A 70,157-nucleotide genomic window follows, 5' to 3' on the forward strand; every position below is an offset into this window, starting at 1 on the left:
CCTGTGCGACCCCACCTAGGCGTTCCTGCTCCAGCAGGGGGATTGGACTAGATGATCTTTTGAGGTCCCTTCCAATCCCAAACATACTGTGATAATCTCGTACAGTGGCAACAGACTGATTCATAGTTAGGAGTTTGTGGCACAGAAAGCCAATGCATTTTCTTCCAGAAGGGCTGTGGCATGAGTTTTGGGATTGACGCTTCCACCCTTCTTTTCATTTCTTACATTTGAACAAATTACTTTTGGCTCATCCAATAGACAAACAATTCAAGGTTGTTACAATGAGGGTCAACACAGTGATCTTTAGATGTATTCAGTCTACTAATAGTTAGCAAAGTTCTGAGGAAGAAAGTTAAACAGATATCAAGTAGAAACCTACAAATTAGATTCCATGGAACTGAATGGTGCTTTAAAGAGGAATGACAGACACAGTATTTGGTCATTCCAGCTTCACACCCACAAGCTCCCTCAAGTTCCCTCATGCTGACTTCCACTGAGCCTTCTAGAAAACCAAGTATTTTACATACATAATACATTTTTCTTAAAAATCTCTACATCTCTAACCACACTACTTTCTGGTCTTACCTTTCTGGTCATTCATTCCAGCCTTCTGAAGTACAAAGAATCTTGTAATAAACTTTAATTTCCAATGGTAAATCATAGAGAGAACGAAACAAATCCATAATAAACCAGTGAGAAGTACAATGGGATAAAGTAGGATGAATACAGCTTTTGATTAATAGACTGAGTAAATAAGATGATAAAGCTCATTGATGCGTGAAACAGTCCCTCTGTTTTAAACTCACAATCTTTCAAATTAAGGAAACTTTGAAGAATCAGAAGATCAAATATAGCTAAGAGGTTTGCCTTCCCGAAAATCCCATGTTACAGAACATGTCAGCTCACTCCATAAGAGAATTTTAAGCCTTTCAACCAATTCATAGTAATCACCACAAAACACCTTGAACATTTTAGACTGAAGTAGAAATAACACCCCAACAGTTTCAGGACAGCAAGTATTTCAGCACCGTTGACCCATTTGAAAGACATGGAACCCGTTCCAGGTCTGCAAAGTACCTCTTGCAGCCATTTCCAGCCTTTATAAGAGACCTTTGATAAAACAACAGATAACAGAATATTAAATAAGTAAGTTATGGGCCTTGAACATGCCCTAACCAGCTCCCTGTAGTTAGCAACTCCCTTGCTTACAGTCAGTTCAGAAGTGGAATATTTCCTGCTCCTGTAATAGTTTTAAATGCTGGTTTAAGTGTTTTTCAATAATATTGTATCTTCTCCAGATCTTGTAACATAACTGCTTATCTCAAGCAAACAAACAAACAAGTTTATACACAACTTGACCTGATACCTCCAACAAACTAGAATTAAGGTTCATCAGTAACACATTCACCTTAACATAACCTTGAGTAACTCCAATCAGTGTTCTGGGCAGAAAGAACATTTGTTATTTCACTCAGCCAAACACACCCAAACAAGGAAGACCAAGGTCTATGTTTTGTAAACAGCCGCCTGAATCCCAAACAAAGCTGCCAGCTCAGGCTGTTTTAAGAAAGAGGTCGATCAAATCTTTCTGTTAGTCTGGACCTTTCATAAATATACAAAAATATTTTTGAGCAACTGGAAGGTGTTAAAAATAACAAAAAAAGATAACTCTTAGTGATTTACACCTTAAGGATTCCAGCCCTGTAGGAGACAGGTGCAGTGACACATCTAACTCAGTCCCAACGGGAAAATGGTTCCAGCTGCTCTAAGCGGAACGCCCAGCAAGAGCCTGCACCACGCGCTGCAGGTCGCTCAGACACACACCTGGTGCGGGTCCCGAGCTCCGGTGTCCCCGAGTCCCTCAGGCGCGGTTCGGCTCTCACCGTGGGACCGTCACCGCGCGGGACACGCGCCAGCAGCACGGCAACCGCGCGAGCCCCCAACCCTCGTGCCCACTGCCCGCGTGCCAGCGGGAGCGGAGGAGCGACGCCCTCGCGCTTGAGCAGAGCGTGCACATCGCCCTAACGCCGCCAGAGGGCGCCGCTGCGCGCGCGCCCCGCCCGTCTGATAGCGACAGCGCCCCGCCCCTTCCCGCAGCTGCAGCTCGTGATTGGTCTGCCAGAAAGTCTATCACCCCCTCAGCCCCGCCCCCCCGGGCAAGCGCAGCGGAGCGCGGGGAAGGTGCGGGACGGGCGGCGGTTCCTGGATGGCGGTACCGCGGTGGTCGCTGGTGCCCGAGGAGCGGGGCAGCGCTTCGGTGTGAGCCCTCGGCGGTGCTGTGGCTGTGGCTGTCGCTGCGGGGCACATCGACTGGGGCCCTTCTCACGAGAGAGGGGAGCGAGGCAACAGCGACAAAGTAAGGGCGCGGGGCCGGGGTCGGGTCCCGGCAGCGGCGGGTCTGGGCTCTTGCGTGCCGTGCCCGGGCTGTCCGAGGGCGGGCGCGGCCCCTCCGCCCCGCTAACGGGGCTGACAGGTCATTTGTCCGCCGGCGGAGCTTCCGCGGCGATGAAGGGCAGGCCCGGGCATGTCCTGGGGAGGCAGCGCCTGCGCGGGCCCGCCGGGCCGGGGGACGGCGGGAGCTCGCTGGGGTTTGGGGAATGCCGGGAGGTGGAGGTGCCGGGCACGGCTGCGGGAAACTCTGGGGGATTGCCTGGGGTCCGGTGAGCCCCGGTTATGGGGCCTGTGGTGCCAGCTGATCCGTGAGGGGGGCGGCGCAGCTCTAAGTGCGAACACAAGGGGGATGTACCCGGCACGGCCGAACGGTGCCGGGTCACAGGCCTGCTCGGGCCCACACCGCTGTGCGGGGCTTTGCTGCCTGTGACCTGATCGTCACTGCCCGGTGCCACCGCGATGTCCCCCAGCGAATCCCTTCCGAGTGTTCCACGCGTCTTGCTAACTGGCAAAAGTACTTTAACTTACAAATGAGTAATTCACATACCTACAGAGAAAGGAAAGTTTTTCTCTCTGTACTTTAGAGACAACCCTAAGTTTTTCCCGTTTTAGCTGTTTGAGACGCTTACATTTGTTTCTTATTACAGATGATTGAAACACTTGTAACTACGGAGGCCCAGGAACTGCTGTACCAGCTCACAGCCCTGTTGGAACAGGAGTTAAGATGTCAGCCGAAGGCCTCTGGCCTGAGACTCATTGAATCTGCTCATGATAATGGCCTCCGAATGACTGCAAGGCTGCGAGACTTTGAAGTGAAAGATCTCCTCAGCTTAACTCAGTTCTTTGGCTTCCATACAGAGACATTTTCACTAGCTGTGAATTTCTTAGATAGGTTCTTGTCAAAAATGAAGGTAAGGCTTTTTAAAGTATAAGTTCTTAGTCATTAGCCTCTGCTCACTGCAGCCTTGTTCCTATTATATCTTGGTTTTAGATGGCAAAAGGTTAAACTCCTTGCAGAGATTCTGACTGCACAAGAGCTAAAAAGTGGCTTTCCCTGGATATCATGTATATCAAGAGGCTTGATGCTGTTCAGCACTCAGAATCTAGTAAAATATTTAGTTAGCACTCTGTTCTACAGTACATATGTACCATGCTGCTCTGGGTTGTTTTTAATTGTCTAAAAAGATGGGATTATCACTATACTATTTGGTCAAGAACAAAAGCTTGTTTTCTTTGTGTGTTAAAACAAAAATGAGAAAGCTAGATGGACAGGAAAATGATAATTTGAAAGACTTATGAATTCAAAATAAGCAGTAAAAATGGGGACTGTAATGCCTCTGGAACAAAATAAGTCAGTTTATACGTATGTACATACATATATGTGTACATGTATTTAAAAAGAGTAAAAACCCCTTTTTTGCATAAGCCAATATGTACAACATTTTAAGTTCTAAAAGCTTCCAGTTAGGCCATTATAGAACCTCATTAAGAAACCAATTCTACATCAATCAAAATATATTGTTCTGCAGTCCCGCTTTTTAGAAGAATGAGGCAGAACTTGTAGTGTGCAACAGTCTTTTCATTGAGTTAAAGAAAGATACAAATATAAGCACATAAAAGACATTTCTTGATCTTCAAAAAAGAGAACACATACCCTCCCACCCACTTCCGCCATATTTTTTTTTCCTAAAATATACTGCTGCCTACAGAGTTTGTTACTTACACATAGAAATGACTGATCAAAGGCCTTCCTCTTCAAAAGTAATAATAATTTACTTTTCTTTAGGTACAGCCTAAACACTTGGGCTGTGTTGGACTCAGCTGCTTCTACTTGGCTGTGAAGGCATCAGAAGAAGAGAGAAATGTCCCCTTAGCCACCGACTTAATTCGAATAAGCCAGTATAGGTTCACTGTTTCTGATATGATGAGAATGGAGAAAATAGTGTTGGAGAAGCTGTGTTGGAAAGTCAAAGCTACAACAGCCTTCCAGTTTCTACAACTATATCATTCACTCATTCATGAAAATTTAAGCAGTGAAAGGTAAAATACCTAATACATATTTTGCTTATGATTAGGAAGCCTCTGTAGAAAAGTAAGTAGGGAAATTACTCAAGTAATTGTCCTTTTATACTTGAAAGCCCAACAGTCTTTCCTCTTTATTGGTAAATATCATAAATGTGAATATCTCTGGTTTATTATTATTTTAATTTTTAAATGTTATTTGCATAAAGTGTTCTAATGAGTATTGCTCTCTGAGCCGAAAACTAAACTTGCTCAATAATGATGGTATAATAAATCTTTGCTTATGCTGCAGTAAGTATTGCCTTATTGCAAAGATTTCAAAATCTGGCTCAACAAGAGAATCCTTTTGATAGTAAGCATTAAAATTTCTTGTTGGTAAGCTTATATTGATAATGCATCTCTCCCTAATGTAATACAAGATTTACTCTTGGCATTAGGACTGACAGAACTGAACACGTTTGACTGTAACCACAGCACTTGTGGAATAAATGAGGCCTTTGTTTAGATAACGAACATTCTCTCTGCTTCTCTGAGTTCCGAGGGTGGTGCTGCCTTGATCAAGGTTTCATTTTTCTACATTCACTCATCTGTTTTTTTAATAGGAGAAAATACCTTAATTTTGAGAGACTTGAGACGCAGCTTAAGGCATGTCACTGCAGAATCATGTTTTCTAAAGCCAAGGTAAGTGTCTTGAAATCTCAAAGACAATGAGACTACTGAAACTTGACAAAGCAGTGTTGAAAAATAGTTTTTCCCTCTCTCCAGCCTTCTGTCTTGGCACTGTCTATTGTGGCACTGGAAATAGAAGAACAAAAACTACTGGAGTTGGCTGAGGCATTGGAATTTCTGCAGTTGCATTCCAAGGTATGTGCAGATAAAGTTTCAGAGGAATAAGAAAGAAAAATCTATGCAGGAGCCTACACAGTGAGGAACGGGGAGGTCCATTGGCATACTGGTTTTATTGGGTTTTTTTGGTTTGTGATTTGTTGTTTGGGTGATTTTGTTTTCCATTTGGCTTGGGAGCTTTGGCTTTCTATCATTTGTGAAGAAGGTGAAAGAACATGTATGAAGTAAGGATTTAATGGATTACTAACATATGAGTTTCTGTCTTGCTATTTAGATAAGTAACAGAGATTTGACCTTCTGGAAGGAACTGGTGTTAAAGTGCCTTACAGAATATTCCTCAAGCAAGTGTTCCAAACCAAATGTCCAGAAACTAAAATGGATTGTGTCTGGACGTACAGCACGGCAGCTTAAACATAGCTACTACAGAATAACACATCTCCCTACAATTCCAGAGACCAGCTCATAATAGGTAACTCCTAGTAAAAATCAACTTCTGATAAGGTAGAAGTAATTAGCTGTTAACTATCTCAGAGTTTCTTATTCTGTATAGGTAACCTCTTGAAGATGTGTTACATAAACACAGTGGGCCTGTCATAGAGGCTGGTGTATTCTTGTGTTCATACTTGAGCCAGTGCTGTACCTAAAGGAGTGGCAACCTAATATATAAACATTGGAGAAAGAACTGATCCTCTGGTGTCCTGTGGGAGCAGAAATGTGTTCTACAGACATTGGGACCTCATTCAAACTATGATGTGGAGTAAAACTGGTAAAAAGGCAGAGAAAAAACTTGGCTTGCTCCTATCCTAAAAAGAATTGGCTAAGAGGAGGAAACAGTTGCCTACTAGAATGACTTCCTTGTAATTATTCACTTAAACTTCTTAAAAAGAAGCCAGTTTTATACAGTTCTACTTGTATAACTGTCCGTTTAGTGAAGTCTAAACACTGTAATCAAAATACTATTTCACTGGATAGTACCTAATTCATATTACTATTTTTTTACTGTGTAGAAGTTTTGAACTACTTTCTCATCTAGACTTCAGTTCCAAAGGCTGCTTATTGTCTGTAGAAACTGTCTTGCTATATTAAAAACTGATGCTTTGTTTGACTCTTGTAGAAAGCCCTTCAGTTGACTGGTGGTTTGTTGTGTGTTGTTTTTATTTTACAGTGCTACTATAAGGAGAGAACCATTCTGTGACCTTGTCAACAGACATGTGAATATTTGAGAAACAAAGTCTGAAACATGGTCTTAATAATGAAGAACTCAACCCATGGAAAAAAAATATGTAACATTTCAGACTAAATATCCTTCCAGCAAATAAGTTATTTTCATGATGACCACAACAATACTTAGTGTCAGTTTTCAGTCTTATTGGACTGGTTACTGTTCAGTGAAATACCACAATACCAATATAAGGAATTTAAACACTTTGTAGAGCAGCCTGTGCAGTCTAAGCTTGGCTTACTGTAACTGCAGGTGCTGAGTTACGTAATTTTTAAAATCTGGTTTGCATTCCAAAGATTATCTGACACAAGGATAACATCACGTGCAGTAGCACAGTGCTGCAGTGGCTCAATCAAGCTAAAGACATTGATGACAATAGCAAATGCCTGTCAGTCCACCTGACACGCTGTTTGGGCAGCGTCATTTGTCTGCATGTTCCTCTTGGGCAGGGCAGACACACGTTACAAACCAGGCTCTGTGATACTCACTGAACATGTCAAGTAGCTAGAGCAGGAGAAAAGACAAACCTTATTTCATTGCCCTGTAAAAGGTAGTCACTAACACAGCATCAGTAACTCCAGTATTTTGTAAGTGGTGTAGTTTAGTGACATTACAAATTATTTAATAGAGCGTAAAAACTTCATGATATCTAATGAAGGTTGCGGGAAAGTACTGGGTCACCTGCCCCAAATATGATGTCAGTTTTCCAAGGTGTAACTGTACAAGGGGTAAATGCTGCTGCTGAACAGGTGCATTTTTACAGGCACAGTAGGAGCAGGGCTGAAGGCACATCTTGGCCTGTATGTGGGAGCAATCTGTTTGAGAAACATTGAAGATTGCTTCAACTCTGATCTCTTTCAGGGTAAGATTCACAAAATACAACTGTTATTTCTGAAGACCAGATCAGTACTTGAGGCATATCAGGCTTCTGGTGCTAACAAGGAAGTGAATAAGAAGAATGTATTGTTGTATGTAAGATGAATAGAGGTGTTGGGGGAATGTTGCTGATGACCTCTTTAGTCCTGCGTCACTGTGGAGCAGAGGCTGTTAGCGATAGGATGTTCGTAACTGATGGCCATATGAACCGACCTGGTGGAGGAGGAGAGATCAGAATGTTCTGAATACAGTGTGGGTTTAGATGTTAGTGAGCCAACCCTTCCTCCTTTATGGTCATAGTTGAGGGGGAAACCGCTCTTTGCATATCTCAAACTAGATAAATCTTTCACAGAAGACTTCATACCAAAGCTCTATACTGGACAAATCAAGCCTTCTCATGAACTCATGGGTGTGATTGCACCGCATGACATAATCGGCCAGTGCTAGCTGTGCATTCTGCTGGCCTCTGAAAAGCATACAAGTAATTCAGATCAAGGTGTGGTCAGCCTGCTGGGAGAGATGGAGAAGATGTAATGTGCAATTGTCATGTCTCAAGATATGTACCTTTCAATTAAACATTGAAATGTGCTTAACTGAGTAACTTTTGTCCTGTTTGCTATAAAACATGTTAGTAGGAAGCCTATAAAGTGACTCATATCTGAACACTACCTGGAAAACTTCCACGCAGAAGGAAAGAGGTTATGGAGGTGTTTGGGGTTTTTTAAAGAGGTTGAGGCTGCATGGGAAAGGCTAGAGAAGCAACAAGAAAAACTCCAGGTTCTTGATTACCATTATTTAAAATTGGCCCATGATTACTCTGAATCCTTTAAGATGTGGAAGTGTCGAGACTCAAAATACTGACTTAAGTAGCTTAGAATCTTCAGTTGACTTCAACCCTCTTCCATCATTTATCTAATAGTACATATCACTGTTTCTATACACTGCAATACATGGGTGGTGCTTGCTTAAGGGAACCTGTCACTCCTTTCTATCTAATCCCAAAATTTGAGCTTTTGCACAGATATGAGAATCCCAGTTTGACCAGGTATGAATTTACCCCTACATTTCTGTGCCTGACAATGATTGCGAACAGCTGTGGTCCTTTTAATAAACAGAGCAATGCTGTGGCATTACTCTGCACAGATCTTGAACCAGATGCTTGAAAAAATGCCAGTAGGTTGTCCTATACCCATTCACAGCGCAGAGTTGCACTCTGAGTAAATGCACAGGATTATTTCCTATAGAGTGGGTTGCTCTGGATACTGTATTACATACCTAAATTTATGCATCTGTCAAATACCTGTCACTTTTTCTAAGAAGCAAGGGATCGGTTCCCAGTGAGACTGCTGGGAGCTGGAACACAAACCAACATTTATTAGACTGAGAACTGAGTAGATACTGATTAAGGAAAATCATAGCATCAGTATCTTTTTATTTTGATCTAGATTCTTCCAAAATTGGAGGTCTGTAACTTAGAGTAGACATTATGAAGTAGCTAACCAAGTAGTTAAAACATTTCTGAGCCATGATGCCTGAATACATATTTCACTGTTGTCCTCTTCCCTTGACATCAGCTTTGGACTTAACTGTAGGATGACTCTCATGCTATGTCATAAATCAGAAAACGTGGGAATAAAGTTTAGCTTTGAAAGTGCATACAGTACATGCAAGTTCATGCACTGGATTGTCAGATGCCATTCTAAACTTCTGCAATAAGCAAAAGATGTACAAAAGTGTCATGTGCAATCCAACTGCTGTAACAAAAAATACTGTTTCACTGGATAGTACCTAAGCATTTTGATGCAATTACTTTTGCAGCAATCTCGTTCATTTCTTAACTATACCACCCACCCACCTTCTTTACTAGGATCACAGTAAAGATACAAAACTTCATAGCCATAAGTCAGCAGTTGACACCATGCTATTTTCCTTTGTATAGTAAGGCAAGTTCTCTGCAACCCAAGCATAGCGTCTGGACTTAATTAACATTCTGTAAAGATGACATGGGTAGGAGAAGCACATTTGATTATTTCAGAGGTACTAAGGCTTGCTTGCTCCTACAACAGGCAAGCATTTGCTACAATTACAATGAGAGCATTCTTCCTCAACTATTGCTTTATTTTTGCCATATGCCAACTGAAATAATGAAACGGTTTAGAAATAAGCAGTATGACAGACAGCTGCTGGCAATTTATCTCCAGTGAAACCTCTGCTTAGGACTGAAGTATAGGCAGTCGTTTCAGAGCTCAGAATACAATAGGATTTGGCAATCACGTTTTCCTCCTCCATTAGTCTGTTTGACACAGCATTCATTCTGCGTGATGCTGTGGTTGGAGTGCTGCTCAGCTGCATCTTTAACAATGAGTAGGAAATTCCTGATCTATAATTGGCTCATGCAAAATACATCACGCAATAGCCGAGTTTATAATGTGGCTATTAAAACTATCTACAAAAATCTAGAGCTTCTTGGATACACTATGAACAACTTGTGCTGTATGTTGGTAATGAATAGAGGCAAGATACCGTCTCCTACTTGGCTGCTTCATATTACTTTCAGAAGTCAATTATATTTTCTTACTGTGAAAAATCTTAAATATTTATACTGAAAGGTATTGCATTAACAGATAAAATTATTTATATCCAGACTTTCACCTGACCTTTCAGTTTTCTAGTATCACTTACCTGGTAGCAAGTATTAATCATTAGTGCTATATTTGACAGCACAGTGGATTGTAAAACCTTAACTGCAGCAAGATGCAGTAGTTTATTTATTTAAACCACTGTTTCAGAATGACATTTATGAATTCTCAGAGGGCTGCTACAGAAGGAAAGTGTAACTAGCCATCCTAATAGCCTTCCTGTTGCAATTTAAGAGAAAATATCTTGCTTATAAGATCTATTTTTCAACAGTCAATAAGATAGTCTTGCATAAAGACAAGTGATGTGTTTATAACTGACTAGTTTACTATGGTGTTTCTAAAAACAAACAAAACCAAACCAACATTCTGCTTAGAGATTTTACTTCTTGATGTAGACTTTTCTCTATAGTTTGCCCCTTAGTATTAGAAAGTTATTTCAGCTTATAAATCAGCTGGTAACACCTTGTCTTCATTCTACTGGAAGAGACCTCCTTTCTCTTCACTGAAGTAATTACTTGACAACAATCCACTGAAGAGATCGCTGTAGTTCTCACCAGTTACGTGATGTCAATTTTTAAGTGTAATGTGTAATTCCTCTCGAGGAACGCAGATAAAAACAGTTTACTTTTCAAGACTAGAAAAGTCTGGTCCTCCTTTGCTGTAATTTCCAGAAATTTCTGCCCCACTGAAGTCAAATCCAGGATTCTGATGGAAATAAGAAAAAAGTTTAATAGATAGATTATTCTAATAAAAACGTTAAAAACACCACAACCAACAAACACAAAACTCTTTCTGTTAATATTCTACCATCCTACCAAGGACATATAATGATCAACTTGTCATCCATTTGTGATGGCATTGAAATTCTTGAAAAATGCATCAACAATAAACCTTGAATTGTCATAGTTTGGCTGCCTTCTACATGAAGTGACGCTGTTCTCAATTTAGCTAGCAGTCAGATCTCCCAGTAAAGAACTACTAAGAAAAGCCTCAAGAATAAATTCTGGCTTCTGGTATCCTCTGAAGTTGCTAGTTGAAAGTTTAAGTACTTGCCATGCTGGATAACAGGTTCCATAGGAATGATGTTCTCTGTTGCAGTATGCTGGGTGCTGATTGAGCTGATAAGAAGTTGTAATTCTACAACTCTGCAGACTTGCATAGGAATAGTTACACACTAAAGGTCTAACAAAGCAATTTACACAAAAGGGCAAGGAAAATATTTTCCAGCTAACTATTCTACATCACCTGATGTTCTCAACATATTCAATAGTACTTGGTGTTAGAAGTTTGTTCTAAACATGGCTATGTCATAATTCTCCATAATGATAGAAACTGTGTGTAGTCTAACCTACAAGTTGTTAGTATTATGTAACAAACCCTAAAACAGCAATATCCACCCCAAACTCAACTTTCCATAAAACCTTCAGACAAACTACAGACAGAATAATTGAACGCTCATGAGCATTCCATATATGCTGAGCTACACTATATGTTTCCGTGGCACTGGACAGCAGAACAATTGTGGTCAGCATGCATGGCCATAACCTCTGTGTGCAAACACCAAATATAATGATGGTCCTTTAACTTGCCTCTCTTTGGAATCGCTCCAGTGTAAGTTTCCTTTGCATCTGGTCCTGTACCCAAGGATCAGCAGCATATTCATTTTCTAACAGAGATGTCCAACAATTTCCAGCATCTCGATTCGTCTTCATTAGAACAATTCGTATCAGCTTCCTGTCTTCTGTTGAATAACAACAGACACGTGAAACAACCATTCAACTCAACCCTATGTGCAAGCTTTTTTTGTTGTTTAGGTGAATTCACCATTAACAAGCACAGGATTTTTTTAGCGATGTAATTTAAATTCTGAATGCCAATGCCAACAGGGTTATTGACAAATAAATAAACCAAAAGACTGAAGCAAAGGTAGCCTATAAAGCCATCTCTCCCTTTCCGGCCTGTAAAATGCTGAAGCTGTTTTAAGGGATTAAAACACAGGCCATAAGTACTTCTGCTGCAAACATAAACTAACGTTTTACAGAGGTTCACAACAAAAAATATTTAACCTATTAATAGATACACCTCTGCTAAGGCAATAATGAAGGATTGGAGTTCAGGCTTTACAGAGAGTTATCACCAATAAAGCCAGAATTAAGTTTTAGTGACATATGGTGGTATAATCAACTTATTTAAACACAGAGAGCATGCCTAAAGACAATATGTTGGAAGTACATTTCGAAGTTAACATGCAGGATATTTAGTTTTAGTTCATTGAATAAATACAGCATTATTAAGTGTATTTTGAAGATTATTTGCATACTGGAAAAGAGTAGGCTTCACAATGTTTGTTTACACTTCTGGTTTTCATGCTTAAGTTACTAAATTATTAATCAATATTTAGAATAAATATTGAATAGGAAACAAAATCCATTATAGGAAAACATTAACTGAGAGGCACAGTCCACAAATACGATGATTGCCAAAACCCAAAATATTCTGAACACTTTACAATATTTATGATGTAACGATCAGAGAAGCTTTTTTTGTTCATTATTTGTAGGTAATGTGACTTTTAGATTGCTTTTTTATTCTCTTGGACTGTAGGTTTTGTCACCCATCCCAAAAATATAATGCATACGAGGAGAAAAAATGAAAAAAGTAACAATTATGGAGAGGCACAGACCACATAACTGTACTGCAATTATCGAGCTTTATTAAGGGTTTGCAAAAAACTTCTCACTCTATGGAACTGTCTGTAATCCACTGCCTGCTGCCTTCCAAATACCACATTTTTCCATTAACTTTACTCTCTAGGGCTTTTGTACTACCTCAGTTCCTCAGCCTGGCAATAATGACTGTCTTTTTTACAAAGCTATGAACAGGGAAGGAACTAATCTTTCCCATTAAAAAATGGAGTAAGCTCTTCTGCAGCATATGTTGACAAGTTCTGCTGCCCTCATAATGTCATTTCAGGTGTAGGCTATTACCTAATGTCCACGTTCCTTCATCAGTTATTGTAGAGTCAAAAAGTTTACCCTGCAAAAGACATGCACAGTATTACAAAACAGGAAAACCTGGTCAGCGTCCAGTTCATGTTGAATTCTTAAGTTTCACTCCGAACTTACCTTCTTGTTTTTTACTGAAAATGAATAGGGTGATCTGGCCCTATAAGTACAGACTTGTACATAGATCATCAAAGAATTATCTTTTGTTACACTTTTTTTAACGAAGCATTTAATACAGTCAAAATGCTCATCACTGTTTCAGTATGTCAGTTCATCGGAAGGGGTTTTGTTTCTGCCGGTAATGCCATTTTTAACAGGCTTGCCATGAACACGTCAGTGCTTCTGCCAGGGGAAGGGCCAGCTACGGTGCAAAGGGCTGCTGAGCACCTGCGGGAGAGCCAACCTGCCCTTGATCCGGGTTCTTTGGGTTTCAGCAGCGGGTGAAGCCGTGCACTGACACACTGCCCAGATCACTACAGAAGAATGAAAAGCCACGTGAATTTGTCATCTTTACTTTTCCTGGCGTCGTTGAAAGACCGTGCAGTTCGACAGAATTGTTTCTAATAAATTTCACGTTGACTTTATGGAAATCTAGATATTTAAACAAGGGGGGGATGCTCAAGGCCGCAGACGGTACCTCAGTCCCCCGGGCCGCCCCTCCCGCCCTCCCCGTACCTGCAGCAGCTCCTGGCCCCGCACGGACAGCGCGATGTGGCGGCTCTGCAGGCTGCAGCGCACGTCTTTGGCCCGGGTGCCCGGCGGCACCTGCACCTCGATGAACACCTCCTCCAGCGTCTGGTACCAGCGGCCCCAGGGCGTCCCGCAGGGAACCACCCCGCTGCGCTCCTCGAACGGAGCCGACATGGGCGACGGCGGCCCCGGAGGTGGCGCTCCGCTCTGCGCAAGCGCACAACTCCCGACACGGCCCGCCCACCCCGGCACACCGTGGAACGGCACTACGCGTGCTCCGTGCGTAGGCCGCTGATTGGCTCAGCGAGCACGGAGCGGGAGGAGGTGATTGGCTGCCCAGGGCGCGTGGGGCCGTTGGTCCCTTTGAATGCGGGCGGCTGGTGGCTCTGCGGCTCTGCCTGTCGTCATGGCGTTTGCCCGGGCTCCGCTCCGGCGCTTCAACGAGAGCTCCGGTGGGTGCGCGGCGGTGCCCTGGGAGTGGGGGGCGGCGGGGAGGGGGCCCGAGTGCAGGGGTCGTGGCCGGCCATTACCCCGGCGTGTCCCGGTCCTGCCTGCGCTCCCCCTGAGGGACCTGCTCGTAACGGCCCGTGTGAGGCACCTTGTCCGAGTCCCCGCGGGAGGGAGGCTCCTCCTCAGGAAAAATATTGCTGCCTCAGGTCGAATCTTGGTCATAGGTAAACGCCTACTAAATGTAAATGTGAATATATATACGTATCTAGTAAATGGAACAGTGGCAAACCACGATTCACTAACTTTCTGATATCGTGCTACAAAACTACCACAGAAACCTACAGAACGAGTTACAGTGCAGTACTGCCCCTCAGAGAGTTTGCTAATGTAAAAGTGCATCGCAATGTGGTTTTGGCTGTAGCTAAATGCCTCTCTGCTGCTATCACCTCTTCTCATATTAAATGATGTTGCTCTTACTTGCAGAAAGCTGAAGCAAGTAGATAAGCGTTTGTTGGTTTATATAGCGTTTATAATAACAATTTGTAGCCACTTGGTTGCTGTCTGCTCTTTTCCTTCAAGCTGTTTACCTTTTCAAAACACTATAAGAGTTTTAAGTAACTTAGTTCTTTGGAGGAAAAGTTTTGGATTCAACAGCATGTAAGTAGTCTCTTCAAAACTGGAAGGCATTTTAAAAACAGTTAAGTTTGCGTTTTATACTTTAACACTTCAGACTGGCTTTTTCATCAGTTAACATTAGCGTCCTCTAATCATTTGGGGTTTTTTTAATGGGAATTAATGCACTGCTATAACTAAAAAGATGCATTGCAATATTGTATATGTACATCACAGTTTCTAATTTTATTAGCAGTGTAAGAAAGAGCTCTTTTTCTCCAATGTGTCTGCTGTATAGTTCCTTTGTGTTTATAGGGAGGATGATGAGAACTGAGACTAGAGTTGTTGGTTGGCTTTTATTTTTCCTTTTTTTAAGTAGATTTAACTTAGATGTGTTACTAGCATTGAAACTGAAAACCCTATCATTTACATTAATTGTTTTCTGCTGTTCTGAAAAATCTTATTTCTAGCATATACCACATTGCAAGGGCCCAGAGATGTTAAATCTTCAGATGCGCTGAAAAGTTCTCTGTCCTCTGAAACATCTCAACGGGTTAGGAAACAGAAGAGTAAGTAGTCCTAAAAGTTGCACAGAACACAATGGTATAATATCTTTGAATGCTGCAGTTGTTAGTGCTTACATGCTGTTACTGCTTGCTTCTTGTTTAGAAGTTGTTTTCAGTTCCAGAGGCTCACTGTGCACCTTCAGCTCTAGGGGACAGCATATGTAAAAACATGTCTAACTGAATCTTCCAAAAATTGCTCTGTAGGTGACCTCTGCTAATTAGGAAGACCTATGGAGACCAAATAAATTACTTAACTACTTTGTTAACCTTGCCTTTAGTGATAGGTTTTTCAGATCTAAAGCATCCCTCAGTTGAAAATGACTTACATGGATCTGGGGTGGTGGGAGAAACTTGGCAAAAGCAAAATTCTCAAAACTGGTTCAAAAAGTCTGTCAAGTGCCCCCATGATTAATACTGATCTGCCTGATTGCAGTAAGAAAACAGCTGGCACTGTGTTGTGAAGTGGATGGTTTCATTATCAGGTGGCATTCTGTCTTTTGTATAAAAAGTCAATTAACCTTGTCTAGTTTAGTTAAATTTCCCTCACCATGTGCATCCACACCCTCTTCCTTCACCATTCTTTTCTGCATCCTCCTGCAGGTGAGTCAAGTCTGCACAGTGAGAACAGTGCACCTACTCCTGTAACTGGAAGGAGATTTGCATCTCTTGGATCAACAGTAAGATTGTTCTGTGGTTGTAGTACTGCTAAATTCCAGTTAAATCTCACTGTGACTAGTTAAATCATGTAGCCCCTCTATACAGTTACTGGTAACCTACCTGAGTAAACTATGAAACACACTATTGTGCTTCTCTTCCTTAGGAACTAAGAAGGAAAAATAAAATTGCAGTGTCTTAGGAAGTCATGTGATCACTACTTGGGGCGATGGAGTGGCTTCTTGTCTTTGTTGTTATAATGTTGGGGTTTTTTTGCCTTTTAATGACCATGTGATTAATAGTGTGGCTGCTTCCTTTGTGTTTTTTTTATTTTGTTTTTTAAAAAAAAAAAGTGTTTCTGCCTTCATATGGTGGCCAGAGCAGAAACCTAGTGGTAAAAGAAACAAAGAGGGGAGGATACTGTATATACAGGTTCTCAGTGCAGTCTGTGAAAATATGGATTTCAGGATGCACAGGTTAACAAGTTGGAAAAATTTAACCCTGTCTTACTAATGTAGTGATTAGTATTAATGATGTAGGATAAAATTCTGCAGGCAAACCTGTAGTTGAAGTTCTGGTTTTATTTTTTTAATGGAGTTCAGTGGGTGTTAATATGTTGAACTTTATTAATCTTCTTCCTGTCACAATGTTATGAGCTGTCCACTCAGCATAATGTTCATGAGAAAGTACAGTGGTAAAACTCATCCTAACCTGACACTTGTCTGCCCTGTGTGTGGAGAGAGATGCTTGCTTGTTATTTTGTTTGTGTGTATCTTTAGTAATATTGTCTGTATGAAGGCAACCACTCTTATATTTAACTGTGGTGGTAAACTAGTATGCAGCTAGAGATCAGCTTAAATGTTTATTATACATTTCTTCAAAAGCCAGCTCATGTGACTCTGAAGCCTAAAAAAGACCTTATCCTTATGAAAGAGAAAAAGAAACAGAAGACACTGGAGAAGGAGGTATGTATATGTTATGTGAGTGCAATCCTGTAGTGTTTCTCAGTTACCATAAAAAATACACGTCAGTAAAATTAGCTTCTTTTGCATACCAAAGCATACAAGTACTTTGCAAACAGCTCTGTGCAAAGCAGACATTATCAGATGTTATGGTATGTAGAAAACATGGGCTTTGTTAATGGAATTACATTAATTTCTACTAATTATGAACAGCTATGCAGATGCTCTTTTAAAAAAAAAGTCTTATGTTCCCTACCACAAAAAGGTTCTATTTAACTGTTTGAGATTTTTGCTTGATAATCAACATATTTTCTAAGTTTAAGACACAGCTAATTTTACCTTTTCAGTCCTCTTCTGTGTACTAATCCATGCTTTCTGTGTCTCAAATGTCACATTCTGTCTTTATATTCCACAGCCAAAGAGGAGAGTTTGCTTCTGTTGCAAATTGAAGCAAAAAAACTTTTCTAACTTTAACATGTTGTACTGCCTCAGTAGCATAAAATAAGTCAGGTGAAATGCTAGGACTACAAATCTGTGGTGTGTAATCATAGAGAAGTGTCGCGATTCTGATTTCCTGTGAATGGCAGAGTTGAAGATATATATTCTGAATGAAAGTTAATACTGACTGTATTAACACACACATTAACTTATTTAAGAAGCATAATAGTAGGAAATACAGAAAAGATCTCTTTTGTTTTAGATTCGTGCATTAGTGAGAGAGCGTGGAGAGCAGGATAAAAAACTTCAGGCTCTGGATGAGGATTTGGTTAAGACTGAAGCAAAGCTGAGTGCCACTGTTCAGGAGAAAACTTCTCTTTTGGCAAATGTTGCCTGTCTAAAAAAACAGCTTCTGGAGCTAACGAGAGCCAATGAACTACTAAAGTCGAAGGTATTCAGACAAATAAGGACATATTTGCTTTGCCTTTGTTATTAAGCTCACTCAGCAAGAGGTAACTTTAGCTGCTGATCAGCATCTGTTTTTACATTCCCCGTGCCCCTTTGTTGGCACAGGGACAGAACGTGTCTGGTTTGGGATCTCTTGCTCTTCTGTCTGAAGACAGAGCCAGACCTGTGAACATCTGTATCAAGGGTGGGCAGAGATCACTGTTGAGGGTGGGAGTAGAGCACTTTTAAAAGCTTGTCTGAAGAGTTATATGAAGGAGTTACATTCAATAGTTTTACATTAATCTCTAATCAGGTGTCTGAAGATGATGTGCAGAAGAAAATGAGCAGCCTATGCATGGAGTTAATGAAGCTCAGAAACATGAGGGATGCTAAGGAGAAGGTATGACCGTTTGCACTGCATGGGATAGTAACTATGAGCTGTTGAAGAACAGACAATTAATGGCTTACAACACAACTGCAGATCATGTTTTGTTTCTGTCCTCAGGGTGGTAGTTTCCTTTACTCTGTGTGGAGCGTAAATAAAGGTCAAACCTTCAGTGTTCTTGATTTTGGTATTGATGTGCAGAGTAAATATGAGTTGAAAAAACAAAGCCTAGAAATACCTCTGTGACAATATCAATGTGTTGGTCAGACTGTTAATGTCTTTGAAAACCAGTGGTCTCAAGTATAGTTTGAAGCTCTCTTAAATCTTCGCGTTTTTCAGATGGTGGTGGTTGTTGTTTTAACAAATGGCCGATACCTCTACAGAGGCATACTTAGAATCACATTTAGCATAGTATCAAGTGCTATCATTAAGCTGTAGTTATGAATTCATTTCAGTTTACCACTTCTCTTAGACAATGGATTTTTTTTTTATTGAATCTTTCTTTAGCGGTAATATTTGTCTTTTTCTTTTTTAAGTCTGCACTTGCAAAGCAGGAAAACATGGAAATGAAGCTGCAGGAAGTGCAAAGGAATCTAGAGCATTCAAGAGGAAAAGTAGCACAGTTAGAACAAAAACTGTAAGTAGTAAGAAAGGGAACTGACTTAAATGACATTGTCATCTAGCTGTGCTTATGTGCTCATACTGTATAGAGAGCACATAGCTTAGGGAAAATACAGGGTGTCTTGCTACTGAGAAGGAACAGAAGTTACTAGTATTTGTGACATGGAATAAATTTGATGGATTTTAGGAACTGCTGTATTCTTATAAAATAAACATACAAAATGTTGTTCCTTTAATGTATCTAATTTTTTTCCAAAAGACAAACCATATCGTCTCAACCCGTTGTCTTTCACTGTGGTGGGGTGGAGTTTTCTTGGATAGGGGGTAGGGAGGGAAGATATGTATCTTGAGAGAAGAATTGTTGTTCATCTTGGAGCAAGACATTCATGTGGATTGGATACTTCAGTATCTGGCACTTTAGACTGGCAAGTTAGGAATAAGCAAGAGTGAAAAAGCTTTGGATCAGGAGTTGAGATCTTAAACCAGCACCCAGGCATTTGATGCAGATTGGATGAACATATGTGTGTTCTTCAGCTAAGCCTAGTGAAGAGCAGTGTGGCACCTTCAAATTTGCTTCTTAGTAGCCACATTCTCTGAAGAAAGGCAAATGCAAAGTGTCTTGGCTGGAGCAGCTGCATGTAGGCAGGGAGAGTTCCAATCAGCTGTTCTGCCCAAATGTCATTTGCTGCAGAGAAACAGTGTGCTAATATATAGGTTATTTCTGAGGATGATGACCTAAGGAGGGTGAACTTCTAAGGTTTTATCTCAATTTTGCCTGATCAGCACTGCAGCATCCTTATGTTTTGTTCTTTTACCTAACATCCAAGTGCTCAAATATGAGCAGAATTTTTATACTTCATTACTATTTTAACTCTCATGTAAAGTTAATAATGCAGATTGTGCAATTCACAAAGGAAGGCAATGATAATTTGTTTAGCTAATGCAGCTGTTCTAGCATACTTGCTTGCAGCAGAATGTGGCTCAGCATCTTTACTACAAATGAGAAGACTGTATGGAACAAGTATCAAAAAAGGGTAGAATCGCCTCTTAGAGCAAATACCAGTTTGTCAGCCAAACTTGATTATGTAAAGGATGAATTTCTACTATGTCATGATTCAATGCTTTATTTCTCTTTATCTGTAAACAAATAGCTTACGAGTACATCTGAATTTTAGATCCATCCTTCATGAAAATGTCCTGGTTTTAGGTCTGCTACTGAGAGAGAGAAAGTTGAAAACAAGTCTGACACTGAAAAACTCCTGGAATATATCACAGAGCTCAGGTAATGAATTGTTCTTGAATTTGACTGGGCAAATTAAAAGGCAGTAAAACCAAGCCTCACTTGTGACTGGTGAAGTAGAACTTTGGCAACAATTCTGTTTAACAGTATTAAAACAGGGAAGGAAAGTAAATCTGCTATTTTTCCACACAATGGAAAGGAGTTGTAAGGTATTATTTTATTTTTCTAAATGTTTCTGTTTTTCTGGGCTAAGAATATGGAAGTTTTGTATCAGGGTCCTGAAATCATGGTTTTAGCCTGAGTTATTTGTACATAAAGAAAACCTTTTCCTCTAAGGTACTAGCAGTAGTGTCTTTTGTCATCACTTGTAAAACAATATACAGTAGGGCAAAAAAAACCACCCTCAGTCTTGGCTTCCAGTGAACTTTGCAGCACTCAGATTGGCATCTAAGAGTTGTAGTGAATTATGTATGTATGAGCATCATTCCGATTGTAAAACTTACTAATCCAGTGCTTTTTAAGTGATCAAAACTCTATTAAAACAGTGAAAATACAAAAGTATTTAAATATAAGTAGTTCATTGTTTGCCCTCTCCCTGTCAATTTACTCATTAAGAGATTCCTCATTAACTGGCTGTATATATCCAGATTCTGCTTATTCTTGTAAAATATGGTTTATTAATGTGTAAGCTTTTCTGACAAAACTGGGCTTTGTAAAAAAACCTGGATGTAAGTTATCTATATATCAATTACAGTAAATAATTCTATTTTAATCAAACCTTTATAATTTATTTATGTGACTGTATAAGTTTATTTTAAAACAAAACATCAGTGTTGAATAAATTACTTCTAATTAACCTGTCTTAATGTGAAAAAAAAGTGTTTCTGATAAAACAGGCGAAGGCAGTTTTCCTATTGGAAAACAGTAGTTCTAAGCCTTTTTCCATTGTTCTGAAGTGTAAGCTTACAAATCAGATACAGTGATAACAAGTACCTGAATTTTCTCCTATAGCACTGTTGCAGAAACTGTTGAGAAATACAAACTTGATGTTGCCCAGATGGAGGAGACACTGATAAAGAAAGACCAAGACATGGAGATCTTGAGGCATACCCTCAAAACGAAAGAGGAAGAATCATTTAAGCTGATAAATGAACTTAATGAAAGGTGTAAATTGCTTGAACAAGAAAAAGGTAATTGTTAGTGCTTGTGTGCTCTTCACTTATATGGGATCACTGATGTCTTAAAGCATCTCAAATAGGTTTGTCCTAAAATGTCAATTTAGACTGGTTTGCTCTAAGTTAAAAGTAGTCTCTGAGCTCCAGCTGAAAAGAGCTAGGTGTATTTCTAACAGTTATGGAAACTACCTTCAATCTGACATGTTAAGTCTAAATTTTCTATTCCTGTGGAGGGGGTTACTGAGGTAGATAATACAGAATGAAAATAGTTTACATAGTAGGAATGCCTTTAATCTGAAAGCTGAACACAAATGACTCTCTACCAGCTGGCTTGTATGCACTAGCATTATGTGGAAGAAGCTTTGGGGAAATCATTTAGTAGTTTTTCCCCAGCCATGCTGCTGTTCTTAATTGCTTCATCCAAAGAAGAGTTTCCAGATGGGTTTAAGATGTGGTTTTGGTTTTTGTTTGTGTTGGTTGGGTTGGGGGTTTTATTGGTTGGTTTTTGTTTGGTTGGTTTTTCCCCCTTGCCTAACTAACTTAAAGGCTAGGATGGAAGAACGATGAAGAATAGGTGTTGTAGTTCTCAGAAAATAAAGAAGGGAATTTGTATTATACCGACAATTCCTCCATGCAGAGAAAGAGCTGTCTGAGAGCAGAGGAAAATTCCTGAGTATGAATGCTGAAATAGAAGATCTCAAAAAAACCATTGGCTTAGAAGAACAAGAACACCAAAAACTGCTTCAGAAACATGAGGACATGGTCTCTCAGCTGCAGCAAGAGAAGGTAAATGCAGTCTACAGATCAGTGTAAAAATAGATTCTGACCACACTGGCACTAAAGGCTCTGATTTCAGTATGCATAAGACTGCTGTATTAATAATGGTCTTACCTGTGGAATGCACAAGTGGGTGCTGGCCAGCAGAAACTGTGTGTGGTCCAGTACCTCGAAGAATTGCAACTGGTAGGATGGGTGTTTTGATTTTTCCTGTAGGTTTGACCTTATTCTTTTGCTTTAAAGTTAGAACACTCCAAATGAGTCTTTAATATCTAGGAAAGTACGGGTAATTTTAAAATCTGACACTCGGGCTTGCAGGAGTCATCTGCATCATTGCACAAGAAGTTACAAGAGATTCAAGATGAGGTAACACGTGAGAGACATCTTCTGGAAGAAGAGCTGAATGATACAATGAATGAGCTGAATAAATTGCATGCTAAGGAGAAGAAAGCTGAGAAGCTGGTGAAGCAGTTGGAACAAGAAATCAAATCTCAAGCTCTTGAACTTGCACAGATGGAAGTGAAGTTGAAACGGTTTGTGAAATAAACTTTGATTCTAAAGCTTTCAAAGGAAAAATGTTACACCAGTCGCATCAACAAGGCTTTTCAGCCTAATTCAGGTTTTAGAGACCTGAACAGATCTAAATTTATTTCTTGCTGGTTATTCATTGTTGATAGGACCTAATCCATCCGATTGACTCAAATAAGTTTAATATTGTCTTAAAACTGTTTCATTAGTGAGCTGAGAGTTGCTTGAAGGACTGTGGTAATATGATATTGCTGTGAAGGGTAAGCCACATCTGTGTTGTACTGGGTGTTAGTGCCCTACAGAGGTCAATGACTAGGAAAGACTTTTAAGCAAGTTGTTTCTTCCTGTCACTTATTGGAATTTTCCTGTTAGGTGTCTGATCTGTTCTATAACTAAATTTGAAAATAAGGGAAGGGGAAATGCTTAGTGAAATCTGCTGTGATGATTGTGCTCTAATACGTGACAAGTTGTGGCAGAGAAGTAACTGATTTGTCACAACTTATTGCTGCCACTGCAAGACTTCTGTAACTGATAACAGTATTTGGGAGTGTGTTGAGACATAGTTATCTCCAGAGTGGAATGCTGCATTTTTATTTCAGGAAGAATGCAGAGCTGGAGCAAATCAAAGAAACGCAGAGCAATGCTGTTTTGCAAGTCCAGGAAGAGCACAGCAATACATTGCGTAAACTTGGAGAGACCATTGCTGAGTTTGAAAGGTATTTAAGTTTCATTAAGACCTAGGATAGGGATTGTCTCAAGGATTGCAATAGAATATGCTGTTTGTTCATGTACCTTGGTACTTAAAACCATGTATGAGTTTTGGTACAGCATTAGAGCAGAGGATTTTGTGATGGACTATTTGACATGAAGAAATTCACTTATTCCTTTTGAGTACTAGCCAGGTGTAATGATGCGCTCAGGATCTAGTTCAGGAAACCTGATGTTTCTTCTTCTGAAGTATAAACAATTAGAATACTTGAATGCTCTTGAATCTTGGTGAGAGTTGCAACTATGATGGTTTTCTCTTTGCACTATAATCTCTTGCAAGAAAACCTTGTGTAGACTCAAAACTTGCACTGGATTGAGAGGATTTTCCTTCAGTTCTTCAGATCTTTCCTCCCAAAATATTCAAGTTGTAGAAGTGATACTGTTATTGCTAAGTATGCAAGGCATCCAGGAATGATCCAGTGGGTTATTTGCCAATGTAAGCTGCAGATAGGTGTTTTGTGTCTTACAATATCTACCAAAATGTGAAAATATCTGTATCACAGAATTTGTCATAGTGTTACTGCTTATGGCTTTATGGAAGTGTGGGTTGTTTTAACTCTGGATTTATCAGTGCCAGAACACTGCCATATCTCCAGATTATAAAATCTTGTTTTAGCATGACCTTGAGTTACTCTTTTAAGGCTTGACCATGTTAATCTGTATTTTGTCTAAAGTAACAAGATTTTTCTTATTTGTATTGGAATACCAGCTACAAGAAGACAACAGCTGAAGAAATATGCAGTCTTAAACTGGAGAACACCTCTCTGCAAGAAGAAGTTACCAACCTAAAAAAAATAGGCAAAGATAATCTACAGCTGCTTCAGGAAGCTGAGAACACTAAAAACAAAGCAAAAGAAGAATGTGCAAGGTAGTAGACAGACTAACTTTTCCCTAAGCTAAAGAATGCCAACTAAGGCTTGTATTCTAACTAGAACTTAACATGGTGCTCTACCAAATGAAATCAATATTTGGTGTAAGCTGAAGTTTCTTCCTTTCCCAGTGGTGAGGGTTGAAAATATCGATTGGTAAAATTCATCACCTTTATATGCACTAGAAAACTGGTCAGTTGCTTTGAATTTTTCCTTTATGTGCAACATACAGGAAAAGGAAAATATTTAACTGAAATATGTTGGGATATTGTCTTAATCAGAAATATAAGTAGCAGTTGCTGTTCCACAAATAAGATCCACAAGGGCAGAAAAACAAATACTTAATGCAGAGGTCACCCAAATTCTGCTCACAAGCAGGTGCCAATTAACTACCCATGAACTACCACACTGCAGGGAGGTAAACTAAGGTCTTCTCTCTGCCTAAGAGAAAGCACAGCAGTGCAGCTGCTAAGTAGTGACAGCCAAGCAGTTGTTGTAGTCTACCAGCTGAAGACAGGTTTCCGTGCCTGTCTGGCAGCAGTTTAGTGGTCTGTGTTCTCCTCCCAGTTCACTGCGCAGCACATGAGCACGTTCCTTGCTCTGGGCAAGTCACAACTATTTGAGGCAGTGCGGGAGGTCCTGGTGTGTGATCAGCTGTCCTAGGCGACCGCAGATACTGCCTGGGTGTGAGTTGCATTGTGGAACACAGTGTATATGTGCTGGAGGATTTCCCTCACCACTTGTTACAAGGTGGTTCCTAGCTGGCTTCTGAAGTTGAAGCTGGCTTTAAGTCAACAAGTGTGCTCTAATCTTTTTAACTCTTGCATGTGGATAAATGACTCAACTGCATTAAAATGCTGTTTTGGCCATAGTGAGTTGGGCATTTATCATCTTCCCTACTCTTTACTGATTTATAAAATGGGTCTGTAAAGTTTTGTAATGCTTCTGCTGTGTTCACCCATAGCCAGTACATTAAGATGGTCTGAAGGGCAATTACAGTGTACCCCAGCTTGTTTTGAAACACCTGTGCTGCTTAAGAATTTGCCCATTCTTTCTTTTCCACCTACTTAATATTGCCAGTTTCCATTAGAGCTGGTGAAAGAAAAACAGCTGGAGAGTGTTTTTTCCTGTTCAATTTGCTGGTTGAGTGTGGCAGGGAAGGGATTCTTGGTCTCCACCTAGATGATATAACAAACAGCTGATGTTAAAGAAGGGAGACAATGCTTTACGTGTAGAGTTTTGGAACCCTTGAGTACATCCGCACTGAACAATCTTGACTAGTTTCTGATTGAGCAAACCTCTGCATGTGAAGTCTAACTACTAAAGTGTCTTCCGCTGAAAGCTGCTGCATTAAACAGTCATAAAAAAAAACCCATCTTTGTGTTCTTCAAAAGCACTGCTTGCTTCCTTGTAGGAGAAATTTAAAATACTGTGTCTTGAACTTGATTGCTTTTTGTATTGTTCCTCTCGTGTAGCACTGTTTATGCAACCCTTTATTTCATTTCTTCTATCGATGCATTTTCAATCATGGTTACTTGTGGTTCCGGATTTACAGTAGTGTTTAAAAAAAAAAAAAATCAGGGTTCATTAAGGATGGGTTATATTTTCCTCAGGATGCTTTTAGAAGTCCAGACGAAGCTTGCACTGAAAGAAGCAGAAATGGAGAGAACAAGAGAGTCTTGCCTTGCACAAGTGGCTAAACTTCAGGAAAAGCTGCAAGAGCAAACTGAAGATCTGAAAAGAGAACTTGAAGCAGAAAGATCAAGGTGACTTTTATCAAGCTAAACCTGCATATTATAGCACATCAAAGTTTTAGTGTGAAGTGCTGAGAGCTAACAATTTACGTAACGAAACTCCACTTTCTTTTTAGGAAAACCATAAATGAAGATGTAACCTCTAGCTTAAAAGAAGAGATAAAGACCTGGCGTAATCTCTATGAAGACTTGCATAACAAAACTAAACCTTTTCAGGTGTGTTATAGAGTAGATATTTATGCGTATCTGATTTTAGACTTGTGCAGCTGGCTCAAGTTCTGCTCTTGACAAGTAATTGTGCTTTTTCCTGTTCTAAGGTGTTTATCCTGCAATGGTTTCCTAAGTTACTATGCCTCAAGCCAGCTATTCCCCTTCCCAAACCAATCTTTTTTTGTAGATTTCAGTTAAGTAACAAGCTATGTTTAATTTGAAGATTAAGGATTCAATATATATTTCAGCAACAACTAGATGCATTTGAAGCAGAGAAGAACGCACTCTTAAATGAGCATGGTGCAGCCCAAGAAGAACTGAGTAAACTAAGTGACGCATATGCTAAACTACTTGGCCACCAGAACCAGAAGCAAAAAATCAAGCATGTTATGAAGTTGAAGGATGAGAATACCCACCTGAGGCAGGTTTGTGAAATGAAAAGTGAAACATTTATAAGTTATTCATTTGCCCGATTCCTTTGCTCTAAATATTTATACGCTAATATAACTGCAAACTACTTCCTTTCTAGGGTTCTTAAATGCCCTGCAAAAGCTAGATGAGAACAAACTACCTGCCTCCAGAAGCAGCAAGAGAAGCTGTTCTAGTTTCAGCTGACTGTATTGTATACAGAGGGATCACCAGTGCAAATAACTACCCCTAGTCTTAGCTTGCTTGATTTTTCTTGTCTCTTTTGGATGTTCTAGAGTAGTAAGCTAAAAACTAAAAGCAGCACCTCAAAGTTTCAGGCTACCATACTACTTAGTGGTGTTTGTTACACAGCAATTGTACAGTGGCGCTGGGTTCTCTACACCTATATGTTTGGTGTATGTTCCAAATAATTGGGTATGTGTGTGTTTAGCATTAGTCAAAAAGGCCACTGCAGCAGATGATGAAACAGCCTTTCCTCCTGTTAATAAATTTACTTCCAAATCTTATGTTTTCTTCAGGACGTTTCAAAACTGCGTGCACTGCTAGCTAAAGAAAAGCAAACCAACAGGAATCTTCAGCAGCAACTATGTACAATTCAGGGTGTTAAGTGTTTTGATCCTTCCAAAGCTTTCCAGAATGACAGCAAGGAAAACGTTCCTCCAAAAACTCCTTTTAAAGAAGGTAAGCTTAGATATTCACCTGCCCATGTTCTTGTACCTCTTAAACCTAATGGAAGCTTGTATGGCAGACTTGCAGAGAGCTGCATTTGGGGAAGAGAGTGCCATTCCATGTGTGTTTCCTGGCAGATGTGAGAAGGCTACATCCATAGGGCGCTTCCAGTGTGCTGGTGTGTTTACCAGCATGGGTCCTTGTCCCCTGCCCTGGGCAGGGTCTCCTGTGTGGCTGGTGGGGGTGAAGTGACTCTGAGCCCTGGTTCTTGAGCTGCTGCCTGGCAGGACCTTATACTCCATAGGTGGAAAAGATGCAAAAGGCCTGCAGGTGGATGTGGAGTGAAAGGTGGCAAGAGCATAGGGATGCACACAGGGAAGCGGTGTAGCACAGAGTGTGGAAAGGTATAGATCTCAGCCAGACCTTCATTTCACAGTATATTTCAGGGTCTGAAATTCTGACTTGCATGTTTATGTGGAATGTGATGCTTTCTTCCCCCACAGCAAACAATGATTTGATTGGTGGGAACAACAGTGGAAAAACCCAGACTTAGTAATTTTTTTCTATTTCAGGTAATAAAATCAGAAGTTAATCTCTTGTTATTGGAAATTTGTGATATTTTTCTTAAATCCATGTACTACAGAAGACTTCAACAGACTATTTGTTCAAGGTGAACTTGGATGCTGTATACACTGCCAATTATGAGTACTAGAGAAATGGTGTAAAATGATATATTGTTAGAAAGTTATGGTTGCAGTGATACTGAGAAGCCATAGGTGACTGTTCCAGACTCCTGGTAACATCACTGCGCTCTTGAACTGAGAACTGTTCACTGTTCCACTCTTGTTTTGCATCTTGAAACTTCTTAGTATGTTTTCAGAGCAGCTTCAGTCCAGAAAAGGTGAATAAGCACTGGAGAATGAGGATGACAAATGAAATCTGATTTAACAAAAGATGTTTTTTTGCATCTATCTCATGTTTGCAATTTTATGTTAAATTACTTTTGCCATTTATGTCTGTTTTAATACCAGTGGCAGGAATGCTGCCAAGACCCGTCTTCTGTGGTCTACATAATAAAGAATGAATGTAGAAAATTGCACTGTACAGTTAGTTTTGATATTCTTAATAGGATCTATATCCAGGGCATGCTCATTTAAATCCAGGGGCTAGATATTTTTGCAACTGTTGATCTTCAGGAGGGGATTTTCAGGTCAGACTCAAATTGACTGCATTTTCCTGCAGGTTGGCATACTGTGGCTAAGATCAGTGTCTTAACAGAAATGTCTATTTTACAAATGCTTTCCTCACTGGACTCTTAAATTGTTGTAATATTTTTGTAGGCAGCTGTTTTAATTGATCAATGCTACATGAGGGGGAATAACAACAGAACTTGTTTTAATTGGATCGGAGGAATCCACTGTACATGCTCCAATTGTACAGAATTCAATTTTGGCAAGGTGGAAAGAACCTGTTTAACTGCATCTAAAATTAAGAGCTTTTTTAATCCCAATAAAAATTTTAAGTGAAATAATTTGTCTGTTTCCTTCACAAACGAGAGATACAACCCAGAATCTAATGACATTGTGTAATTGACCTAGTGTTCTTTTCTCTGGTCATAAATCTTCATAACAAAGTTCAATGTCATTCTTGCCTCTAAGCCTATGTATTCTCTAGTCTTCAAGAAGAAATAATTTTAAGCTGAACTGTATATTATGTACAACCTATAATTTCCTTATCTTATAATTTCCTGTAAAATTATCTTAATATGTGAGTAAATATTGGAATTTAAGTGAAAGGAAGAACTGTCTTCTTGTTATTGTGTCCACTAATACCCTGTGTGTGGGTGCTGCAGAGAGACAGTACACAAAGATTAGTATGTTGGATATATTGCCATTTGTACTGATATTACAAGCTTACAGCAAACTGATAATATGCTTTTTTTGGTATCTCCTTTCCTAAGTATTAAGTCTAAGGAAATAAACTGCTATGTCTTGTCTGTTAATGCCATCTTTGTGTATTTGATGGATTACTTGAACTTGTGAAGTTGGAGGATGAGGATTAACTTCAGGCGTTTGAACTGAGAAATGCTCAGTGTTCATTTAGCAGTTGGCCTGGAGTGTAGAGAGGCATATTTTAATCAGGAAGTTGCTGAAATAATTTCATACTGGAGTTCTCCTTGTGGAGAAAATGATGAAACTTTTGTCTAAAATATTTAAATGGGGTAAAAGAAAATTGTGCATTAGTCAGACTCATTTGATGAGAACATGGGTTTGATCCTAGTGTTATCCAGCCTGTATATCCACCAGTTGGTGGATGTGAAGTGAGCAGGTGGTTGAACCAGAGTCCATCTAGTGAGCAGCAGGGACAGAGCCATGGGCTGGTTGGTGGGGGGGAAAACCTACACACAACCCAAAACAACAAAACAAGTACCACTCCACAGCTATTACACTGGAGACTTTATCATAAGATGGGGTTATTTTTTCATGCAGCATTGCTGAAAGTTGTTCATTTTTCTGTGATGTTCTACTCCTAGGGTGATTTTTAAAGGCAAAATCACTATTCATAAGTCAGAATGTCAACATTGGATGAGAAGCCTTCAAAAAAATGAAAGTTTAATGTGTTTTTAAAAAAGTAAATGAGCCTTTTATTTCAAGAGATTAAGGCAAGTGAATGTTAACAGAAAGTTCCCTAGAACTCAAACGTGAAAACAGGGACACTGAGTTAAGGTACATTTTTAACTGAACCTCACTTTTGGTGTTCTACATGTCCCACATCAAATAAGCAAGTTTTGTGGAAGGATGAAAGTATACCAAGTGAAGCAAATATTGCAGGTATTACATGACTGTGCTTTTACGATGGCTACATAACTTTGGGGGTTTTTTTGTATAGCCTTAATTCTTAAAGCTTGCTAGCTTCATTGGCAGTTTTGCCTAGGTGTCATTTTAAATCCTTTTTAGAGACTTATCAGGAGTGTATATTGACAAAAAGAATAGAGAAACTCTCACAAATAACTATGCAAGCCTTATGACAGTGTTGATTTTTTTGTTTTAACTTTAAAATATAAGTAATGCAGAGCAGATTGAGGAGAGAAGAGTGGAAGGGGAAACTCTGAGTGCTTTGTGTCAACTTCTATGCAATAGGTATTAAAAACTGGAACATTGACACTGGTGGCTTAATGGACTTGAGTATTCACTGCAGGAATCAATTACTTCTGTGTTATGGAACATATCTTTTTATTGAAAAAGTATATAATTTAACAAGAAATTATTTCTCTGATCATGCACCTTGCTGTATTGTAGTGAGTTCTGGGTTGTACTTAATGTAGATGTGAAAGGCAGAGCTGCTGGAATCCTCAACCTGGCTGACCTAGTTACAACCCTCCTCCTGTTTCCATGGAAGGAAAGCTGCTGAAGACTCGGTGCCAGTGCTTTGGATAGATTTTAGACACACAATGGCTGCGCTTGTTCATGCCAGCTGTTATGAAGTAAAAATTTAAGTTAATACAGAGCTGCTTAAATGGTACCACTGTGAAAAAACAGGTATTTAATAGGATTCAGAGCCACATGTGATACAGAGCTTGGATTAGCATTTTGGTTTGAAAGGTCAACTGAGCTGCCGCTGCTTCCAGTCCATGTGCTCTCTGCAGGCAAAAGGACAAATGCAGAGCTGAAGTGCAGTAACTTCCTAGGCTGATCATTCCTTCCACAGTTTGAGGCAATGCCTGAAATGCTGGTGGCAAAGGAGCAGGTAAGGCTCTGGATATTTGCATTAATGGATTGCTGCTGCACTTTGATTACAGAATCTGGGGAAAAGCAAACAGGAGGAGAGAGACACTTTAGCCTCTGCGAATTACAGTCTGTGGTGTTAATTTAATGAGCATTGCATTTACTTGCCCACTGATGCATTATGCTTCAATGGCTGTGATATGGACTACAATAAAATTTTTGTTTATTCCATAAAATCATAGTGTTTCATAAAGTGAACGTAATAATAGATTTAAAATATAAGCTAGAATGGTACTGAATTCAATGTAGATATTTAAGGGAAAAAATAGACTATATTCTGTTATGAAAATAAAATGTTACACAGAATTTTTGAAACTAATACTGGTGACAAAAATGTGCAGATATTTCACAGGGCAATTTATGGTTCCTACTTGCAACTCCAGTGCTAATGCTTTCCCGATTTGCCTCTTGCTGTCAGTCTGGAAGGCAAACTTCCAGTTCATTGCTCCTGCTGAGGTGTATTGTGAGCTGTGTCAGCCTGTTGGGATGCGGAGGTGTGACATGAGCTGTGTTCAGTGGTTACCTCTGTGCTGCTCAGCAGTTCAATATGTATTTGTAGATTTTTCTTCTGAATTTCAAGTTATGAATTACTTATCTTTTTAATAGAATTCCAAGATTAATGAGAGAGAATGAAATGTCCATAGCTTATTAAAAGGAAAAATAAGTTGTCTGCACTCCAAGAAGGCAGGAACTGGCTAAAGTGGTTTATGTGTACTTTATTGACCTATAAATGTCAGCTATTTGTCTTAAAGGTCATTTATAATATGATCCCATTCAATTCTTAGTAGATTTTCTGATTTCTCTTTAACTGTGTTAACTCCTGTGGTTATCAGCTGTTTTTCTTCCTTGACTACCAATTCAATAGTGTTTTAATGAAGCTGACATAAATTCACCAGGTGAAGACCTAAGTGTGAACATAGCTGAACTGAGTCTTGGCTACTGGTTCTTGTGTCTCTTTAACTTCAGTCCTATTGTTAAAATGACGTTATGCACACAGCCTCTGCCTTGTGAGGGTAAACAGCTCTGTAGCCAGATTCGTGTTACTTCAAGGACTTGCATTTAAATAATAAACTTGGTCATCTTGTAAGCATAAAATTCTGTATATAGCATTAGTACTACAAGCAAACCCCTGCCTTCACTGTGGGAGTTACCAGTTGATTTTATATAAAGGTGTGGATAAAGGCAATTAGAAAAATATGCATTATTTTCCTACATTTTAGAAGGTAAGTGAAATAATTTCTATTGAAGGTGTGCCAGAGCTGTATTAATAATGTCTCTTAAGAGCCAAAGTGTAGTAGTGTAAGCATGGACTTTCACTTTAAAGGGCAGGACCTGGTCCTTCATTTCATACCAATGCAAGATCGCAGTTCCAATGTGCAAGCCTGGTCATGTTAGAACTCTGACAGGGACTTGAGGGCCCAGAGTACCTACCCTTACTCTCGGAAGCAGCACAACCATGTTCAAATGCAGCAGAGTGGCAGGAACCAGCCCTGCAGGCTGGGGACGTAACCTGCGCTGGGGCTTGTGCAGCAGGAAGGGGCAGGAGCTGACCCTGCAGCTCTTCAACACTCCTGGGCTGTCCTAAGGCTTTGGGCTAAGGGTGACTCGTTCCCCTCTCACTCCTGAGGAAAAGAAAATTAGTAAGAAGTATCTGTTCTGTCTTTCTAAAAAGGAAGCCCTGCTGCAACTGTAATTTCGAATTCTTTTTTGAGGGCGGGGGTGTTGGGAAGGCTGTTACATAGGTCACCTATTTCATATAAAAGGCTCTTACAGGTCCAGCGGTACCGAGGGTTGGTTTCAGGCCGGTGGCCCTAGCCTGCTCTGGGGGATGACAGACTTTCCACAGCCGCCCTGGCTTCCCCCGGGGCGAGGCCGGTCCGTCCCAGCCGCCCCCAGCCCTGGGCCTCGGCATCAGCGGCGCAGTCCCCGCAGGGCTGCGGCCCCGGCCCGGGGTGGACCCGCTCCCAGCGCAGACCCCGCAGGCCTGGGGCCGCGCTGCCCCGCCCAGGCCGGCCCGGGAACGCCGCGGCCGCCACTGCCGCTTTAAGGCGCCGCTCGGGCCCCGCCCACTTTAGCGCTCCTCAGCCAATGGGCGCGCGGTAGCGTGAGGCGCCTGCGCCGGCTATGTCCCCGCGGCCCAATGAGCGTGCGTGGCGAGCGGTCGGTCCGCCCTCCCGCAGCCGGTGCGCCCTGCGGCGAGGAGGCACAGGCTGCGGCCCCGGCGGCCCCCGCGCCGCCGCCGCCATGGTGGGCCGGGAGAAGGAGCTCAAGATTCGCTTCGTGCCGGGGCGTTGCGAGCTGGTGGAGGTGGGTGGCGCCGCTGGGAGCCCGCGTCGAGGCCGTTTTCGCCCGGTGCGCAACGGTGGCGGGTGGGGGCTTTCCGCCGCGGCTCGGCCGCCCCGCCCTCGCACAGCCCGGGCAGGGCCGCCGCTGCGGGCGGGGCCGGGCCGGGCCGGGCCGGGGGCGCTGGGGCGCCGCGGGAGGCGCAGTGCGGCGGGGCCGGTTCCGCACCCGCGGGCGGGGTCGGGAGTGCGGCGGCCTCGGCCCCGCTGTGTCAGTTCCCGCCGCGCCCGCGCGGGCGTCACTCGCGAGCTCGAGAAATCTGAGGAGTTTTATCTCTTCTTACGTTATCTTTCTGTTAGTTACCGTTGGTTTTTATTTTGTAAGAAGAAGTTGGGTTTGTTAACCTCACTTAATTGTTAAACTGCTTGATCCTAGCGGCCTTATTGCATAGGAAAGATGTATTTGTAAGGGGAGCGCCGTGCGGTGATTCTACATAGACTTGTTCTCTCCGGCCGCGTTCTGCGCTCGCACCGCCCAGCAGGTGCAGTTTGAGGAGCGACTTACACCCGGGAGCACTTTCTGCCACCGTTCACTTCTGTTCGCTCGCCGGGCCGGGATTTCGGGGCCTGTGGGTTTTAGTTTTGCTTCTTGTTTCTGTAGGTGACGTCAAAGCTGAATAGAGGCCGCTTTTGGAGTGACTGCCCTGTCCAGACATTTTTGTCATTTTATGTCGCAAATCTGTGTTATCCCAGCAGCTTCTGGTTTTAGTGGGTGTTTCTTAAAGTTAATATTTTCGAGTTCATCATGATTTTGTCAAGCTCAGTTTCTATAAAGCTTAAAAACCCTTGTGCCTTCACGTTTTGCTGTTTTTCTAAATTACACTCTTATTTTGTGTTTTGGTAGTGTCTGCAAAGTCATCTTCTCATAAATGCCATTTTTTAGTCATACAGTGTTGTTTGTATATTTCTGTGTGAATGTGACTGCCGAGTACAATGCTTTTTATAACATAAATGTTTAGTGAGCATTGAATATCAGATAAAAAAAAGAAATTGGATGCTTTATTGTAAAGCTCAAAATTGTGCAGTTAGGTAGCCTTCAAAATGAGTTGCTAGGAGAACTTTTTGAATAATTGATGACTGAAAATGGTTGCTGCTTAGTTGAGAAATGTGTAAAAGATTTGTTAGCAGATGGGCTAACCTGAACAAGAACCTGTGTTTAAGCCTATAAAACTTGCAGGCAAAAGAATAACATTTTAAGTGCATGATGTTGTTTATTCTTTACATAGAGTACCTACTAAATTACTGCAAATTCTAAATGTACTTTTTAGCTCATCAGGATAAGTTAAGAGCAGTCTTGTCTTTTAGTTGCATTATGTTATTAATATTCCAGCCATATTTTAGAAAAAAATATGTATATTGACAGAAGTTAAAAAGGAGATGCTCTGCCATATGTGGCTTCAGTTAAGTACTGATTCATCTAGATAGTAGTTATAGATTTTTGTCTCCTTGTCTTCTAGAGGACCACGATTAATTTATTGCTAGACAAAGTCAGTAACAGGACTGAAGTTTTTAGCTCTGCTCGCTGTTAAGGACAGTGTGGTTGCTGCCCTGAAGTAAATGGTGCTGTTCATCCAGAGTGACTTGTGTGCCTGTGGATGGCTGAGCAGCAGCAGCAGCTTCTGCAGCCTGGGAGAGCATCAGCAACCGGCGGAGGTGGGAACCAGAAACCCCTGAGGTCCTTGACAGAACCTCCCAGGCTCTGTTGTCTGCAGTTACCAGGTCTGAGACAGAAATACTCTTGCAGGTGGCTGCATTTGGCACAGGAGCAAGGGAGCGTGTAGGCAAAGAGTTAATCTGGGCAGGTTTTGTATTATGAGGATGTTTAACTTCAAGCAAGGTGAAATATGTTGAAAGTGGTAGTTGCTTTGTGTTGAATTTAGGGGAAACATCTATTGCTTCTCTTGGTTTCTCAGAGACAAGTTACTGAAAGTGGTTTGTCTTGCAGACAAGAGCAACAGGTCGCAAGCTATACTTAACTGGGTGAAAGCTGTGATCATTCAGTTCAAGCTGTGCTACTGACGCAGTGTCCTCTTTGTGGTGTGTAAAGTCAACAAACTTGGCTGAATGATGCTTAAAAATGACAGATTTTACAAATGACATGTTTTTGTGTTGGGCACTTTCTACTTGTTAAAGATAGTCTGACATTTTTAGAAAAGTTTTCAACTCTCTTTTCTTCAAGAAGTCTTTGACCTTTATTGGCAGTTCTCCTCTGGCTATAGAAGTGCCAATTATCTGTCCTATGATGCTCTATTCACATTTTGCTAAGATAAAAAGTGTATAACAAACACAGAAAACAGTACTTGGATGTTCTCGCTTATGCTTTTCAGACAAGCGTGGGCAGGCTTAAAAAATTGTAAATAAACTTGTGTTATGAGGTCAAATTGACTGCAAAGATAAAGGTAACTTTTTTAAAACATGACTTGCTGTAGTTTGCCATTTTCAGGAAACTGTCTAGACATAAGTTGTTATTTTTCATCCAGTACTGATGGGAACGAGTCATCCTTTGCCTGAAGATTTGGAGTTGAGGAAAACACATGCAGTGTGCTGGGAACTTTAAGCAGTTGTTTTGGGATAGGCTGTTTCCCTAACGCACCTCTGCGTATACCTTAATGGAACAAAAGCTTTTTAACTTACAGGGTAAAACACAGGTGGTTATTTGAAAGTGATTTTTGTTGCTTCCTGTGCCTCGATCAAAAAGTAGCCATCTGTCACAATGTTGAAAACGTAAGACTGGGCTCATTGAATTGCACAGTAGAGAGCATTTACAAAATTAAAATCAGTTGTCACGAAGGGTCCTTGTGGACAAAGCTGTCAGGAAATCCAAGATTTATGGATTCGGCACACCTGCAGCTCTGTATGGGCATGTGAGCATGTGCTTTTATTTTTCTTTTTAGTGGGCTTTTTTCCATGATAAGTGCAGAACAAAAGCAGGAAAGGAAAATAAGTAACACGTAAACAGACATGAATCTTAGGTTTGCTGCCTTGAAAACTTGATGGTCTAGTGAGCGGTGGAGAAGAACAAACTTTGTGTGCGTTGGTGTAGACAGCTGTCTCCAGTACTGAAGTGTGTGGTAGCTGGAGTAAAGCTTTAGTGTGTTGTGTAGATTGAGTTAAAGTTACCAAATCACTTTCAGATGCATTCTGTAAAACTGAGAAGAGAGAGCTGTGTCTTGGTTTTACTCGTTATTAGACACTTGGGTTGAATAATGATGAATTACTGGTCTATTAAATGATAAATTGAAGTCTTCAGTTGCTACGGTTGTTGTGGGCAGGCCCATAGCGAGCTGTATTGTGTTGCTGCAGCCTCTAGCAGACACAGTCTGTGCACATTTATTCGTTGTGGGAGGTGCACTCTAGATGTTAAATAGTTGGGGTCCATTTTCAAAAGAAGTTTTTTCCATCATTTCAAATTGCACAAAGTTAGCAGATTTTGAATGAACTTAAAATTCTGTCTTTGTTAGTGGTTGTCTTTCCCCTCTTGTTGTGGAAGTAATTGACTTTCTCATTTACGTTTTTGTTTACCTTATTCTCAAAAATATGTTTAAATGCTTGGCTAGGTACGGTATTGGTGCTTCCAGTTGTTTGTGTTCCATGAGATGTCCCAAAGCACTCATGTGACAAGGAAAGCTATTTAATACAGTAGCATTGATTGCAGCCTTGTGTACTTTTTAAGAAAAAAACCAGCAATAAATAATAGTAGACACACAGCTTTTCCTGCTCTCATTTCTCTAGGAAGACGTTGATATTCCCAGTAGGCGAGTTTTGGTTACTGGTGCCACCGGACTTCTTGGCAGAGCTGTTTTCAAAGAATTCAATGAAAATAATTGGAATGCAGTTGGCTGTGGATACAGGAGAGCTCAGCCCAGATTTGAACAGATTAATCTTTTGGACTCCATCGCAGTTCATGACATTATCCATGATTTTCAGGTAAGTTTCTGGAGTATGAAGTAGATGGATCGGGTACTTTATACGTCTGGTGATCAGTTGGTAGTACTGTTCTGATACGGAGTTCCTGTGGCTTTGGAGAGGCTACGGCTCTGGCAGAGCTCAACAGTGGATGGCTGCCTTCTCTGCCACATCTGGAGCGTGGGTTTGCTCTGTAGATACAGTAGTTCTGAACTTTGCTGTCATCACCACAGGCAGACTGCAAGAAACAGGTGTACAGGTAAATAGTTGAAAGAAAAAAATCGCTGTGAGTTACTGACATAGTAATATGAGGCAGTTCTTTTCAAGTTGAGGAATACTTGAATCCAACAGCAGTAACTGTACATTTAGCATGCAGTAAGTTCACTCTTCTTCCAATCTAATTTGCAAGAGGAATCAATAAAACCTGAAATACATTATACAGGATGCCATTCTATTAGATGACTTTAAATATCTTCTTAGTCTGCATATGTCAAATAAGCCATGTGTAAATGGTTTATCTAAAAATAGTTTGGCTGATTTTTTTTAAGTGCCATTATGTGTGTGAGATAAATATTATTATTGCATTTTATAGTACTACACTGAATTAAAAAGGAAAAAAAACTTGCTGTAAAAGCAAAGCTACTGAAGATCGTAACTGCAAAATTAATCATCAGGTTTTTTGTATCTTGAAGCAACATGGTTCTATTCTACTTCTTAAGGAAAACCTGCTCTTCAGAATGTCACGATTGAAAATACGGCTACTGCCTCTATTGCTTCTCACAACTTAGTGAAACGCCTTTTTGGTTGGGGGAGTTAACTGCTGGAGTTTGGGTGCAACTGCAATCTCTTGATAATGTTTGTTGTTTAAAATTAGTATTTAATTTCCAGCCTCATGTTATAGTGCATTGTGCTGCTGAGAGAAGGCCAGATGTTGTAGAAAGTCAACCAGATGCTGCTTCTCAGCTCAATGTGGCTGCTTCAGGGAACTTGGCAAAAGAGGCAGGTAAGGAGACCACCTCGTGGATTTGATTTCTTGTTAAAATATTGCATTTATTTATCCAGGGACATAAATACGACTAAGTTACAGTAAGTGCTGAATGTAATTTCTGCCATCAGTGTGCCATTGCTCCATTTTTTGTAAGAATAGCGTGCATGTCTACGTGAAGGCTCAGTGAACAGACCAAGCAGCGGGAAGGAATGGGGCTAGAAGATGAGGTCCTTTAAAGGTTGATTGAGATTTCAAACAAGGCATGAATTAAAATAGACTATGTATAAACATTTTCTTCCTAGCTGGAGTTGGAGCGTTTCTGATCTACATTAGTACAGACTATGTATTTGATGGAACAAGCCCTCCTTATAAAGAGTCCGATGTACCAAATCCCCTGAATTTATATGGTAAAACCAAACTGGAAGGTGAAAAAGCAGTCCTGGAAAATAATGAAGGTAAGAATACACTTGCACATTTTGAATAGAGGCTTTCTATTTTTACTTCGTTGTGTATTAGCTTAATAGGCTCATAAGTCAGTGGTAAAGTTGCAAAAACGTGGAAAAGAGATTTAGAAAAGAATGTGATTAGGAGTCAGTCTCCTTGCTCTTAAACAATTTCTATTGCTCATCAGTTGGTTAAAGCTTTATTTCTTACTTGTTCTGATCTTCATTGTGTTACTAGTCTCTGCTGACAGACATCCACAAGCCTTTGTCTACTGTGAATCAACTATTCCTAAGGAAAGATAAAAATTACATCATCATATGTTTGTAACGGCACAAGCTCTACCACACTTAATCTCTAGCTGTTGTTATTTAGGGGGGTGTATTGCAATTCTTCTAAAGGTATGTTTACTTCAAGGGAAAATCAGACTTGAGATTCAGTAATTATGCAGATAAAATCAAGGTAAGTGTTTATTGTCATTCTTGTGGTTTTCTTGCTGGTCTCCTGTTTTGCTCTCATTACATAAGCCATCAAACCATCCATTTTATTTTTACCCACTTATCTTACCACACACATCAGATTCCTGCTTGTAACACTTCCTTGTAACATATTTCTGGTGTTAAGCAACTAATTTTTAAAATTTATTATTTAAATATTTTCTTAATGAAAATTGGTATTCAAAACATACAAACATAATTTTAAAAAATTGTACTTAAGAAGGGAAAAAGGTTGGGACTGAACATGTTCCCTTCCATTTAAAACTTATTTCTTGTATAAAACAGAGGTTTGCTTGTTCCTAGTTGGTGTGCAGGCAGCTTCCACTCACAGGTTCTAAGTAGAGAAGCACTGATTCAGCTCTGCTTAACCAGAGAATTGAGCAATTGATAAAATAGTTTGATGGTCTTTTCAATAAGTAAATATATACTATATTTGAAAATGATAGGCTTTTTAATATAGATTTGTCATTACTACTAAGAAATACACTTCTAAAAATACTTTGATAGGACAAATCTTATTTAAGTAAAAAGAATTATTCATTCCGCCTCTTAATTCATCATCTCTGAATTTGACTGTGATGCTGTTTGCTCCCTCTTCGAGATTGCTGATGAAGATAGGACTGCAGCACACTCAAGTACGTGTGGGTATCTTGCTGGATCCTTCCCCCAGCTCAGCGCTTCACTTGGGTTTCATAACCTTTTGAGCGTGATCTGTCAGGCAGCCGTGGGCTGCAGCAGTGCCATTATTAGCAGAGCAAATTGGGAGATGGTGCTGAGTAAGATGCTTCAAAATGTCAATTTTATTGTTTCATACAGATATCAATATTTTACACATATTAGTCTTCCAACTGCTAATTTGCTAATATTGTATGGGTAGAATTCAGGCTATCAAATGTCTGTAGTTGCGTGAAGAACTTCCATATCCATTTCTGTTGTATAATGCAACAATCTCCACTAATAATTTGGGGGTTTCTGTGTATTTTTTAAAAATATATTTTACTTTTGGTTAGGATGGGATACAAGTTCTATCTAGTACTCATGCTTATAAAAATCAAGCTTCAGTAGGTCCTCAGAAGCATTGGGCTGAAGCTAATGCGCTCCAGGGCTCAGCTCCTGAGAACACCAGGAGGGCAGTCTTTCCCTCAAATGCTGAGTACTTCTGAAGATATTTAATAAGAGACATGTCAACCTGTATTTTAAGAGATAAGAACGAATTTGCTGAGTGACAAAATAACTGTTTTTAGAACAGCAGGAAATCAGCATCATATTGGAGGGGTTTTTTTCTTGTGTTAAGGACTTCTTCCAGTTCACTTTTTTGTGAGGATAATTTGTGTATTAGCTTTTTCTTTTGGTCTTTCTAATAGCTGTGGCATTTTCCTACAAATCTTGAAGAATTGCAATGATTTGGTGACTTATGCTTGTAATTTCAGGACTGATTTTATTTTTTTTTTCTTTAAGCAAAAATATCTGTATTACTTTTAATTTTCATAGCCTTCAATTTTCCCTGAAAAAGGCCTTTTGAGTCTTCCTGACTGAGACAGACTAGTGTGATGTGCGCTTCTTCACTGTTCTCATATCACTATCTTGAAATCTGATACTCTTCACTACTGTATTCGGTGAAGCTATTCCTTATTTGTCAAGCTTTCTATTAATTCCAAGATTCATGTCTGTTTTTCTGGTCAATAATGTCCTCCATTATGCATTCGGGCAAAAAAATTCCTGTAATTGATGCCTGAATATGGTGATTGGTGGGAATTTTTGTTGGTGCTCTTACCAAGGGGGGCTGTGGAGTGCTGGAGTAGCCACATACTTACAGTTGGGTTTAAAATGTTGTAATTTTTTGTTCTAACCAAAACAGGCCTTCTTTTTTCTCTTGCAGCATTCATGAAAGCTTGCTAACTTTCTGGAAATGAGTGGCATAAATGGCAATAAGTTTATATAAACTTAGTGTTTGTAAAAGGTTTTAGTTGATATAAATTAAAATGATATTCTGAGAGCAAACGCATTAATTGTATTTTCTTTGGTTTTTGTTAATGCTTAATATCACCAGCATAGTTCTTAACACTTTTCATGTTATGCTACAGCATTCATACCTATTCATAACAATGTTAGTACTTTAAAAATACTCTTTCTTTCAGGTGCTGCAGTACTTAGGATTCCCATCCTGTATGGAGAGGTAGAGAGACTGGAGGAAAGTGCTGTGACTGTTATGTTTGACAAAGTTCAGTTCAGTAATAAATCTGCCAACATGGACCACTGGCAACAAAGATTTCCTACTAACGTGAAGGATGTGGCAGCTGTTTGCAGACAACTAGCGGAGAAGAGAATGCTGGTAAGAATTTAAACAATCAAGCCTTTTCAGACTAAAAACAGCTGGAGATCTTGGCTTCGCTTCTGAACAACTGAGAACTGCATATAACTTGCATTATTCTTTGCATTTCTGGAACACTAGGAGAGAGGAAAGAACTAGTGTAATACTACAGTATTGTTACATGAGTCTGTGGATATTCTGATGTTTGAAACATAAGTGATTGAACTGATGGGACAGATCACCTGAAAATTGTCGTGTGTCTTCTAGTGTTCAGGAGAGAAGTGCAAACAGCTAACTTATTCTAATATGCCTTTTACAAATTGCCATTTGGGGTTAAAAACCAACCGAACAAACACGGTGGTTGAATGTAATTCTCAAAGATGCCTTTGTATTAAGAACACTTGCAAACAAGCCACTCCATTTAAAGATTTGAGTGTGTTTATTTTCAACAGTATCTTCAGATTAGCACCTTTGCAAGGTAACAAACCCAACCAACCACCTTTATTTTTCATACATATAACTTGGAAAAAAATGGACCATGCATATACAATGGATGTGGTGCAATCAGTTTGTTTGATAGGACTTCCACATGGTTTGCAGTTTGACATTCAGAACGTGTGTGCTGAATTTTGCATTTGTTCTGGAGTGAATTGTACAGTAGAGCCGCGTTCCTCCTTCCCAGCTGTTTGCCTTGGTTGGGTATTTGGTTGGCTGACTTGCTCCTTTCCCTTCTGTTAATTCTACAGACTCTAAGGTGTTTGTGAAAAGTCAGGTCAGATATACGTAACGTCAGTTTTCAGTCTCAATCCCTAGTCAGGTTCTCTCAAAATGCGCAAGACATTTCTAGAACATCAGTGAGGTGCTGTAACATTCCTTTCAGGATAGGATCTCGCTGCAAGGTTATTCTGTACAATTTTTGCTTGGGAATCAGTCTGACAGCTTGCTAGCTGCTTTTTTTTAAACCTGCGCTTTCTGTTTCTTTTGTAGGATCCATCAGTAAAAGGAACATTTCACTGGTCTGGCAATGAACAGATGACTAAGTATGAAATGGCATGTGCAATTGCCGATGCTTTCAACCTCCCCAGCAGCCACTTGAGACCAGTAAGTGATGTGTTGTTTGACCCGTAGAAAGATGGTTGTACTTTAAGTAGTAGGTCTCACACTAGCTATAGAAATAAGCTTCCTCTTCAGGACGATCTGTGTATGTCTGGCACAGCAGATGTATTGCCAAGGACACTGTCTGGTACCTAACTGGGAAAAACAACAGCTGCTTTGACCTGCTGAAAGATGAAAATTCCCCGGTCAGTTGGCAACCAGTTTTGCAGTCTGTAGCTTAACAGTATTTCTGCAGAACGATTGCCCTTAGTCACAAGTAAATCCATATTTTTTGTTGTATTTTTGTCCTTGAAAAAGCCTACAGATTGACAAAACATTAACTTGAAGGTAGGAATCTATAAGAACTTTTCAATGTCCAAATTTGTTTCTGAAAACATTCACTTAAATTCAAATAATTTTTGCTTTGCTTAAAACACCCATCCTGCAGTTTTATTGACACTTTAAAGACTGCTCTTAAAAGACATACTTGCAATGTTGTGAGACTGTCACATGTAAGATTTTATTTATATCCAAAATAAATTCCAAGGATTTTGGGACTGGAATGTGGCTTGAAAGATGGAGAAAAAAAAGAATGGAGAACACTAAGTTAGTCTGAATTTTTTCTGCCCAAATGTACTTCTCTTCAAGTATATTGATCAGGACATGGTTCTGTCAACATTTTAGAGCATTTTTTACTTTGTGATTGTAGTCACAGGGTGAAAATAGGAATAAAACAAACATGGAAAAGCATAAATGGTGAGCAGTAACTGAGTGAGAAGAATTCAAATTCAGACGTCATGTCGCTCTACCTGATATCTCTTACGTTGAAATGAAGTTAACCATAAAACAAGCAAACAAAGAATCCTCTCTGCAACCAAACAAAAAACTAGCACACACAAAAAATATGCAACACGCAACATAGCTGGAGGGGAGGAGAGGAACGCACCTATATAGAAAGCTATGAAGGGAAACTTCTAAATGAGCATATATAAGAATAAATGTTTTTCTGTCATTTCTGATTACTCGTTGGTGTGTTGGGTTTTTTCTGTTTATTTTCTAGATCACTGATTGTCCAGTTGTGGGTGCTCTTCGTCCGAGGAACGCTCAGCTAGACTGCTCCAGGTTGGAGATGCTGGGGATAGGTCAGAGAACACCATTTCGAGCTGGGATCAAGGAATCGCTTTGGCCTTTCCTTGTTGACAAGAGATGGAGGCAGACAGTCTTCCACTAGTTTGTAACTTTTTTTAGTAAAAGTATGGTATGTGGCACTTTTTTAAAAGAAAAAAATAGTTTTGTATGAGTGTTCTTAAATTGTGACATTTATGAGTTTTCATTTAATCAGGTAAACATATGGTCTTGCACTAGTGAAACTGTTAGCCGAAAAAAAAGTTCAGTGTCAAAAACTGAGCCTATTTGATGTCATGGATCTTTCCTTCCATTCATACCAATCTAACTTAACATCTGTTCCTGGCAGATTATGGTTCTCAGTAATCAGTACCATTTGATGCTAAGAATGACTCCATTCACTTGTAGACTCACTCCTGGCTGAATTCTGTTGTTGATGCTTAAGGCCTGTGCCATTGTTGTATATACCATTTATCTTCATTAAAAGATATATTCAGTTACTTTATCACCAAAAATCTGAGTTTTTTTGTGTTTGACTTCTGAAGGTGGTGTTCTTATGAAGTTAAACTGAATTAGGTATTGCTAAATGTTTGTTTTGCTTGAGCTCTGATCAAAATGTTTTTTAAAAAAGTGAAACTTTATTTTTGCAATTATCAAGTGTACTTTTTATGCTTGAAATATCTTCAGAATGTTCTGTAACTTGAATGCCTGCAGCTTCATATTTGTACAGTAAGTTGTATTCATTTGTTTTATTGGTGACATTCAAAAGCTAGAAAGGGGTTGGGAGGGTGGGAACAAATAGTTTTGCCCTGGGTTATTTTTTTGGGTGGGGAGATTGGAGTTGAAGATTGTTTGCCTTTTGTATAAAAGCATGAAATGTCTTCATCTATCTCTTTTTTTGGGCAGTATTTGGGATTGTGGAAATTAGTGGGAGGGAGATGTTTGTTAGTCAATACATGTGAGGTTGGAGAGGAAAGGTGTTTTAAGAATTTGTAGCACTGCGGCTTCTTTTGCACAGACTGTCAGATCTTGCACTGGTGTAGCTTGTCCTGGAACAGCAAAGCACGTATGTTGAAGGTTTGTACCATAATAATGGAAGCACAATAGTCCAATATAAGCAAATCGTTAATCTGTTTAAGTCTAGTCCTGAAAGTTGGACTTGGTAGCCCGGTAAGGTAGATGATGTACAGGTTAGATTCCTGTTCAAGCTGTAGAATCAAATACTCTGAGATTGCCAGCAGATTACGAGTAAAACTAGGAAAATATGCATTTGGATGATAATTTATTTTTCTGAGGTTGAAATGAAGATGGGGGTGGGAGAGAGATGTTTAGCTTTTCACGAAAAAAAAGTGGGCTGGGACACAGACCAACTGAAGATCTTCTAAAGGTCAGCTTTACATTGAGTTCTTTAATTTCCAACTGGCAAATGCTAAGACTTGATAATCCAAATTTGTTTTTAGTCTGAAGTCCTGATATACACATGGTAACCTATCTCCAAAATGACAATAAATATCTATTGCCAGCATGAGAAACAGTTGTTGATTCTTTCTTTGTTATCAGGGTTTGTTTATCTGAATCATAAATATTTGCAGTTCTTGAAATTTGTGTGCCCTTTCAGAGATGGGTTTTGGTTTTGTTTCTTTTATCATCCTTAATTCAAGGAACTATTTCCAGAGTTAGGTTAGATTGGCTTAGATTGGTGTTTTGCTGTCACTGTGCTGCTGCCATGGGGATGTGATAAATGTGCACACACACAAAAAGGTACAGAAGGTTTTGAAAGTAGAGCCTGAAACATCCTGGGCCTCAGTGCTTGATCAGGGAGATTCTGAGTGCGTCTCCTCCACTTGCAGGCAGCTCAGTTTTTATTAAATTTGACATCATGTTTTTTCAAAAATCACAGTAAATTTAAAACTCATACGAAAAATTTGAGATGGGGCTAAAAGCTGCAAGAAGAAAAAAACTGAGGAACACTGAGGTGTGGACAGTAGGCTTGCTATTGCGTTTGGTTTTGTTTTCCTTGGCATACATAATCAGAAATTACAGTATTTTATTAAGGTCAAGTAGCTAAGTAATTCTTTAAGTGGTTCTCTTTATTTCGTTTCCATTTTAAAAACATGGCAAAGTACATTACTACTTGGAAAGCAATTCTGGACTTACTGATGATTTTTGTTAAACTGTTCTCATATTGCTTGTTCTGCTAGATCCACACAAAAAAAATGTGGATGTTGCAATACCAATTAGGGCACTATCCAATAATTTTTTATTTTAATGAAAGTGCCCCTGTTTTTTTTTTTAACCCCAAGATGATGCAAGATTGTCTCTTCCCCCTACAGGAGAGTGCTCTAACTATCCATTCCATTCAGCTGGTATAAGTTAATTGGCGCCGCATCCATCATTGTCGATGGAGCAGTTTGACCAAGAAGGAAAAAGGACGACTTGTTTCCCAAATGTAAAGCACCTAATAGGGATGAATTGGGCATTTTACTGGGAGGAGAGAATTGCAATTTTGAATTTCTCTCACGCTGAGCAAGTAAGTGACTCCCAGTCTTAGCGCTTTAACACTGAAATGCCAAATAAAAGTATCATTTACTCCTCCACCTGCCCTGGTTTGTACAGCAGCCAGTGGTCTCTTAAGACCACTGCAACTGCTGCAGGCAACACGGGCAGACAAATAACTGTTCACTTATCTTGCAGGGCTGATGGATACTCTTGAAACTGAAAACAAATGGCAGTTAATCAGTTGGGGTTTTTTTTTTGAGCACTGAAAACTGAAATATAGGAGTGAACTATCCAGATTTCTAAGCGCTTTTGATTCTTAAATGGGGTGGTTCAATCTTGCCCACTTGTAAATGGGATTAACCTTTACATTTCATCCTAGGTACACAGAACTTTCCAGGCTAAAAGAAAAAATATATGGGCAATTTTTTCCTAAGTTATTATACATTTGCTGAGTTGCTTTTGTGTTTTGTAAAATTTACAGTTCAAACAGGAAGGGGTGTTTGGAGAACTGCTTCCAAAGCAGCATTCCAGATGTTTCTTTATAAGGTGTTGGCAATATGATTTATGTACGTATTGCACCTTGTATATGTTGTTACCTAGGCCAATACTTCATTTTTCCACTTCAAAAGGAGGGACACTATATTCAGTTGAAAAAGAAGGTTCTGGAACTAGTTGCAATGAAGTGTTGTAACTCTGAAGTTTCAAAGTATGATTGGAAGATACAAAGATGACAAGAGATGTATCAAAAAATGTGATTGCGTGCTTGAATAGTTGGATGACCCAAGACGCATAAAAATCAAATGTTAAGGCAATATGAGTTTTCCCACCTCCTCCTGCATCCCTTCCACAAAAAGTTGTTTAGATATATTCAAAGGCTATGTTCAATGAAAACTATATTCCCAGCTAGACTGCAGTCCAAGGTCTACTTACTAGTGCTTTTAAAAAAATGTCTTGGGTGCAGTTTTGACAATTCAAAAATTATTTTGAAGTGGAAGGAAAACCAACCTAAAATGTTTTGAAGTAAGTCACACTGACTATAACTGGATTAAATGGGCAGCTCCTTTCATGCATTAACTTGTACAGCATGGCTCAAAAGTATAACCTAGATTGAAGCTTCACTTTGTTAATCCTCTTAACCAGGAGTTTGGGGGTAATTCTGCCTAAATTCTGGGAAAGTGATCATGAACATCAAGCTGTCATAATTCAATGGGTGACATCCCAAGCTGAGATATGAAATTCTTTTGTATAAATGTGTGTTAAGATATGGATTCTGTTCAGATAAATACAGACCTTATTTCAGCATGCTAATGATAAAATTTAGCAATCTATAGTTAGCACTGTATTTTCCATCTTGCTCCATATGTAGTCTTTGAAAAATAAACACCAAACTCCATCCGACTATCATTTTTTTTTATTGTATTACCGTAATCTGAAGGCTGTGAGACATTCCAAAGGCAAAAGGCAAGTATGTTCTTAAATGTCATGTCTGTTCAGTACATAGTTTTCCTGACAAAAATGTTCATGTTGCTTAAAAGGTGAAAATCATAGCTTGTAAAAATTACAAAATCAGTAACAGTCTGTCATCTTTGACTTAAATGTTTAAACCGAAAGGAGAAACAACAGTTCCTCTTACCTTTTCCTTACCAAGTCAAGAATGAGCAATCATTATGTCAAGGGTCCCAGCAGCAAATGAAAAGTTTGAACTTACATCTGTCATTTCTGTGAAGAAAATACTACAGTCAGTTTTAACTTCTGAAAGGGGACCTGTGTCCTCAGCATCCCCCCGCCCCCCGGAAGCGTAGTTGAAGTTGCCCTGGAGAATGTAGTCTGCAAGACGCTTTATTTACTAGACAGACACCCCTCATGACGTTTCCCTCCTTTGGCTGTAGATACCTAAGAGCACTGTTGATATTGCAAGACAGTGGAACTAGTACCGGAATTGTCCAATCACTTTGAAGCTATGTTGCCGTTGAAAGAATTGGCCTTGTCTTCTCTGGCTTTGTCTTTCGGGCTCCGCGGCTCTGTACGTATTTGTGTTGGTCAACAAGAGCCTGGGAACTGTTCGGGGTCAAAATCTTTGTGATTGCATGAGACACGATCTTTGGATGCAGAGGAGAGAATGGCTGCTTTTTCAGCAGCAGTGCCGATTTCTGCCAGCTTAGTGATTGTGAAAGTATGGCAATACAGAGTCAGTCCTGCTTGAATCCTCATTCTAGGGCTATTTGATCTTTACATTCATGTATTCATTGCTCTCTGTCAGCTAAAAGTCACTGGTTTTAAAATCTCATTTTCTGTTCAGACTGCAAAGATGCACTTCACTTTTTATCTTCCAAGCCTTCTAAACCCAAAGAACTGATTTTCATTAATATGGTTTCTTATATCATCTGGTCTCTTCTGATTTATTTATACATAAATATCAGATAAAGACCATACAGATTTGTCCCTAAACAAAATGAAAGTAAAACTAAATTAGCATTTTATGTTTCAGTTCTTTTCTAGGTCTTCACTGTTCTTCACCCAAGTTTCAAAACAGTGTTTCGTTTTGGTTTAGAATTTTTCTCTCTGATTATTGGCTCCAATAACATGCCAAAATGGACAATCCAAATTTAAATCTAATTTACTTCCTAAATAAAAATAGAGGACACATTAGTGAACTGTGACAGACCTGTGCATACCCGTCAGATAAGTTAATTTCAAATCATATCAGTGATTTCTGACCTAATTTATGTGAGGCTGATTTACACTAACTTACTAATGACACAAATTATGCAAGTTTTTCAACCATTCCGTTCCCACATGCTCAATAATTAAATCAAAACTGGATATTCTTTTTAAATGGCACATCTTTATTTAAGCTGTTGGTTTAATGTGTTACTTTACAACCAGTCACATATAAAAATGCTCGAGAATCTAGAGATTACAGTGTAACAGGAGCTTAGATAAACTGTATAATAAGATAGAAATATACAGCCTCCTACAATATACACTGTTTTGATGAGATTTTGGAGTTCAGAGATAAACTGAATGGTAAGCTTAGCACTGTCCTGAGGGACCTTGAGTTGTAGCTTTGAGCTCAGGGGACCTGTGGCTTTGCAGTGTTGTTTATTTACTTTGTAACTCTTATTTGCCTGAATTAGTATTTAATTAAACCTTAGAGAAATGAGACTTCTGTCTGAAATGGCTTCTTTATAACCTGAGAAGGGCTCCTGAGGAGGATTGGCTGTTTTGTGACACTAGCGTCCAAAATAATGACTGTCGTGTAATGTTATAGGGCATTTGCCAGCATGAAAAATTGTCCTTAATAGTTACAGAGAAAGCAAGAGTGTGTAGACAGCAGGGATTAAGAATTACCTTAAGAAAACTGTTACAGAAAATATTTCTGTCTGTGCTTCATGTTCCACTGATTTCAGTAGCGTTCCTTACCATGCTTACATTTAAACACAGGCATAAAACTTCAAAGCATCAATGCCTGGGAGTACCTTGATGAGAGGTAAGGATATAGATTGTCCCCTTATGTGTATTTTTAAGCTTCGATAGTACCCTGTTGAGGCTACTGCAATTCATATCAGCATCAAAGAGTGGAGCAGTTAAGTTCCAAGTCTTTTTATTGCAGTCTAGGAACTGGTGGTTATGGCAGTGAGTGCCATCACAGGGGGAGGGACCTGATCATATCACCGAAGGCGCTGCTTCTACTCAGCCCCAGTGACAATTCTGTACTAGTAAGAATACGTGCAGATAAGGCTCACACTGCATTTAATGGGCTTGTTTTGTTGGTAAAAAGGCAAAGGAGGAGCTAAATATCTTGTAGATTTTACTTCAAAGAAATCTGGGAAAACTCAGAAACTACTTAGTAGTAGAGAAGAGAAATTAGAGAAGCATTTTATAGGAGAATGTCCTCTTATACCAAAGCACAGGCCTCTACCATTTGAGCTAAGGGAACAGCTTACATGGTTCACAGTTGTGGTAAAAGGCTCTTGGTCCTTCAGGGTGGCCCACTGCCAGAAGATAGAAAAGACATTTGGCGCATTTGTCCACAAAAAGCCTCTTCTGAACCTTCAAGGGTGATGTACTTTGAATGCCTGGTTATACATAAAAACATTTTCTGATGTCCTGCTATCTTCTGCCTCCCTCCACCGGTATTCCAGCACACAAATCATTTTAGACATCAGTAGGGACTATTAAAATGCCTGGAGTTTCTGATCCTAATTTTATATATTAATATGTATGTATTATTTTCTGATACCACAAGATGCACAGCTTCTTGTGCTTGTTGCTGTTGCCTGTGTGGGAAGTTTCCAAAACAGCCATGTTCTTTACAATTTCAAATACTAGGCTATGTTCTTCCCTGTTGATTCAACCGGTCTATTTTCAACTCAACAAGCAAATAGTCTAATTTTCAGAATTACTGATCATCATCTAATAGTGAGTAGCTTGCCAGTTATGAGTCATTAGAATATAGGAAAATCAGGACAATAGTTTTGGAAAGTCCTGAACGATGGCTGGGCAAATAAGGTATGGGAATAAAAAAACTTCAGTGGAGCAAAGGGAAAAGAATCAATAAAAAAGAAGCTTGGATTTGTATTCCGGTCTTAGTCACTTAGTTCTGTAGGCTCAGGAGATATAAAGAAGTAGGACAAATATCCCATGTAAGTTTAACCAGTTCAACAATTGAAGTTTGTATTAGCTCAACCCTGGAGAACTCATCTCTGAGGCAAACACCAGCCCTCAGACAAATATAGGAAGGACAATGCCAACTGCACCATTTCTACTGTGAAGGAAGTGGTCTCCTTCTCTGTAACAGCTGGAAGAAAAAAATGGGTTGAATCTATGAGCTGGGGGAGGCAATGGAGTGTGTGCTCAGCAAGGTTGCAGTTGACACCAAATTGTAGGGAGAAGCTGGTATGCAGAAGGGCAAGGCTGCCAGTCAGGTGGGTCTAAACAGGCTGCAGGAGTGGACAACTGAGACATTAGGAAATTCAACAAGGACAAATGCCAAGTGCTGTACCCGGGAAGGAAGAACCTTTTGCAGTTGAACCAGGCTGAAGTGCAGCTCTGCAGGAAAGGCTCTGGGGTTCTGGCAGACAGGGAGCTGCTGAAGAGCTGTGGAACAAGAGACAATGGACATAAACTGAAACATGAGTGGTTCAGACTGGACATAAAGAAAGCCTTTCACACCATGAAGACAGTCGGGCACTGGAACAAGTTGCCCAGAGATGCTGAGCAGTCTCTGTTCTTGGAGATTTTCAAGACTAGATGGAATCAAGCCACCTGTCCTTACCACAGAGCTGACCCTTCTTAGTGCAGCAGGTCAGGTTAGAGAACTCCTGTGGTCCCTTCTGACCTGGATTATCATACAATCCTATGAGAGAAAAAGGTTAAGTGAATTAAGAACATGTAGAAATAAGTCAAACATTATTTTATATTTATAAGCAGCAAATAGGCAGGGGGAAAATCCAGTAAGAAATTATGAAGATGAATGATGCTGGCACTGTCAGTAGTCTAAGTGAATTTATTTGGCCCATTATTCATGAGAAAGACTGAAGAAGGTCAAATTCTAGAAACTGGAGTGAGATGTTAAAAGGTTTTATGGTTATGCTGGAGCAGACAGGCAATTAGAAGTATTAAAGGCTGACAAGGCACAAGGTCAAGATGAATTATATATTTCAGTATTCTAGCAGGAGCGGGAAGAGAAATATTTTGAGCAGCACATGCTTTGCAACAGTGGAGCTTCAAAAGATGGTGTAGGTCTGAAGAACTGAAAATGAACAAACATGCCTTAGGCATGTAAAGTAAACTTTGCCAAAGTTCAGTTTTCACAGGAAGACAGTAGGAAAACTTGAGTTTGTGAAAAGAACTGTCCAAATGAAAGCAAAACATTTTCCTCTGCATGATGTTCTGTATATTTTCTCAAAATAATTAATATAAATTGCAAATCAACAATCTTGGAATGGTTTTAGTGTTCCTTACAAGAACAGGCAATAAAAAAGGAACCAAGTCTTGTACATGACTGTTTCAAGTCTTTAGTGGATAGTTAGCTCCAGTATAAATGCAACTGTGTACACTGATGGTAGTGATACACAAAGGAAACAGATACTAACAACAAAAAAAACATAAAGAGACACAGTGAAAGTATAAGATAACCAGTATCCACAAACAAAGTCCTCTATCTGAAAAGAAGTTAAATAACATTAGTATAAATGAAGATATACTTAACTGAATAACTAAACTATTAACATGTATAATATTCATCTTATGTCTTCATGCAAATGAGATGTAAATAACAATACCATAAGAGCAAACATCTGTCTTACAGACATATTTCATCATACTGAGATGTTAGCAATGTTCAATATGTTATCCAATTTTATTTTACAAAGGCATTTCAGGGCTGTTTGGGAGCCAGGCACGGAGTAGAACACACAAATACGCACCATACACACTAGGTCCCTAAGCATTCTGCAGCAGGCAGTGCTTGTCTCTAATTTACACATAGCCTGCATACATCATAAGGGTACTGTTCATTTTAACCTGGCTTTTAAAAGCACAGAATATGATGAATCCAGCCAGTGTGAACTGGGTGCAAAATACTTATTTGAAACTTTACTTGCACTTTTGACATCCCCTCTCTACATTATCTACTCATTGCATTTAAGTGGGGAGCTTTGCACAGTGTCCTCCTCCCTCCTGCTGAGAACTGTTCTAGTTTATTTTATGGAGAGAAAAGTACAGGCGGCTTCTTCAGCTTCTAGAAACCTGATTCATCAAACTGTGACCATGGGGGCATTCCCAGTAAGTGCCTGCATACTCCACAAATCTAGAGGCTTCACTTATGAAGGTCAATGTTAAACTAACACAGAGGAAGGGAAGAGTGAGGTAGAAACAAGAAGTCCAGACAAAAGGAGGGGAAATCTGGAAGGACAGAGCAAAGGACCCTTACTTCTTCCTCTCCCTGGGGCAACACGTGTGGAGCTGCATGGAAGGTCAGCAAACTCTTCTGCTTGATTTTGCAGAGGACTTCCAGTAGGGAAAGGAGAGATATAATGCAGAAGGCAAAGAGCAGGTCAAGAACTACTAGGTACAATATAGGAAACAGAACAAATACTCAACAGATATGAAAAATGCAAGGGAATGTATTTAATAGTGGAGTGATAGGCTCAGAGACACAGATTTGGATCATCAGGGTACACTGCAGGCAGATGCCAGGGCCCTGAAGTGCCGCTGGTGCTGCAGCCCCTTTTCCCTGGTGCTGGCTGGGTTTGGTTGCAGTGTGGGGCCAGCCCTGACACAGGGCAGAATGCTCTGGGGTCCAGTGGCCAGAGAGGCTCTGCGGAGAGCTCTGGGGAAGCCTCCCCGGTTCTCTGCCCCAGGGCTGCCTGCAACTCCTGCAGCACCCCCTCCCCAGCCAGGTGTGGAGATGCTGTGGCCAGCGGGTCAGGAGCTGCTCAACTGCCCCATGGGCAGCCCCTCCGGCTGCCCCCTGGCCAGGGAACTACTGAGAAAGGCTCTGTCAACCTGGCTTTTCCAAATTGTCAGGCCTGTATGAAAGGAAAAGCCTCTAGGCTGGGTGGGAATAGATACACGTTGTTTAGAAAGTTTTCCTTCTTGAGCCTTAGTGGTGGCCATTTTTACTTTCTCTTCACAAAAAGTGTGCATTTTACTGATAATTTATTAAAGGACAAAGTACAGCATTAGGCACCAGTGAGCATCTAATAGAAGCAGAATGACTAGAAGAAGATTGAGAACACTGCAGGCTTGTAAATCTGATCTCAGTGGCAGAAAATACATGGAGAGCAATTATGTACACAGAACATTTAGATATATGTAATTGCTTAAGGGGTAGTCAGCATGGATCCTGGAAAAGAAGATTAGGCAAGATGAATGTGCTTGGTAGCTCTGAGTAGGCAGGACAGAGTGGATATAATTTATCTGGATTATGGGGATGGAGGGGAAACTTTCTTAATCCTACATAAACCAAAAGATAACTCATTTTCACAGTCCATAACATAAACTGAGAAAAGATAGCTAGTGGACTGGATTATGGCAGGTAGAGACAACAGGCATAAATATCATGTAACACTTCTATTACAAATATCCTCCATCTGATTTTCAGAGACTGCTTAGTGGACCCCTGAGGCTCTGTGTTTCTCTCTATTGCATGTAAGTAACCCCTACTGACTTTAGTACTGTCCTAATATAACCCAAGTCACTGCAGCAGTTTCTATAGTGGAAGCTTGATCCTGTGTTCACTTATGAATATCTACTTTCAGAGAAGTTAGGAACAGAGGAAGGGCTCCAACCTGGCATCAAGGACCCTGCTAGCAATTATGTCACCCATTTTAGGATGAGGTGGAATGTGATAAGACCACAAGTTGCATTAACTCAGGGATGGAAACCACTGGAGGCAGGACAACTCTCCGGGCCTCCATCTTCGTTTTCACTTCCATCTCCAGCAGCCAGTTATGATTTTGCTTTTATTCTACATAAATCAGAACTTAGCTGGGAGCACAGCAGGGACATTTTCACTTTAGAGTACTTTGGGTTGGAAAAATCTTCCAGGTTGGAGCCCAGTGTGTTTCCACCTCTTGAGCTGTGCTTGCAGTCCGTGTCTGTCCAAGGCCTGTCCTGTTCAGGGCCTGACGCCGGCAGTGCAGCCCCAGAGCCGGGCCCAGCCCCACAGGGGCAACTGTCACCCCAGCAGCTGCACCTTTGAAACCAAAATAGCTTCAAAAGCTTGTTTTAATACTGCAGTGAAGGTTTCACCCAGTTTACATAGGGAAATTAAACTGGTCAGAGCAATTTTCAGAGCTGACAGACTAATTTTCTAGTTCTCAGGCACAAGGTGTTTCATGGGGGCTTCCAGTATGATGAGAAAACGTTTAAATAAACACACCACCTGCCTCTTGCTGGCCAGATATTAATGTTGTAAGCATTTCTATTTAAGTTGTACTTTACAATGATTTCCCCACATGAAGCTACTTTTTTGGACAAACTAATCCTCAAGCCTGAGGCCTAAGTCATCTTGAGCAGCAGCACTTAGTTTAAAAGGATTAACTCTGCAAGATTTGATTTTCTCCATTTTTCTGGGACGGTTCTAGAACCCAAAATGGCGCCGCACGGCTGAGGGGAGAGGACACTTGGTGGCGCTTCATGGGCTGGAGAGAGCAGCTGCAGGTTTGTTTGTCATTTGTTTGTTTTTCCTTCCTTTGTTTGTTTTTCTTTCCTTTGTTTGTTTGCTTATGTTCAGGGTTACTGTTTTGTTCTTTCCTTTGCTTTAAGTTATCCTGTCTTGAGAAAGCTGAAGGAGAAGTTGCTGTGTTTATTGAGATACTATGGGCTTGCCCTTTTTAAATTTTTTTTCTTTCTGCTTTTTTTTTTTTTTTTTTTTTTAAGTCTAGTGGTTTAAGCTGCTTACTTAAAAGGAATATTGAATTATTTTTGTTTTGTTTTGGTGTTTTTGTTGTTGTAACCTCAGTGAGCGCTGGGGCTGTGAGAGCTCTGGGTAGACTTAGAGGTGCCTCTAAGTGTTTAATGTGCCATGTTTGCTATAAAAAGAATGACTCTTACAGGTATTGTAGGTAATGCATGTGCTCTTCCTAGTTGGTGTCTTTTATGGCTACAAATGTGTCTTTATCATGGTTTCTATTTGGAGCAACTGTTTCTGTGGGTAGTGGGTTACTGTAACACTGCTCACAGGTATTTTGCATTAGCATATCTTTATGCCCTGCTTGCTCCCTGTATTTTCCTTTATTTACATCAGTTGAATGAAAAGAATCAGACTTCTCAAGACTTCAAGTGAGGTTCAGGGTCACCATGTGTATCCACATGGCAGCGCCCAAAGGCCTGTCCCCAGTACCCAGTGCTGAGTGCTGTGGGTGATGTGTCCGGAAACTGGGGGCAAGTTTCTAGGCGGTATTTACACTCTTCTTGGAGATTAAGGGCAAGTCTTCAAAATACAATTTTGTTTTTCTTTTTTTTTTTTTTTTTTTCCCTGGGAAGGGGTTATAGAATGGAGAGTTATGAACTCCTCCAACTCCTCATTCAGGTGGGGGAAAAAAAGAAAATGTCTCTTTTTCTTGGCCTTGTTCCCTAAGGTAAGTGCAGTAGCAATCATCTCAATGCCTACAAAACAATAGCTCCTCTTTCAGCGTGATCTTTTCTCTACAAAGGAACAAGCAATGCAGAATAGATGCTAATGGATTCTAATAATGCCTTAACTAGTGTATCCAACATGCGGTAATGATGTGAATAGCCTGAGAACTCCAGCAGGATGGAATTTGTGTCAAGCCAGTGTTTTGCAGGACAAGGGAGCTACAGATGCTGGATTGGGAAAAAGTCTGAGCCCAGTGCAAGAGCAAGCCCAGCTTTCCTGGATGAGTTCACTGAGCTTGTTCTTGAGACCAGCCGGTTCTGGAAAGCTCACCATCTTGTTAAATGATCTGTTCTCGTGCTTAACCATTCTATTGTGAGAAACATGGTGTTTTTGTGTTTGTCGTGGTGTGTTTGTTTTTAATTTGCCTTTGTTGTTGTTGTTTGAAGTTTTTTTTTAAGGGGGGGTCGTCGTCTTGTTTAATTTGAATCTCTGTGCTGCCAAAGTGAAAAGAGATGTAACAGACTTAAACAGAAGCAAGGCAGCAAAGATGATTTACAACAGCCTTTCCTCTTTGAGTGTTACCGACTTGCTCTGTTTGTCCTTGGAGCTGCTGTGTTTGCTTTGACTTTGAGGCGTGTGTCTGAGGCTGAGTCCCTGTCTGGGACTGGGGCTTTCTGGTGTCCCTTCAACAACAGCAGTAGATGCTAAGGGTAGGATGTAAGAAAATTCCCGCGTGTTCAGGATTGAGCCATTTGCGGCTGGAGCTGTTTTCTCTGCAAAGCTGCCACAGGAGGTCAGTATTGTCCCATTTAACCGTGCCGTTGGTAATCAGCTTTCTTCGAACAGATGGCACATTTGTTAGACTTCATTGAGTATATTTTTTTGTTTATTGAAGCATAAGGGAATTTCATGTTTGCAGGTAGAAGCAGATAGGTGGTTAAAAATTTATAATGTTTATTATTTCTTTATGTATTTATATTGGTGGAAGCAGCCAAGTAGCTGATTTATCTTCATTTGTCAATGTGATGGACACATGCTAATGGTGTGAGTAGGATGTTCATTTCCCCTCTGATGTAACACTTGTAGGATAGATGATATTTAGTTGGTAGTGTGTGCACCTCACTTGCTGGACGTTACCTACCAAGCCTGACATTAAGATTCCAGGTGTGTTTTTCTACAGGCAGGTTAGGATTCTTGGATGCAACAGGACAATTTTTGGGATGTGTGTGTGGAAATGTGTCTGCTTGTTCCTTTTGTGCAGGATGGATGAGAAGCAATAATGGTTGCACAACCTCTGAAGATTTGCTTGGCTTCAAGTGAGTTGTTGCACTGTACTTTTCTCAACTAATAGTAAGAACATCATGAGAACAATTGGTTTGGGATTTTTCTTGTAAAACATACTGAGGTCTTGGGGTGGAAAAGAATACACAGGATTTAGTGTAATTTATCTAATTAAAATATGAACAATCTAATAATGTCTGAAAACTCTCAGTTTTAAATGCAATGTTCGTCTATTTCATTTGGAAGTGTCAGTTACTCATCATGACAGAAGTGCATCAGTAAAGAAGCCAGGAACAAAACACCAGAGCTGTCTTATTCTCCCTATTGACACCCTAGAAATCCTGGTGTTTAATTTTCACTTACTACGGCAGATTGCATAAGCATTGAAAAGAATTCCACCTAATCCCGAAATGCACTTTTGACCCCTTGTCTTTGACCCTGAAACACATGTTGGCATTGGCAATAAAATTCCGACAATTTTGCTTGGTTCACTAAAAGGCAAGTTTGCAGAGACAGACAGGAAATCCATGCCTACTCTGTAGATTTATCACAGAAATGCCTAAAGCAAACAGCAAAGTAAGTTTGCTTTACTGGAGACAAACTCACACCTTTGCTCTTTCAAAGACCCTGTTTACAAGTTAAAGCCATGGCTCAGTCTGTCTTTCTTCTTAAACTACCAATCTATAGGTGCTGCCTGAAGGCACTTGGAGAAAAAAATCGGGAGATATCCTGCTGCTATCATGGTCTGACAGAAGCGCCTGATGTTCTGAATATACAATGATTGTGTCTCAGTAGTCTGAAAGCCTGGAGAGCTGGAGCTGAAATGATGGCACACATGTGCTGTCACCAGCAAAATCTGATTGCGATGCATAGGAAAAGTCCAGTTGAAGTTATCCAGACCAATACAAACCTCTCTGGTGCAAAAGGCATTTTCAATAAGACTATTAATGGGCTATATCTTAAAAAGATTTCAAAAAGGTCCATTGAAATGACTCTATGTTATTTTCCTCCAAGACTCTGCCTATGCTTGGAAAAGAGTTGTGTTTGAAAATGGTGTTGAGGTGGTTTTGTGTTCAACATTTTTCTGTGTTACAGGTCATGGATGATGTTGAATTGCTTTTGAGACTGTTTTCAGCATGACTTCTCAGAATAGACCATACTTATATTTGCAGGGGCAGTTAAATGAAATTATAACATATTATGAAACAGACCTGGGAATAGAGGTGTGTTATAAGCCCGTAAGAAATTGCTGCTGTCACATGGTGGTTGTGAAAGTAAATGAATAGAAGGAAGAAGGTGATGGAGGAATAAAGAAGCAGATTTGTTACACTGACTAGAAGGTGAATGCAACACACTCGTAGTACAGTTGTGAAGAAAATTCCCAGGTATTTTGATACCAAATTCCATGCTCTGTTTGCTGGAAATGATGGATTTGTATTTAGGTGCTCTAATGAAATGGTAAGTGGTGATTATTTGTTAGGAAAGCAGTTAACTTGTCAGTTTTCCACTTGGCTCTGTTGTTTGCACACTTTCTGTTGTGAAATTCTGTTTTAGCTATAGAAACAGATATATTAAAAAGAAAGAAAAATTCTTTATTTCCTTTTCTGTCTAGGAAGATGCCATTAACATTTTTCTCAAACTGTTCCCTCTTTCCGGAAGGTGTTATAACAGTTAATAAAGTAGCGGTGAGGGCTACCAAAAAGAAGAAAAGCTCCAAAATTCTTATCCATGGAAGCTACTGATGGTGCTTGTTTCTTTGTGTTGCTTCTTTACAGCTGCTTCTGCATCATCATTTGCTTGTGTGTGTATATTACATTCTTAGTTATGTCATAGAATTTTTATTTGCATTGATATATCACCCACATGTATAAGGGAAGTGAAATAGTATTGTTCCAATGCCAATTTAAACATTTGTTCCTGAATAGGGGCCTTATTTTCAAAATCCTCTTGATGGCACTGGAGCCTTAGATATCTATGCTCAGAAGCCCTTTCGGGTACCAAATCCTATTATCTAAGTTACCTCATCTGTATTCAAAAGATCTATGTTGCATTATTACAAAGATCCTTTCAAGTGTAAAAAGGATGGCACTTCATTACAGAAAGTAAAAGAAACTAATCAAACTTTCTTGGTGAAATCATTGACTTTTTTAACTAAAGGGCAAATTTAAGAATTTGGAAGTCCAAAATGTAAGAGAGTCTTACAGTTGAAGCTCTGTGCTGCTCTAACTTAAATCTCCTGTGGCACAGTTCTTGGATTCTTCTTGTAATCTGAAGAAGAAAATGGTGTGGTGCAGTTCTCCCAATGGTTTCAGATTTAGACAAGTTACCATTTGCCCTCCTGAAATGTGATGCACTATATAGCTTTAGAGGGCTGTCTGGTGGGCAAAGTGGGTCTTTATATGAGAACAGGTGAAATCATCTCTTCATTTAGGACACTTAGGCTGTGCCTTAGTACTGAGAAGATTTTCAGTAAACCTGAAATCGTAGTGGGCTTAATTTGAGTCCTTGTCTAGGTTGTCATGTAGGGTTGTGAAAGTTGTTGTTAAAAATAATCAACTGTGTATCTGTTCTTATTTTTTTCTTCTTCTTCTTCCCACCCTTTCATTTGTGGAAGGACAGCAAACAGTGGTACAGTTCCCTGCTCTGTTACTGATGGTTAGCTCTTCTATCTCATGCCTCTTACTTGTAGCTTTCCAAATGCTTTGTTACAGAAATGGTTATTACCACTTCACATTGCCTGCAGACAGATACAGGGCAGAACCCAGACCACTGAACCTCCAGTCAATGAATTGGTACTGATTAGCAGCTCATCTGTGAACACCTCACTGTGAATATTTGTAATTTGTGCTAGATTTACATATATTACTTTTTTTTTTTTTTTTTTTTTCTTTTTGCTTATTTCCCTTGTCTGATTAGGTGACTTGTGTTGCTCACCAGCACTGGCAGACCTTGCCATTGAAAATGCTGCTCAGAATTCCCTTTTGGTGACTGAGTGCTCAGTTCATTTTCATGAATAAATCTCTAGCATCTGATCATCTGCAGAAATGAATGTAAATGGGTTATGAATGCAGCCAAATCAAAATTCAGCTTTAGTTTGCATGCATATTCATGAATGCTTCCCACCACTACTGCTCTCACTGACAACTTGTGTGAGTGTAATTGAGTTGCCAAAGTTCAGTGTGGTACCAGATCTTGCAGGCATGTGAAGCAGCTAAGTCTGGCCAACTTTTACCAGTTTTTGCTATGAACTTGAAGGAAGCTGGTTTGAATTCAGGATGTAATTTGGGAAAGATAGAAAATATGCCTTAAAAATCTGAACTAACAGAATTGCTTCAGTGATACACTGGGAAGGAAGCAGACTAGCTTTATTGGCTTCCAGCCTTCGTGTTGTAATTCATGGTTATTGTCACAGTACTTATCCTTGCTATACTTCAGGGATTTTTCTTTTTTTTTTTCCTTTGAGTTTTGGGTCTTCTAAAACGACCTGCAATGCACATGTTAGGGCAAGGCTGAAGAGAGTTGTATTAAAATGGGGATCTTAAAAGTTAATTTTGTGACCTATCTAGGAAGAATTTGCAGGAAGATGTGGCTGTAAGATGTAGTCTTGGATGCTGACAAATCAGCACTGAGCTAAAATAAATTTTCTAGTTTGTTGTTACCTGCTATTTAGTATTGAAATTCATTTTTGTGGCTAGTATTTGCAAGAACGGTTGACTTGAAGTCTGAGCATCCATTTCCTCAAAATACATGGCTGGAGTCCCATTCTTGGCTTTGGGGACATAGAATAGCATCATGCTGTATTTAAACATCTGGACTTAAGCCAGGGCATCTCTCCCTGTTTATGAGCTATTTCATAAGTGTTGTGCTCTGCCTTTTGATTCTGAAACACTGGAGTGGATCATCTTATTTCATTGTTTTGGGCATCTTTTTTCCTTTCTGAGAAGGCTGTATATACTCCTTGCATACAAAAGAAGCTGAAAAAAAAACCCAAAACCTTTTCTATAATATTGGCTTCTGTAACTGTGGTTAGTTCCAGTTGAATTTCTCAAAATTAGCTTCTGTAAGAGAAGTAAATATTCCTTCCCAGCCAATTTAGTTTGCAGATAACTATGTAGAAGGCTTCTCCAGATAATCTGATGAAGATGAAATGCACAGCTAAAATGGGTAATAGTAAGAAAAAATATATTTGACCATAAACTGGGATTCAGTGACTGTTAATTTGGTTTGCATACAAGGTCTGTGTCTCACTCAAAACTCTGAAATGCTGTACACTGGAGTGAGACTTGAGTGTGTATAGGGCTCAAATTGGTTTTCTGCACTGTGGTATACTTTACCCGAAATGAAGGGTAAAATTGTTCAAATTGCTGGTTTGTAGACCATGCAAGCTTGGTGCTAAGTAGTTTTTAGCAGTGTGGGTATCTTAAGCTAGTGCTAAATCACTTAGAATTCTAAGAGATCAAGATTTTCATGTTTTGGCCAGGGCTCTGATGCTCCCTTGCTGTGTCATCAGCATATATATAGGATTTAACATGAAGTGGTGGACTAGTTTTACATGAAGCACTGCTCTATTTATTTTTCTCTCAGTATCACAGGACCTATTAATTCAAAGAACAATGATACAATCTGATGTGTGGTAGTGATACTTTAAAAAGAAGTCATGGTGAAGACACTGATAACATCAGTCAGTCTAGCTGGCTCTCCCTGTAGAGCCTTTATTCCTGGGGATTGGTATATTGACAAGCACACAGTCCTGTCCTTGTTGCTGCCTTGTTGCCTCCAATAATGTGAGCCTGACCTGTGCTAACATCCATAGGGTTGTATATTATATGTGACTTTCAAAGCTTTGCAATTGGTCATGGTGGCCTTATGTGACGTATCTTCTAGTACTGATGAACCAGAAAATACACAAATAAAGGTGTTGCTTTGAATGGTGGAGTCCTCTCACTGTCTATCAGTGACAAAGACTTCATAAATAGAAATACTCTGATGTACTAAAATCTGTAAGCTTGCTTGCATGTGCAAAATTTCTTCAGAGCATTATGTGTGACTTCTATCTCATCCTGTTTAAAACTCACATTAAGTTTATATACCAGTTTTCTAGAGATCTAGAGTATAACACAACTATTTAAAGCTGATGAAAAGCATAGAGTATATGACTAACTGTAGGATGAGGAAATAATTCAATCAAATTGTATTTTTTCAGTTGGTTTTAGATCACTAGAAATGGGCCTTGCTTGTGGTTTTGGCATACTAAGTGCTATTAGCATCACCTGCAAAACTCAGTCTGGACTTCTCTATTTGTGGAAAGAGACCTTTTGATTGCATTATGTAAGCCAACCTATCACTGAACATACAAACAGGTGAGAACACAGGTCTCAGTGCTATAACTGCTTTGCAAATCAGAGAAACTTTCCTCACGTGGATGGTGCCATTTATTGGAGTCATAATTTGCTCATTCAGCCATAGTACCTGATGGCACAAACAACAAGTTATGAAGAAAAATTGTTATCCCATTAAAATTCTGTGCATCATAACTATCACCTTGAGAGATGTGGTATACATTTGTTAATGTCAGTTTATTCTCCATTATGTATCCAGTAAATTTGAATATGTAGTATTTTTGCTCTTCAGTTGTTTGGAAAAGTATTTATTTTTACTGAAAAGAAAAAAACAACTGAACATCTGTGTGCTTGTCTTCCTGTTCTCTGCTCCACTTACATCAGCTGGACATTGAACTCAATATATAGGGAGGCTGGCAGAAACGTGCAAGTAGGGAACCCAGGTAACAAGCATATAGAGGTTACAGCATGCTGGGCAGGTAACATTTTGCTGCCAACACCAAGGCACCATTGTAATTTCTCTTTGGTAGTTCTGTGAGGTTTATAACTTTCTGACTTTTTGTCTGGGAATCAGAAAATGGTGAAATTTCACAAGTAACGATACTGGATGCAAGAATTATTTCAAAAGCAGAACCAGTGTTTGTCAGTATTTGATAGCATTTTTTCAGACATGCCTATAAGTGCACAAATCATCATCATGTCTTCCTTGTTCAAGCTGTTGAAGAAAAACCTCTAGAACTAACCTGGATGTAGTTGTGTATCTTCTTGCAATGGTTTACAACAGAAGTGACTGTTAGACCAAGGCTGTGTGTTTTTAAAGGTCAGCGGTTGTATCTATTGCCTGTCCTTGGCCATCACTAAGCTCTGTTCCTCCAGTCAGTTTTTTAATTACTGTGTTTTCTTTTGTGCTTTGCTACCTTAAAGGTTGCCCTGGGTAAGACCGGACTCCTGCCTCCCACTTGGACTGGTAAAGCCTCCATTCTACAGGTGTCCCTGTCTCTCTATAGGCTGCTTTTGTGTGTTTCTCCAGTGTTTGTCATTACTCTGTTGTAGTGCTCATCAGGTGACTAAGGAACAGGACTAGCTGAAGATTATTTCTTAAAGCTGAATATTTGGGCTAATATTATAGTTTACTAGGAGGCAAAAAAGAAAAAGAAAAGATGGCTTAAATGAAGCTCTAATGAGAGCTGATAGAATTTACACCCTAGTTTGTGATGTGACTGTGCTCTGCCCAAAAGTGACTTGAGAGATAACACCTCACTTCAATTCTAAATAGGAATGCAAATTTTGCTTTTAAAACTTGAGTAAAACATTGGAACTAAGTGCTTATATTTCCTAGCTCTTACTCCTTGTACTGCCACAAACGTAGCTTACTTGCAGTGTTGGCTGGGTGACTTCAAGTTTTCTACCCTTCATTCCTGCTTCCCCATCACATCTCAGATAGTTGTATATTTCCTTTGCACAGAGGCTGCTTTGTGCTCTAGGTGAGGCATTGGAGACAGCACCTCTGAAATAATTTATTGTGCATAATAGTATCTGATAGTCTGACAACTCTGTCCTCAGTTCTCCACTTCAAGCTAATGATGGTCATTGGAGAAAACTGAGCATAAACTAGTATATACCTTAGGGAGAGAAAAAAGCATCTTTCTTTAGTGTTATGGTGGGTTCACGTTGGGTTTTCCTTGTTTTTCCTGAAACAACTGATATTGGCTGCTGTTGGATGAGATGCTGGATTTGATGAACATTGGATAGTTGTGGGTTTTGGTTGTGCGATGTTTATTTTCTTTAACCCTTTTGGAAACATTAGCAACAAATGTACTACGTAGGTTGTGCAAGTATGTTAAAGAGTAGAAGTGTGTCTTGGGCTGAGGTTTTGCATTATTAACTAACCCATTAGAGAAGATTGGTAAGAATGCCTAGAAATGTAGTCAGTAATCACTATGTTATTGGTGGACAACAATGGAAGGATGGTAAAAGCTACTTTCTCTCGCTTTGAAGTGATTGTATCTACAGTTAGTTACATGATTTCTAAATTAGGTGTTAGATGTGCTTCTATTGCCTGCTTTACTTTGTGTGTATTTACATTTTATCTAGTTTGCTCAGGTCATGTAACATTTTGTTACAAGTGTCCTTGGCACTGCTGCTCTAGAATGTGATAAAGCAAGTAAAAGCAAGTATATATATACACACACATATATATGTGTATATATATATATACATATATATTTTTTTTTTTTTCCCTGTGGCTTCCATTTCCAATTTCTGTCACTGTTATATTGCAGCCTTAGAGGATGCAGGACTGAAATCCTCTGCCATTTTACTGTGACTTATGGAGGCTAAAGTGGAGTGCACAGAGCTATCAAGCCAGATTGCGAGATCTTTCATGGGGTTGTTTTCTTTACATTTCAACATTTTATTTGCTCACCAACTGTTTTGACTGATTCATCATCTTCACATGTGGATTTCAAGGGAGTTGCTGTGCTTGATCTCTAGAATGGCACATAAATGTAGGTTGTATTTGTAGCCTGTTTTTTTTTGTGTGTGTGGTTTTGTTTTTCTTTTTAAATGCTGAAAGTAATCTTACTATTCTTCTACAAAAGTAGCATGAAATAAGGGGAAAACTTTTTTTTTTTTTCACTACAAATATATGTTGTTGCCCATCTTTTGTAGAATGTGACCCTATTTAAAGAGATGTGTTAAAAATACTTTTCTGTATTTTTTTTAAACATTTTTTCTGACTTAAGCAAATGACTTGTACAAAACCTAATGAAGGCCAAGTCAGATATAACTGGCAGGTGGGTTAATTTGATTTTGTAGAAAATTAAACTATGCTTTAATGTAAGGAAATTATTCAATTATTCCACTACCATTTTTTTTTTTTTTTAATCTCTTAGACTTATTGTACTTTTAGCTTAAAATTTGTCCTCGAGCTGCTTGACTCATCTTCCTATGTCTTGATTTTTCTGGTGCTGTATCCCCTGTGAACTAAAGCAGGCAACTTATGCCACTGGTACACGGTACTAGGGGACACTTTCATCAGATAACTTAGTTTGACAAGAGCAGGATGTTTCTGTACCTCAAAACATTAATGCCTTAAAGTTAGCTTTACTGTTAGGAGGCACTTTATTTCAATAATAAGTTCAAAAGCTTCACTCCTTGGTTTCAAAAGGCACTCCTTGGAATGTCTGGGGTACTATAAAAACTCTGTGCCGGATTGGTTTTAAAAACATTAAGAGCATGTGTATAGTTGGTTTATATCAGATCTTCATTTTGTTCAGCTGTGGCCTTTTGTTGGTGTATTAACCATGTGTCGGGGACAAGCTTTCTTAGCAGGCAAAACCAGCATAGGTCAAATCCCTAATAGCTTAATTTTCTGTTTTGTATGTGTTGGTGTGGGAGTTTAGAGTACAGTCGCAAAATAGCTTTGACTCCAGTAAAGACATAAGCCTGACTAAAGTTAATTTTCTTCTTTGTTATGATTTTAACTCATGTGGCCTTGACTATATCTAGATTTCCTCTTAATCCTTACAAAAAACCCCAACCAACCAAATAACAACAGCCACAAAAACCAAACAAAAGCAAAAAAAAAAAAACCCACAAGATGCATCCACCTATTCTATTAAGCCTGTCTTCCCACCACTTTATCTTATTAACTGCTTGATCACTGTTGCAAAAAAAAAAAAATCTTCCATTAGCTCTGAACTTCAAAGGACTTGGATTTTTCAGATCAAGCAGTCCTTCAACGGCTGTTTAAAAATCTTTAAATCCAAGAGGTTAACTTCAAAGAACACCTTGTGGGTGTTCTGAACCCAGTTGACAGGTAAACAGTAATTTATGACCAAAGATATGCATTAATGAAATGCCATTAAACCATGGGCAATCTTTTTCCCTTTTGATTCTAGTGGGAGGTTCCTAGATTGACAGCAATATGAGCGGATGGCTTAATTAGCCATGGAGCAAGCAGTGATGTTCCAGGCTTCTTAAAATATCACTCTACCAACATACTTCATTTGGAGTGGCAAGCTACTCCAAATAATAAAGGAATAGCTATAAATTACTTTTTTGCTAATTGGTAGGCCTTTTTGTTAAGACTAGCCAAACTTGAATTTAGAGGTCAGTTGGCTGAGGTGTAGTGCAGCAAAGCTGATCGACAGCCAGTGTTCTAGTGGATAGTGAGAAGGAGGAGGAAAACCAGATGGTTTTGTGCTCTCCCATAACAATCTTAAAGAAAAATAGGTCAGACTGTTATTTATTTCATGACTAACAAGTTCTATCTGTTCTTTGTGCTATGCTGCAGGATCTCCTGAAGTGATTTTTAGAGAGAACACATGGGATGAGGGGCAGCTGGGAAGAGCATGTGGGTTTTAGGGCACAATTGCCCCATATGCAAACCAGCATGTTTCCAAATGCTTGACTGAGAGTATCTAAGGAAAACTGAAGTGCTATGGAATGTCATCTGATTAAATGGATTTGAAGATGAAGATTTGAAACCCTGACACAAAGCTGGGAATTTCGGATGTTTTAAAGAAATGCAAAGTTAGTGTTTGACTGTTAAAACATTTTTTTGAGGGAGAGAAGAGCTTCCTTCTGTCACCTGTCATCTGTGCTGTTGTGGTTTAACCAGCTCTTATGATCCCCTCCAAAACTGCTGAAGTTCAGTAGTAGGTGGGACAGTCCCCTGATCTCTTCTTTACAATCACGGAGCTGCTTGGAAGTTTGTTAAACTGTTTTGTGTATAGTAATTAATTAGACACCTTTAGAGATAAAGAACTCTTCTGCTTGTTTTTTGTTTATCCATTACTAATTGGTATGGATTATAAATATCATATGATTGACAATAACTTAATCATTCTGGGGAATCGTTGTACTGTTCCATTGCTTTACTCTTGTGGTTATTAATTAAAACCAAAAAACCCCACAACAACAAAAACTGAACAAACAAAAAACCACACCCCACAAACAAAACTCCCAAAACAAACATGTCACAATTTTGAGCATGCTTCACATCCAAGGTTAATGGAATATCATGAGAGGAGAAAAAAAAGATGTCGAATAATAAAGACCAAGCAAGTAAGGGAATCACTACTTAAACTGTCTAATTAAGCATCCAGTTATCCATACTTAGTCTCAGTAAGACCTGATCTCACATTTGGTTCATTCCTTTAACTATGATGTTTCAATTTTGAGTAAAAGCTGGTGAAAATTGTTAGAGAGGGTATACCACTTACAAGTACTTAGAAGTATCCTGTGCTGTATGACTGAATGCAGGAATATATATTTGGATAGGGTATTTCAGCATTAAATTGTGACCTGAGTAGGTAGACTCCACACTTTGTATTTATTACCTGCTTCTGCTGTGATAATACTGGAATCTTCAAATCAATAATTTGGACTTCTCTTTCTAAAGCATGAATGTTCTGTAATAAGCCCAAGTGATCAGCTTTGATTCTGCTTATTCTTCACTTCCCTGAACAGATGGCTGGATGGCATTGGGTCTCCTGTCTTGGCACTGTGGCTGCAACTACAGTTTAACTGGTAGGGAAAAAGGGGAAAGAGAGCTGCATCATGATGTTAATAACCTACAAAAGCAAATTAGGATCATGCTTTGTTTCAGAAGAGGCTTGAGTTCTGCTGAGATGACTACTTATCAGTCCTGCCAGAGCTGCAATGGGGCAGCCTGCTCAGTCTGTACCTACAGGCATGGAAGGTAAGACAATAGGTGTCAGAGGGGCATTTTCAAAGGGAAAAAATAGAACTGATGTGAAGAAAGCAAAAGGAAACATAAATCAAGCAAGTAGTAAGAGACAGACTGGCACTCAACTGGATAGAGTTTACATCAGGATTTAGCCTCTGTCATGCAACTATCATTATCTGGTCATTACTATAAGAAAATGGGCTATCAAAATAGTACCCTGTCAATTAAGATGTTCCTAGGTAGGCTCCCAAAGAAGAGGTAAAAATACCTTTACTTGTGAAAGCTAAATTATTCAGTAGAGCGTAATCCACTAGGAATCTGGGCCTAAGGAAAGGAAAATAGTAAAGGCCATAGGAGGTAATTGCTTTTGACATTTGTGAGTGTATGATCCTGAATGGAAACATCTAAATTATATTCTTCTGGAAGACAGATATTATTATGGGAGAAAAGAATGCTGCTTTTAGTTAGCAAGAAACATTAACACCGCTGTTTTAGAACTCTCTTCTTTGAAGTTTCTGCAAACATATATTCTGCTGCATAAGTAGTTTTCTCAATACACTATGGGTTTTTAATTCTTTGGACTTTTATACAACAGCTCAGTTTTGTGTAACAAAGGGGGAAAAAATTCCTTCCATGATCACTGCAAGTTCAGGTGGGATTGTAAAGTGAGATACCATCTAACATGGGCTTATCAGAACCATAATGATGTCATCGCTGGAACAGGGTGAACAGAGAAAAAATTTAATCAAAGATGGTTCTGTTGGAGAAAACCCTAAGCAGTTTCACCCATACAAATACTTTTAGCTGAGGATCATGGGGGAAAAAAAAAAAAATCAAAATCTTCCTTCTTTTTTAGTCTTTCAGACTCATAATGTTTAGATACTAGACTGAGCAGAAGTAACCCATTGTGCTCCACAGTGTTACAGTAGTAATGCTTTCCAGCAGTGGTAAGTCAAGTATCCTAGTTTGTGGAGTCAATATTTCCATGCCCTAGGCTGCTTGTGCTCAGCAGAGAATGAGTACTCTTAAGCTAAGATCCTGTAACCTTGAGTCCTACCCCTACAGCTGTATGCCAAAGTAGCAGCTCTGAACTAGGTTTATAACTAATTAAGTAAATGATTAAACCCATTTCTAACAAACTGAATCCAAATGCCTCTGGGCTTATACCTTCTTCACGTTCACCCCTGTGACAGGCCAAACAGCTCCTGGTGTGGGGCATATGACAGTAGAACAAACATCTGTTTTTATTTTCTTCATAATATTGTTTTTGCTTTGAGTTGAACTGATAGCATGTGATTTGGCAGTGAATAAGTTATAATTCAATGAGAATACTTCCTGTTCTTCCACTGTCTGGGCTCTGCCAGCTTAAAGTATTTTAGTCAGTCTGAACTTTGAAGCCAAATAGTGAGAGAGAGATAATCCAAAGGCACAATTTAGGTCACTCAACTGGACAGTGTTTTCATAAAAATACAGGACTGTGGATTCATTTATTGATTATTTGTAGCTCTCCACATGCAT

The 70,157-nt window shown here is 39.6% G+C and overlaps 4 protein-coding genes across 6 annotated transcripts; 3 read left to right on the plus strand and 1 right to left on the minus strand.

Annotated features, from left to right (window-relative positions):
* The first annotated feature begins 2,154 nt into the window (after positions 1–2,154).
* On the plus strand, positions 2,155–7,972 carry CCNG1 (cyclin G1). Of its 2 annotated transcripts, none has more exons than XM_082063723.1 (7): positions 2,155–2,356; positions 3,039–3,302; positions 4,178–4,431; positions 5,016–5,094; positions 5,179–5,277; positions 5,534–5,728; positions 6,425–7,972. In XM_082063723.1, the coding sequence occupies exons 2-6, from the start codon at positions 3,039–3,041 to the stop codon at positions 5,723–5,725; spliced, it is 888 nt and encodes a 295-aa protein (XP_081919849.1). In that variant the 5' UTR covers positions 2,155–2,356; the 3' UTR covers positions 5,726–5,728; positions 6,425–7,972. The 2 variants fall into 2 exon arrangements, with proteins under 2 accessions (XP_081919849.1, XP_081919850.1); XM_082063724.1 differs by lacking the exon at positions 6,425–7,972 and adding an exon at positions 5,810–6,415.
* A 2,132-nt stretch (positions 7,973–10,104) lies between these two features.
* On the minus strand, positions 10,105–13,928 carry NUDCD2 (NudC domain containing 2). Of its 2 annotated transcripts, none has more exons than XM_082063727.1 (4): positions 13,677–13,928; positions 12,984–13,032; positions 11,586–11,734; positions 10,105–10,701 (listed from the first exon to the last, which is right to left on the minus strand). In XM_082063727.1, the coding sequence occupies exons 1-4, from the start codon at positions 13,863–13,865 to the stop codon at positions 10,618–10,620; spliced, it is 471 nt and encodes a 156-aa protein (XP_081919853.1). In that variant the 5' UTR covers positions 13,866–13,928; the 3' UTR covers positions 10,105–10,617. The 2 variants fall into 2 exon arrangements, with proteins under 2 accessions (XP_081919853.1, XP_081919852.1); XM_082063726.1 differs by having other exon boundaries at positions 11,586–11,737; positions 13,677–13,924.
* A 94-nt stretch (positions 13,929–14,022) lies between these two features.
* Positions 14,023–29,252, plus strand: HMMR (hyaluronan mediated motility receptor). Its single transcript, XM_082063722.1, has 18 exons — positions 14,023–14,143; positions 15,224–15,322; positions 15,920–15,996; positions 16,858–16,938; positions 17,636–17,824; positions 18,134–18,220; positions 18,742–18,842; positions 20,034–20,108; positions 21,078–21,256; positions 21,879–22,027; positions 22,337–22,551; positions 23,146–23,262; positions 24,024–24,182; positions 25,797–25,949; positions 26,054–26,153; positions 26,396–26,572; positions 27,095–27,257; positions 27,818–29,252. Exons 1-18 carry the CDS (start codon positions 14,059–14,061, stop codon positions 27,835–27,837), a joined length of 2,226 nt encoding a protein of 741 aa, XP_081919848.1. The 5' UTR covers positions 14,023–14,058; the 3' UTR covers positions 27,838–29,252.
* A 3,926-nt stretch (positions 29,253–33,178) lies between these two features.
* On the plus strand, positions 33,179–44,250 carry MAT2B (methionine adenosyltransferase 2 non-catalytic beta subunit). The gene is made up of 7 exons (XM_082063305.1): positions 33,179–33,337; positions 37,105–37,299; positions 38,167–38,281; positions 38,569–38,721; positions 41,343–41,536; positions 42,503–42,616; positions 43,671–44,250. Exons 1-7 carry the CDS (start codon positions 33,275–33,277, stop codon positions 43,839–43,841), a joined length of 1,005 nt encoding a protein of 334 aa, XP_081919431.1. The 5' UTR covers positions 33,179–33,274; the 3' UTR covers positions 43,842–44,250.
* The last annotated feature ends 25,907 nt before the right edge of the window (positions 44,251–70,157 follow it).

This window comes from Streptopelia decaocto (assembly GCF_964273445.1).
Source record: "Streptopelia decaocto genome assembly, chromosome: 12".
NCBI lineage: Eukaryota > Metazoa > Chordata > Aves > Columbiformes > Columbidae > Streptopelia > Streptopelia decaocto.

What these genes read in the sequence shown, in the direction of transcription:
- CCNG1 (XM_082063723.1), top strand. Translation starts at nt 3,039, where the DNA reads ATGATTGAAACACTTGTAACTACGGAGGCCCAGGAACTGCTGTACCAG. An exon ending in GAAAATTTAAGCAGTGAAAG is followed by an intron (nt 4,432 to 5,015) that starts GTAAAATACCTA and finishes TTTTTTTAATAG; the next exon opens with GAGAAAATACCTTAATTTTG. An exon ending in TTCTGCAGTTGCATTCCAAG is followed by an intron (nt 5,278 to 5,533) that starts GTATGTGCAGAT and finishes CTTGCTATTTAG; the next exon opens with ATAAGTAACAGAGATTTGAC.
- NUDCD2 (XM_082063726.1), bottom strand. Translation starts at nt 13,865, where the DNA reads ATGTCGGCTCCGTTCGAGGAGCGCAGCGGGGTGGTTCCCTGCGGGACG. An exon ending in TGAAGGAACGTGGACATTAG is followed by an intron (nt 11,738 to 12,983) that starts GTAATAGCCTAC and finishes GTTATTCAACAG; the next exon opens with AAGACAGGAAGCTGATACGA. An exon ending in TGGAGCGATTCCAAAGAGAG is followed by an intron (nt 10,702 to 11,585) that starts GCAAGTTAAAGG and finishes TATTTCCATCAG; the next exon opens with AATCCTGGATTTGACTTCAG.
- HMMR (XM_082063722.1), top strand. Translation starts at nt 14,059, where the DNA reads ATGCGGGCGGCTGGTGGCTCTGCGGCTCTGCCTGTCGTCATGGCGTTT. An exon ending in GCGCTTCAACGAGAGCTCCG is followed by an intron (nt 14,144 to 15,223) that starts GTGGGTGCGCGG and finishes TCTTATTTCTAG; the next exon opens with CATATACCACATTGCAAGGG. An exon ending in AGAAGACACTGGAGAAGGAG is followed by an intron (nt 16,939 to 17,635) that starts GTATGTATATGT and finishes CTTTTGTTTTAG; the next exon opens with ATTCGTGCATTAGTGAGAGA.
- MAT2B (XM_082063305.1), top strand. Translation starts at nt 33,275, where the DNA reads ATGGTGGGCCGGGAGAAGGAGCTCAAGATTCGCTTCGTGCCGGGGCGT. An exon ending in GGCGTTGCGAGCTGGTGGAG is followed by an intron (nt 33,338 to 37,104) that starts GTGGGTGGCGCC and finishes TCATTTCTCTAG; the next exon opens with GAAGACGTTGATATTCCCAG. An exon ending in GAACTTGGCAAAAGAGGCAG is followed by an intron (nt 38,282 to 38,568) that starts GTAAGGAGACCA and finishes TTTTCTTCCTAG; the next exon opens with CTGGAGTTGGAGCGTTTCTG.